Source organism: Vicia villosa, linkage group LG6, assembly GCF_029867415.1.
Source record: "Vicia villosa cultivar HV-30 ecotype Madison, WI linkage group LG6, Vvil1.0, whole genome shotgun sequence".
Taxonomy (NCBI): domain Eukaryota; kingdom Viridiplantae; phylum Streptophyta; class Magnoliopsida; order Fabales; family Fabaceae; genus Vicia; species Vicia villosa.
The window spans coordinates 17,671,295-17,743,383 of record NC_081185.1 but is presented as its reverse complement, the minus strand read 5'-3'; the positions used below and the strand labels follow the sequence as shown (position 1 = coordinate 17,743,383).

Here is a 72,089-nt window from a genome sequence, read left to right as displayed (position 1 = left end):
CAAAGTAGAACCCAATTCAGAAGCTCTCTATCATTTTTTCCAGATTCATACTCCTCACTCTCTCAATCTTCACTCTCATCTCTGATCCATAACTGAATTCTCAGCCCTCTCATTCACTTCAAAAACTCACCTTCATCAACCTTCATTCCCTCGATTCAACCTCTTCATTGACCAACCTTCAATCAACAACTCATCAACTCTCTGCAACATCATCATCTAAACCACTCCCATCAAATTCCAACCTCCATTCATCAATCACCAATCTGATACATCTCATCTTCATCACAAGCTCCCTCAATTTCCATTTTCTTCAATCGACAATCATTCACCAGAAACCGGACAGAAGAATTGAGAGGAGAAAATCAAAACAAAAGATAGTAACAGAATTAGCAAGAAGGAGTGGAGAAGAAACAAAACCTGAAATAATCACCATCGCCGAGCTTCACGTATCACCTTCATCCTTCAATCGATCTCATCATCATCGTCATCAAATCTTCACGTCAATCAAACACACTTTGGGTTTGCTTCTGCAATGCAACTGAATAACAACGCTGAAAACCTTCATCAAATCAAAAGCGCCGGTATTGAATCGACGAAGACAAACTGAGAAGGATTGAAACGAGTTCTTGAGCGAGTGAAAGGGAATGAAAACCGAGCGGGAGAGACGAGAGTGTCAGGTCCGACGATGAAATGCGTTGGTTTACGACGTCGAGTGAAGCTTCACCGGAGAAGAGACGCCATGGTCGCCGTTCACGCGTCTGAGTCGAGAGAGAACTCCATCAGCCACAAAACAAGGTTACCCTAACCCCCAATTTTCATTTTTGGGTTTAATTTGATTATTTTTATTTTATTTTTATTTTCATAATAAAATCTGATAGTAACAATAATCAAATGGGGTCAAGACGTTTTGGATCAATTCAAACCTTTGGGCCTGATCGTTGCTATTCACCCCCATGTGGCCCATCATACTTTGCTGAAGATCAATAACACACAAGAACAACTTTGAGCCATTACTCTTCACACCACCATTTCAATTCACACCCCCCTGGATCCCTATTATTTTCATGCTAGACTTTAGGTTTTTAATTAGTTTTTACAATACATTTTTTAGATAATAAAAAAGACAATAAAATCAATAGAAAATTTCTTGGTTAGTTTTTAGATCATTTTTAGGAATTAATCTTGGTCCCTTTAATTGATAATTTCTCACATAAAAACTCGTAAAAATAGTAGATTTTTAGGTTAATTTTGAAATTTTAGTTCCTTTATAAAAACCCACAAAAATAGTATTTTTTTTAGTTTAATTTTGCACTAATGTTTGAATTGCTTTTGTATCATTTACATGTTGATTTCTATATAATTTTTGTGTGACTTTGTTGCTTGATTTTTGCCATATTTTTGGCCTATTTTGATACCATTCGCATGCTCCTCTTAGAGTATTTTTTTTCCTTACCATGTTAACATAAGGATTTAGACTTGTGTAGACAACTTAGATTAGAATTTAGGATTAGTTCCCTATTGCATTCTTTTTCTTTTCAACTTTCAAAACATTAATAAAAGGAAGATGCGAATCACATTAAGCAAGTGATAGAGAAATGAGTGGGATTCATTCCCTAATCTATTTCTCAATCGCTTAGTGGCATAGAAACGAGTGGGATTCATTCCCTAATCCGTTTCTCAGTCACTACTTAATGGGAGAGAAACGAGTGGGATTCATTCCCTAATCTGTTTCTCAAACATTAATTAATGGGAGAGAAATGAGTGAGATTCATTCTCTAATCTGTTTCTCAAACATTACATAATGGGATGGAAGTGAGTGGGATTCATTCCCTAATCTGCTTCTCGATCATTATACATTTTATGTGATCCAACTCGCAGATTAATTCCCCTTAAAAATACACAACCAAAAACACTTCAAAACATCTAACAATGGTTCAGACTAAAGCAAAGTAGAGAAAGTGGTGAGTGGCCCGGTATTGGGAACTGTTCATCACTCATCTATCCTAAAAGACACAAACCAATCATTTCTTTTTCTTTTGCCTCGTTGGCACCTAAGGGCAATGTCATTTCCGTTCGTACGCATCGTAGGTCTTCCCTTATGCAAGAACGTGAACGTTGACTCCGCCCAATTAAAAAAAAACACAAACAAACAGAAAATCTTTAGCCGAGCTACGGTAACTCTGATTCCTGAAAAGGATACGTAGGCAGCGGGGTAGGGCCCGTGCGAGTACAATTCTTCTTTTCCCTACATTTTGCATTCATTTCGCATTTAGACATAGACATAGTACACACCCTTTAGATAGAAACAAACATAGGTGGATACCATCGAGTACGATGGGCGCGAGGGGTGCTAATACCTTCCCCTCGCGTAACCGACTCCCGTACCTAGATTCTCTGGTCGCAAGATCCTGTTCCTTCCTTTGTTAGGTTTCCTGATATTCCTTTCCTTTATGGGATAAATATATTGGTGGCGACTCTGTTCATTTTTTCGCGAGCGTGCGACAGCTGGCGACTCTGCTGGGGATGTTGCTAGACCTGTTGCTGGTCCATCCTTAGTGAGTCGATCCTAGCCTATCCGTTTGTTTGTTTATTTACTGGGTGTGCTATGATTTGTCTATACGTGCATTTATTTATTTTATGTATTTATTTTATGTTTCGCATATCCTGTTTACTTTCCCGCTTGCATATCATGTCTATTTTCCGCATGCATCTGGACTGGATTGGGATCCCCTTCGGGACCATATATTTTCACTGTTTGCAGGTTGGGTGGGATGTTCTATGAGGTAAAAGGCCCAATACCCAGGCCAGAGTTGACACATAGGATACCTAGGATAGAGTGGATAGTCATGACGCCAACAGAATGTCAGGTTCTGTTGATTGCGATCATGAGACCCACGACCAGTCGAGGTTCAAATGAGATACCGTTGTTGGCATGTATGTGCGACAATGACGGTGTTTCAGGAGAACTGATAACGCTGGAAGCCATTGACCTACCTTGACCTAGACTACACCTGTGAGTGGGGTGGGATATACATGACAGGTACCGTTGGTGACTATTCTGTTCTGTTGATGACTATTGGTTTTCTTGGTATTCAAAAAGGTGCCGGACCTTTGATCTCATGACATTTGACCTGTATCAGTTATTCAGAGGATTGTGCAGTGGTTACTAAGATTATATGGACCGTTGATCCCATGCCTTTTGCATTGCATAACATCATTGCTTTGTCCACTCCATTTATGAAAGGTCCTAAAGCCTATTTCCAAAAAAAAAAGAGAAAAGAAAAGAAAAGAAAAGATATGTAAAAGAAAAGGAAATAGAAAAGCGAAAAAGAAAAGAAAAGACATTTTATACAAAAAAGAGATAAAAAAAAGAAAGAAAATGAAAGATTGTGAAAAGACTTTAGGATCTCTCATAAATGAAACATGCATTCATATTATCATGCATTTCATAGTTCTATCAGAAGCTTATTGGGGTCCTTTTCAATCCAGATTTCTGCTTCATCAACAAATTTGACTTCCCTACATCCGTATCATACAAGGATTAATCAGAGGATAATCATGGACCGTCTTGAACAAAATCAGGTTGAACTTCGTAAGGACATGGATACTATGGGGGAGAGGATGAACCAACTCTTGGAGACTCTCCATGTTGTTATTCAGGGGCAAGAAGAGCTAAGACAAAGTGTTGCTAAGTTGACCAATGGTACTCCGACTACTGTTGCTAATGGAGGATCAAAACCTATGCCCGTGGAAATTCCAAACAAGGAGGATTCACATCATGAGAACGATTCTGAACTCGAAGCTTTCAAGTTCCCGATTGAAGAAAATGAGAGAAAGTTCCATCTCTTGGAAGAAAGATTGAAGGCTTTAGAAGGTCGAGGCTCCTCTGGTTTAAATGCTATTGATTTGTGCTTAGTTCCTGATATCAAGATTCCTGCTAAGTTCAAAGTCCCCAGTTTTGAGAAATACAAGGGTATCACTTGTCTGATGAGTCACATCAAGGCATTCTGCAACAAGATGGCACCGTATGCAGAAAATGATAAGCTTCTAATGCACTTCTTTCAGGATAGCCTAAGTGGGGCATCCCTTGAATGGTATACCCGACTTGAACGAACCCACGTCCGCACATGGGATGAATTGGCAGAGGCTTTTCTCAAGCATTACAAGTACAACAGTGACATGGCTCCTACTAGAATACAACTCCAAAGTTTAACTCAGAAGGTTGATGAGTCTTTTAAAGAGTATGCACAAAGGTGGAGAGAATTAGCTTCCAGAGTTCAACCTCCTCTTTTGGAACGAGAGCTTGTAGACATGTTCATGAACACTTTGAAGGATCCTTATCTGAATATGATGGTTGGATGTGCTTCCTCCGAATTCTCAAGTTTGGTTGTCGTAGGGGAACGAATTGAAAACGCCTTAAAGATGGGTAAAATCCAGGATATTGTTAATGTTTCTGAATTCACAAAAGAAGAGAAAAGTGAAATAAATGCAGTTTCTGAGATCGCAGAAGAGGAAATCCCTGCTTATCCTCAGGTTCAGGTTCCTAACTATCAGATGGTACTAGTTTCTCCTGGCCAATATATTCCACAAGCCTTTGCCACCACTATCAATCAACAACCCCAGATGGTCCAACAACAACCGGTTCAGTATCTGCCACAAAAGCAATGTGCTCCACATCAACAAGTTCATCTGAATCAACGCCAACCTAGAAATAATTTGGAACGAAGAAATACTCCGTTGGACCAGATTCCTATGACATACAGTAAACTTCTGCCATATCTAGTTCAAAGCTTGTTGGTAACTCCCAAATCTCTGAAGCCTCCACCACAACCTTTTCCACCTGGGTACGACCCTAATGTGCAATGTGGATATCACGCTGGATCAATGGGGCACTCAACTGAGGACTGCAATGCTTTCAAAGCCAAAGTACAACAGTTGATTGATGGGAGGCATATAACCCTTCAAGAAGGAAACATATGGGTGAATGGAATTCCTTTGCTCGAATAAATGCCTGGATTTCAGAAAGTCTCCAGAATCAACAAATTATTTCCTCACAACATATAGCTTTTCTAAGTTTGACGGCCATGCAAGGTTCTTCCATGTTTGATGGCAAATACTTTCTCCAACATCTATGCTTAGGGCTCCCGCACGAGGGATAAGCAAGACATACTCTTATCTTGAGCAGTGCATCGCTCGCATTGCTCGAATCCCTAAAGTAACACAAAATTTACAACTCTTGGGTGACTTTGTTGGAGTTTTCTTTTGAAGTAATCTGAAGTGTTTGGAAGGAACTGCGGAAGGTATCCAAGATCAATAAGTCCAGACGGAGTCAAGCCTCCTCTATTATGGCAATCATCAATTCATTTCTGCATTTTCATTTGTAATTTTCCTTGTTTTGTTAAATGTTTCTTCCATGTAAAACCTGTTTGTTTTTAATGAAAATAAAAATACATTGCATATGCTAGTTTTGAATCAATCCATTCGTGTTCACTCACATATTTCTGTCTATCGATATCAAACTCCGGTTTAAGCAAAAAAAATCAAAAGGAGAATGATGAAGAATAAAATGCAAAAATCTTTAATCATGTGCTTTTGAATAAAACCCCGCTGAGGATGTACAGGCATTGTTTCAAATCCCCAAACACAGGAGATATAAGGGAGATAGACCCTCGTTAACCCCTTTGAGCCTTGAAGTAGGAGTTTATTTTCTATACCAAAGAAAAAACCCTCACATTTAACCCAGGGGCAGGGTAGCGTTCAATTAATCTGATCGAGCATTCAAAATTCATCAAGAGTATGCATCTAAGGATACGATAATGGTTATCCTTCAAAAGGTTGAGGAAAGTGAATACCACAATGGTAACCCCTCATCAACCAAAGAATGGGGCAGTCACAATCACCTCCCGCAAATCAAAAATTCAGGATCACACGACTTGGTCAAAAAAAAAAAGAAAGAAAGAAAGCCCGCTAAGTCAACAACTTGAAAACAAGTGACTTAGGCAAAAATTAGGGCATCCCGCTGGACTCCAAAATAAAATTCAAAAGAATTTGTCCTGGCAAAAGTTAGGGAAACAAAAAAGGAAATGCAAAGCAGAAACGAAAAACGAGGATTACAACATAAAGATCCTCATCAAAGGAACAATGTCGTGTGATCAGGCACCAAAAAGAAAGTGAGTGACTGCCATGTCCGAGAAGACTTCATTGATTCCTCAATCATCTCAAACTCCTCTTGAAGGATGGGCGCTCGTATCAGGTTAAGTTGAACTTAGGACTGGAGAACATCACGAAGAATGGGTGGGTTAGGTTAGACTTTGAGCCTTAAATCCTTTCTTTCTAAAACCGTGAACCAGGCCACGTTACAACCCTTAAAAGACCTAATTGAAGCATGGTTTATTTCAAAAGCAAGTTGTGTAAAACTGACTCCTAGATGTTGCTTACCATTCATGTTGATATCGATGTGACAAATAATTCAAACACTGAATGTCACAACTTTGTTTCGAAAACTTTGATCTCGAAGCTAGCATAAGCATTGCATTAGGATTATCATTTTCAAAACAAATATCTCTTACTTGTGAATAAACATTTGACATCAAGGGAGATCAAACAATGAACAATTGCAGAAAAAGTTAATTGATTTTCATGAGCTATTCACTTCAAAAGCTGACTACTCCAAGGGGCAAGTTGTATGAAGACTCTGTCAATTGAAGCACCCATTCAAGCTTCCATCAATCTGGGGCAATCAAGTCGAGGAATCCCTCTTGGGTTCAACCAATCTGGGGCAGTTACGTCGAGATTTGACAAATCTCTCCAAGGATCCTTTGGGGAAAATTCCCTCGTAATTCACGAAGCTTGGGGGCACAATCTTTTGAGTTTTATTGCCTTCTCCCCGATCATAGGAGTTTATTTCTCCTGGAACCCTGGTTTCTCCCCAAACACATGAGTTTATTTCTCATGGGAGTTGTCCCATTCCCCCGACCTGGTCTCCTCTTCTGAAGTTCTCATCCTCAACATGGTGAATCGAGGGAATCTCCTCAAGCTCACCATCCCCAAGCAATTCAAGATGTAGGGAAAGTCAGATGAAGTCACTTCCTCCCCAACAGAGCTACATTCCAACCCTCAAGGTAGTTGCCAATAATCTTTGGTATTGTAGGTTTTCCAACACTGATTCATATTGATAGCTCAAGACCACAAGCAACGGACCCCAATAATCATGCTAATGCCTTTATTTGGCACTTTGCATATAGAATCCATTGCATATAACATTGCATCTTCAAAAGCGTAGCATTTCCATTAAGGTGGATCATTACGCCATACAAAAATTCAAACATACATCAATGCATAAGCCAGTTTGTGTGTGCCCAAAAGGTACGAAGTAACATATATACCCTCAGAAGAAGTGTCATCTTCTCTCTCCAGTGTGGATCAGACACAATGTCTTTCTTCGTCAGAATCGTTGTTTCCAAGGTTATTTCCCGCATGCTGCGTGCAAATTAGAGTGCGAATGAGGATGGGCATTCAACCCATCTCATTTTTCAATCATTTGAATAACCATACTGGGTGTGTGGCAATTCGAACGATTGCCACTCTTAAAGAGTTACACCCCGCCTTTGGCCTGAGGGATTAATGTAATTCTTATGCTTCGCCAGCATCAACATCTTCGTGAATCTCCAATGCTTACCGATGTCTTTTGATCGAGTCTAGTCGTCACTAGTCTCCGTGGTCCCTTCCCCCGTATGGGAAAACTTTTCAGGTTCAACCCTCGTGTTGTGAATCCTTTATCTTCCAACCTTCGAACAGTTTCAAAGCCCAATTCTCGCCCTGGCAAATCAAGTCAAAGCCCCAGTTCCCGTCCTGGTAATCATTTTTCCAAATCCAGTTCCCGTCCTGGTAATCATTTTCAAAATCCAGTTCCCGTCCTGGTAATCAGTTCCCGTCCTGGTAATCATTCTTCAAAGCCCAATTCTCGCATTGGCAAACTTTCTTCAAAGCCCAATTCTCGCATTGGCAAACTCTCTTCAAAGCCCAATTCTCGCATTGGCAAATTTTCTTCAAAACCCAATTCCCGCCTTGGCAAAACTTTTTCAAAGTCCAGTTCTCGCCCTGGCAAACTTTTTCAAAGTCCAGTTCTCGCCCTGGCAAACTTTTTCAAAGTCCAGTTCTCGCCCTGGCAAACTTTTTCAAAGTCCAGTTCTCGCCCTGGCAAATCATTTCGATCACTTTTAGTCCTCCCCCGATGGTGAAGTCAGTTCCTGCCTGACAATCACCATTCATCCATAAGTCCTTACCGTAAAACCAATTCCCAATCCCCAGCAAGTCATTATTCTCGTTCCCTATTCGACCATTACCCACTGTAAATATTTCCACCAGAAAAAACAAAATTCTCTTTCCCCAGCAGATATCAAAAACAAAAACAAGGGTTACATTCATACCATCTTTTCAGGACAAATTTCTGGTCTTGGTATTTAATCTTCTTCTACCTCGAATGTTCGAAAGGCTAGCGCCAATTACACCTTCAGGTTTAAGACGATTAAATAGGGGCAGCTGTCATACCCCAAATTTGTCCTACCCTTTAATTTCTAACTGGCTTTAGCTTCGCATTTCATCTGCATACTATCCATTAGGTCATTAACATAATTCATGCATCATTAACCAATAATTTGACATGGGATCAAGGGTTTCTAGTGTTAAGGTCCCTCTATGGTTTCGAGATTCCTACTTCAGATAAGCTTGTGTCAAGCGGTTCTTATGTATGCACTATAACATGTATTAAGGTTGATTCATGGATTTATTCTTCACCAAATCACAAGGTGTGCATCATTCAAGGTTTCGACTGAATACCATTGAGATGAGGTTTGTCGTTCGTGGTGTTTGAGTTTGTTAAGATTCATTTGTGGAGGTTAATTGGATTTCGTGTCAAGATGATTATTTGTGCTTCAATTCCTATCTTCTTCAAGGATTCCCCATGCTTCAAGGCTTATCTTTTAAGGATTTCTCTAGTAAGAGCTTTAGCAAGAAAGCTAATAGGTTGATCTCATCAAGAAGTGAGGATGGATTTGGATTCAATATGGTGAAACATTCGTTCAGGTGCTATGAGTTCAATATCTTTAAATGGGCGAGAAGTGTGATTCGAGTTTGTGGGTTATGGTTCTCTTTTGATATCGAGGATCTCAAGTGCATGTTTTATTCATATCACTCAAGAGTGATTCAAAGGAATTTGCACATGAGTTATTTTAAGTTCAAGGCTGTTAATTCAAATCCATTCAAAATTTAAATTCAAGAATCTACACATTTGTTCTATCCCAATTATCATTTACCATACAGAAGTTCAAACCTTCCACACCACTTCGATTCAAACCGAATCCACCCTAACAGTTGAGTTCTAAATCAAAGTTACAAGAAAAAGGGAGCCATTACAAGGAAAAATGATTAAAACTTTTTTTGAAGTTACAAAAGCTACAAGAGAAAAAGCCTATTCCTAAAAAGCTTCAGCATATGTCTTCAAAGCTTCTTCAACATTTCTTCATGCCAACATATAATCAAACTTGCAACCCTCGCTTCGACAAAGCCGAACCGCAGCTGAACCGTAAACTCTGCAGCAACAAAAACCAGTTTCAAATCAATCCTGCACATAAAACCAGTATCAACCTCAAGTTACCTACAGTTGCAAACCTAACAGACCAAAAACCAATTCTAACTATAAACAAATTCATCATTATCCTAGCTACATAACCCATTAATATTAACAGTTTCATACACTCAAATTCATTCAAGTTTAAGCCATGCCATTCAATCTCAACCTAACATTCAATTAACCAAGCTGTACATATATCATACCTCCACATAACAGCCACACGGTTAACCGACTTGCCGCGACTTTGCCGCATTCAAACTCTATACAGAATACCTGCATTTGAAAAACAAAATTAACCATCATACATTCAAACCACCCCTACAATCATTCAAATGACCACAACAACACATCACCCTGCATGATACCCAGAAAATCAGCCAAAGACAGTTCAGAATAACACAAAATATCATGCATCTTGACCCAGTATAAAAGAGATAAACTAGTTTCAAACAGTCCCTGCCTTATCTTATACAAAAATCCCTAACAGTCCACAAATACTCAGCAGCCCTGCCATCCTACTGATTCCCATTGCTAACAATCAGTTTTAACCATCCCCTAACAGATTCATAACTAACCATCCTCTAACCTATAACAGAAACAACAAGTAACAAACCTTTTGTAACTAACTAACCTCCACCTAACTAACATATAACAAAATCTTAAACTAACTTAACCATCTACTAACTTCTTCTAACCACTAGTAACCAATTTCATAACAGCCTAACAGATTCAGTTACAAAAACCTAGCATCATCTAACAGAATCAGTTACTCATACATAGCAGAAGCATTAGAAACAGAAAAAATCAGAATGGAGAACTAACCTCGACTCTCTTCTAATTCACCTCTATAAATCCAAAGTAGAACCCAATTCAGAAGCTCTCTATCATTTTTTCCAGATTCATACTCCTCACTCTCTCAATCTTCACTCTCATCTCTGATCCATAACAGAATTCTCAGCCCTCTCATTCACTTCAAAAACTCACCTTCATCAACCTTCATTCCCTCGATTCAACCTCTTCATTGACCAACCTTCAATCAACAACTCACCAACTCTCTGCAACATCATCATCTAAACCACTCCCATCAAATTCCAACCTCCATTCATCAATCACCAATCTGATACATCTCATCTTCATCACAAGCTCCCTCAATTTCCATTTTCTTCAATCGACAATCATTCACCAGAAACCGGACAGAAGAATTGAGAGGAGAAAATCAAAACAAAAGATAGTAACAGAATTAGCAAGAAGGAGTGGAGAAGAAACAAAACCTGAAATAATCACCATCGCCGAGCTTCACGTATCACCTTCATCCTTCAATCGATCTCATCATCATCGTCATCAAATCTTCACGTCAATCAAACACACTTTGGGTTTGCTTCTGCAATGCAACTGAATAACAACGCTGAAAACCTTCATCAAATCAAAAGCGCCGGTATTGAATCGACGAAGACAAACTGAGAAGGATTGAAACGAGTTCTTGAGCGAGTGAAAGGGAATGAAAACCGAGCGGGAGAGACGAGAGTGTCAGGTCCGACGATGAAATGCGTTGGTTTACGACGTCGAGTGAAGCTTCACCGGAGAAGAGACGCCATGGCCGCCGTTCACGCGTCTGAGTCGAGAGAGAACTCCATCAGCCACAAAACAAGGTTACCCTAACCCCCAATTTTCAATTTTGGGTTTAATTTGATTATTTTTATTTTATTTTTATTTTCATAATAAAATCTGATAGTAACAATAATCAAATGGGGTCAAGACGTTTTAGATCAATTCAAACCTTTGGGCCTGATCGTTGCTATTCACCCCCATGTGGCCCATCATACTTTGCTGAAGATCAATAACACACAAGAACAACTTTGAGCCATTACTCTTCACACCACCATTTCAATTCACACCCCCCTGGATCCCTATTATTTTCATGCTAGACTTTAGGTTTTTAATTAGTTTTTACAATACATTTTTTAGATAATAAAAAAGACAATAAAATCAATAGAAAATTTCTTGGTTAGTTTTTAGATCATTTTTAGGAATTAATCTTGGTCCCTTTAATTGATAATTTCTCACATAAAAACTCGTAAAAATAGTAGATTTTTAGGTTAATTTTGAAATTTTAGTTCCTTTATAAAAACCCACAAAAATAGTATTTTTTTTAGTTTAATTTTGCACTAATGTTTGAATTGCTTTTGTATCATTTACATGTTGATTTCTATATAATTTTTGTGTGACTTTGTTGCTTGATTTTTGCCATATTTTTGGCCTATTTTGATACCATTCGCATGCTCCTCTTAGAGTATTTTTTTTTCCTTACCATGTTAACATAAGGATTTAGACTTGTGTAGACAACTTAGATTAGAATTTAGGATTAGTTCCCTATTGCATTCTTTTTCTTTTCAACTTTCAAAACATTAATAAAAGGAAGATGCGAATCACATTAAGCAAGTGATAGAGAAATGAGTGGGATTCATTCCCTAATCTATTTCTCAATCGCTTAGTGGCATAGAAACGAGTGGGATTCATTCCCTAATCCGTTTCTCAGTCACTACTTAATGGGAGAGAAACGAGTGGGATTCATTCCCTAATCTGTTTCTCAAACATTAATTAATGGGAGAGAAATGAGTGAGATTCATTCTCTAATCTGTTTCTCAAACATTACATAATGGGATGGAAGTGAGTGGGATTCATTCCCTAATCTGCTTCTCGATCATTATACATTTTATGTGATCCAACTCGCAGATTAATTCCCCTTAAAAAATACACAACCAAAAACACTTCAAAACATCTAACAATGGTTCAGACTAAAGCAAAGTAGAGAAAGTGGTGAGTGGCCCGGTATTGGGAACTGTTCATCACTCATCTATCCTAAAAGACACAAACCAATCATTTCTTTTTCTTTTGCCTCGTTGGCACCTAAGGGCAATGTCATTTCCGTTCGTACGCATCGTAGGTCTTCCCTTATCCAAGAACGTGAACGTTGACTCCGCCCAATTAAAAAAAAAAACACAAACAAACAGAAAATCTTTATCCGAGCTACGGTAACTCTGATTCCTGAAAAGGATACGTAGGCAGCGGGGTAGGGCCCGTGCGAGTACAATTTTTCTTTTCCCTACATTTTGCATTCATTTCACATTTAGACATAGACATAGTACACACCCTTTAGATAGAAACAAACATAGGTGGATACCATCGAGTACGATGGGCGCGAGGGGTGCTAATACCTTCCCCTCGCGTAACCGACTCCCGTACCTAGATTCTCTGGTCGCAAGACCCTGTTCCTTCCTTTGTTAGGTTTCCTGATATTCCTTTCCTTTATGGGATAAATATATTGGTGGCGACTCTGTTCATTTTTTCGCGAGCGTGCGACACAAAGTTCAATCTCTAACTGTAAATTTATTTATATTTGTATATTAATGTAAACAAGTTGTTGATATTTATTATTCAACAACTTTTTAAAAATTAAATTGTCTTAAGATGTTATATATTATTGATATACATTTCTTCAAATTATTATTAGTTTGACTCAATATTAAATATGTTTTGAATAATGGTAAAGTACATCAAAAATAGTATTTATTTTATTAAAAAATGTGTTATAAAATTTTTAGAAAGTAATATATATTAAACTTATTAATAATATAATAATTAAAAAATTTAAACATACATATAAAGCTTCTCCTTTTTCTTTATAATAAACTAATATATATCTATTTTAAAGTATTATGAATATATAAATGGTTTATAGGAATAAATGACAAAAAAAATGTATTATTATTTATTAAAACTCAATATTATTAAAAAAAAATGTCTCTTTGGTCAGAATTATAAGAGAAAATTTACTATGTTATATAGAGAAAATAAATGGATTATTCGATGAATCTAAAAGGGAGTATTTCTTAAAATATTGAAAGAATAAATATAACTCTTCTTAAAAATCTTCATCATATTATAATAAGTATTTATTAATATCTTTCTAGAAACACTTTTAATAATTAAAAATAAAACTTTCAACTAGTCTATTTTAAAATTTCTAGACGTTAAGTTTTGTTGACCAGATACATAGTGTATTTTGACACATATTCTTGACATAAGCTTCACGATCACTTTTAGTTATTGTATCTTGCATAGAGACATGACCAAAATTTTAATCTTAGTAGTAGTCTTACTTCAAGTGAGCTCTTTCACGGGCTTTGCTTAAGGGGTTTATACTCACAAAAAACACGCAAAACATCACCCATCAGCTCCAACTCGATCCCCTATTCATTCACAATCTTCTTACTCTTTTGATTCTCTTTATTTGGATCATCATCACAAGAAACATCCTAGACATCACCCATCATCCCCAACCCCTTCTCCTAGTCAATCAACCTCTACCTCCTTTATTAATTCTATAGATTTAGATCGTCATTATCCATCAACCAATCCCTTCTCCTGTTCACTCACTATCTTCCTTCCATATTCATTCCGTTGATCTACACCATCATCACAAGAAACATCATCATCATCCATCAGCCCCTATCCCTTCCTCTATTCAATCACCATCTTCTTTAATTAATGATTCCTTTTATGTGGATCATCACCACAAGAAACATCATCGCCATCACCAATCAGCCCCAACCCCTTCCCTAGTTCGATCACAATCTTCCTCCTCTATTGATTCTCTTGATTTGGATTGTAACACTCGTATAATTTTAATATTAATTTAATTGGAATATTGAATTAATAATTAGAATTATTAAGGATTTTTGTGAAAATAATGGTTTATGGCAATTGGGCCATGTGAGGAAATAGTAAAAGAAGGAGGTGTGATATAGTAATCCTTTTTACTAATTTTATTATTATTTTCATAAAACAATTGGATTTGGGAAGAAAGAAAGAACGTGAAAGAACAGAGGTTTTGGGGAACACGAAGAACTGAAGGAGAACTGTAGAGGGAGAGACCAAAAGATTAAGAATTTGGCTAAGGTAAGGGGGGACTCTCCATTTTATCTCTATTATCGTGTTATGAATAATGATGTTAATTAGGAGTATTGTTTGGATCAATGGATTCTATATTCTGAATTTTACTGTTTGTGTTCATCAATTGGATTGAAAATTGTGACTGTTAATCCCTAATAACTGAGTAGATTTAGGTTGTGATGAGTAAAATCGATTGTAGAATCATATACTATTGATGTTGGGTGAATTCTATGTTGTTTAGAATGTGAAATTTCTGGTTTTGAGTCCCAAATCGCAGGTTGTATAGATGAATTCGCGAGGAAGACAAATGGGTAAGTTGCAGATTTTGGGAAGACGCTGTTGATACGCGTATGATACGTTTATGGGGAAGTGATACGCGTATGATACGTGTATGATAAGTGTATGGGGAAGTGATACGTATATGGTACGTGTATGGGGAAGTGATATGCGTATGATACGTGTATGGGGAAGTGATACGTGTATGATACGCGTATGATGTTGTTTTATGTGGAAATTGGCCTCGGTTGATACGCGTATGATACGTGTATGGGGAAGTGATACGCGTATGATGTTGTTTTATGTTGAAATTGGCCTCGGTTGATACGCGTATGATACGTGTATGGTGTGTGTTTTGTGAAATTTTGGGCCTGTTGGTACGCGTATGGCCAGCGTAACCTGCAGATTTTGCTGTTTTGTGATTTTGAAAGTCTGATGACGTGTGACTTTAAACTGATGAATCTGTATGAAATATTGTTGTTTGATTTATTGAATGATGCAATTATATATATATATATATATATATATATATATATATATATATATATATATATATTGAACATACTTGTTAATGATGATGATGATGATGATGAATGATGATGAATGAGTATAAGATGATGCTACTCATAGTATGATGATGATGATAGTATGTTGTATATATGTTTGCATGTATTCATAATCATTTGATGAGGGTTGTATCCTAACGATGACAGGATACAGTGAAGGGCAAGATTCCCATTGTGTGGAATTTGTGCTGGCAGGGCCGTATCTGGATTATGATAGATCGGTCGGTGGGTTTTCCCACTGGTGATGTTGGTACCACATGCATAGTGTCAGTTTCATACATATGCATGATTTTTCTTATAACATGATTAATATTTGTTATGTGATGACTTGACGTCTGTGGATGTGTGATGATGATGTGTCTGAATATGAAATAACTGGGTGAATGATATAACTATGATATATTGTTATTTACGATGCAATAACATTGGTTAACTGTGATGAGACTCACCCTTACTTGTTATCATTTTCAGATTGAGGATAGCGGCGTGACTTGGTGAGGATTAGCTCATAAGTCAGTTTAGTTGTCATGTCGGTGTCATGCTCTGGTAGATGTAACACTGGGAACACGATGTTTTGAATTTTGATTATAACTCTATTTGTATATGTTGTTTGAAGTCTGATACATTAATGATGAATGTTGACTCGACGATTTTAATTCCGCTGTGTAAACATGATTTTATTTAATGAGTTATAATTTTTGCTGTTTTCAGTGGATGCATGACATGTGTCGAACGTGTGCTTCTTTATTTATGAATTGTGACACCTCTTACATGTTACTTTGATTAATATTTGTTTAATTGCCGCGGGTTATTAGAGGGGTGTTACACGGATCGTCATCACAAAAAAACAAGAAGCATCATCATCATCACCCACCAGCCCCAACCCCTTCCGCATTTTAATCTCCGTCTACTTAAATTAGTAGTGATATTGAAGAGGATAAAATAATGAAAATTTCTATTCTATGTTTGACGTGTGTGTAAGAATTGCATATCAATAAAATCATGTTTATTAATTTACTCGTCTTTTTCTCTACTGCCCTTTTTGTTTTGAATCATATAAATGATTAGTTTGTAATTTCAAATTTCTATGCTGAGTATTTGTATTTTTATAAAGAAAGTAAAAGACATCAATGTTTTTTCTTAAAGGTGGTGATCTACAATAGAAATGAAATAACTCATTCAAATTTTGAGAAGATAATTTATATTGTTACAAGCTTTTGTAATTTCTCTACGGGAGAAACAAAATTTGGCATTGATTTTCTCGGCAAGCTATAAATTTCAACTTTAATCTTATTATGCTTATAAAAATATTGTCATATCTTTTTCTATGTCGCATGAATTTGGTACATATATCTTAAAATATTAATATTTTTCATAAATTTATTTTCACTACAAATAATAATATGGATACATTTCCTATTCTGGGAGATCCAAAGTTCAATCTCTAATTGTAAATTTATTTATAGTTGTATATTAATGTAAACAAGTTGTTGATATTTATAAATCAACAACTTTTTAAAAATTAAATTGTATTAAGATGTTATATATTATTGATATACATTTCTTCAAATTATTATTACTTTGACTCATTACTAAATATGTTTTGAATTATGGTTACGTACATCAAAAATAATATTATTATATTAAAAAATATGTTATAAAAAACAAAACAAAAATTACACACATTAAACTTATTAATAATATAATAATTAAAGTTTTTAAACATTCAAATAAAGTTTCTCTTTTTTTCTTTATTATATTTATATATATATATATATATATATATATATATATATATATATATATATATATATATATATATTTGAAAGTATTATGAATATATAAATGGTTTATAGGAATAAATGACAAATAATGTATTATTATTTATGAAAATTTCTTTACCCATCTCCCTATGGGGGTCACCCCCAGCGAAAAACCAAAACTACCCCTGCTTCGGAGATGAATCTCCGAAGTTATTATTTTTTTTGATTTTTTGTTGACTTCGGAAATGCATCTCCGAAAACACCAATTTTTTGGTGTTTCCGGAGATGTATTTCCGAAGTCAAAAAAATTCAAAATCCGTGCATATTTTCGGAAGTTCATTTCCGAAACTGTTGCTGCATATACAAATTTCCCTCCTTCACTATTTCATCATTTTTCTCCAAAACTTCTCAAACCCCTCTCTAAAACCCAATCAATCTCCATCCATTTTTCACCCTAAAATCAAGTTTCAAACCGTTGATCACGTTAAAGGGAGCATAGAAAGCATCAATTTCAGGTAAACATCACTCATTTCATCCCCTATTTCACTACATTGATTGATAAATTATATGCTGAAAACTGATATGGTTCGGAAGTTCATTTCCGAAATATATGTTACCTAATATATTTCGGAAATAAACTTCCGAAATATGCCTTGGCAGTTAAAAACAAACAGTTTTGGCCAATTTTGCTAATTTAATCATTTGTTAGGTATGGTGCATCCGGACAACATTGTGCAAGACGATGGAGTATTAGTTCCGGAAATTGTCAACGTTAATAACGATCCGGTTATTGACGTTACTCCCATGATCAATGCGGTCGATGTTCGGCAACATTTTACAAATGATCGGAGTTTCGGTAGTCGCGAACAATTGATTGATTGGGTTCGGAAGGAAGCTAACAAACATGGATTTGGAATTGTTATTTTAAGGTCGGACAACGGAAATAGTAGGCGGAAAGCTTTCGTTGTTTTGAATTGCGAACGGGGTGGTAGATATGTACAATCAAACCGGGTGCTAAAACACGAGGACACGGGATCGAGAAAGTGCGGGTGTCCGTTTAAGTTGCGTGCCACTCGGAGGGTTGATGATTTGTGGCGGTTAACCGTAATTTGTGGAATGCATAATCATGCCTTGGATGTCAAGTTACACGGGCATCCAATGGCGTGTCGTTTGTCCCGCGAAGAGAGGAATGTGATATCAGACCTAACGATAGTCAAAGTGGCGCCTCGCAACATACTTGCCGATTTGAAGCGTAAGAAATCGGATAGCGTTTCAAATATCAAGCAAGTTTACAATGAACGGCACAATCTCAAGGTTTTGAATATGGGCCCTCGGTCGGAAATGCAACAACTTTTGAAACTATTAGGCGATAACAATTATGTTTCAAGCTTCCGAACCTCCGAGGACAAAGTTACGGTGCGTGATATTTTTTGGACTCATCCCGAAAGTATCAAATTATTCAACACATTTCCAACCGTTCTTGTCATGGATTCGACGTACAAGACAAACAAGTATAGGCTTCCTCTTCTAGAGATCGTCGGTGTGACCTCGACGGACAAGACTTATTCGGTGGGGTTTGCTTTTTTGGAGTGTGAAAAAGAAGACAACTTTACGTGGGCCTTGGGAATTTGCAAGTCTTTGTTAGTTGATCAAGAGGTTATGCCAAACATCATTGTCACCGATCGGGACAATGCTTTGATGAATGCGGTCGATACCGTCTTCCCGACATCTACCACTTTACTTTACCGGTATCACATAACTTGCAACGTGAGAAGCAAGTTGAAACCCGCGGATGGGACAAAAGATAGGCCGGATGAAAATGGTAAAGTTGTCAAAGCTGGTGTTGTGGTTGATAGGATAATGGCGGCATGGAGGGGAATTTTGGATGCATACTCCGAAGAGGATTATACCGAGAAATTGGTACACTTTAGGTCTTTGTGTGGTTCCATTAAGACCTTTTGTCATTACGTCGAATCCACCATTCTTGACAAAGTTAGAGAAAAAGTCGTGTGCGCTTGGACAAATCGGGTTAGACATCTTGGTTGCACCACGACTAACCGAGTTGAATCCGCACATGCGGTCTTCAAGAGGTGGTTGGGTGATAGCAAGGGAGATTTGTGTCGCGGATGGGACACCGTGAACCAAATGCTTGAAAATCAACACAATGAAATTCAAACATCGTTCGGTCGGAGCAAGACGGTTATGGAACACCGGTATAAGGGGCAAATTCTATTCTCCCAATTGATTTACAACATATCTCGAACGGGTTTGAATTTTTTGTTTCATGAAGCTAATCGGTCGGAGACCACGGGGACGGATAGTTCATTATGTGGGTGCACCATTAGAACTACATACGGCCTTCCGTGTGCTTGTATACTTGCAAAAAAGAAAAATTTGAATTCACCCATACGCATGGATGAGGTAGCCGACCATTGGAAGAAACTTCGTTTTGATGATTTTGCCCCGCCGAAGGAAAATGACTCCAAAATCACCATCTCCGACGAGTTGGAAGTGATAATGGAGAAGTTTGCTAAAGCGGACGACACAACAAAAATGCACATAAAAGAACAATTGCGAAAGATCGCATTTCCGGAGACCACCGATTTGAAACCGCCATCTCAACCGGTTAAAACGAAAGGTGAACCGAAAAAGTCCAAAATTACACAAGATGACACGTCAACAAAACGATCTCCTTCCTATTTTGAACATGTGGATGCATCGTTCCCAGAAATTCATGAGACACCGAAGTCTAAGTGTAGTGGTAACAAAGGAGCCCGTATTTCGAAGCCACCTCGCACACCGCCGATCAAAAAATCACCAATTGTCTACATTGATGAGATGCCACTTTTTATTCACAAATATATCGATAACATCGTTGATGTTGGAGGCGACGACAATTGTGGATATCGGGTCGTTGCGGGTTTGCTCGGTAAAGGGGAAAATAATCACACTTTAGTCCGACGGGAACTCATTGCGGAGTTGACTTCGTATCGGGACATCTACGGCCGACTATATGAAAATCAAGAAAAGTTTGCAAAAATTCATGATGCACTTGTTCCATCACTTACCGGTATCGCTCCGGTTTCGAAGTGGATGTCATTCCCCGAGATGGGTCATCTAATAGCAAGTGCATATGATATGGTGTGCGTCGATTTGACGAGGTTTGGACTAAGTGAGACTTTCTTTCCACTTCATAGTCGACCGCCGTTGGACGCGTCGGGCCGCATCATATGCATCGGGTACCTACGATCGTGGCACTTCGTTTAAGTGTTTTTGAAACCGGGTTGTCCTATACCGGCTACTTCTTGTCAATGGACGGCACATCGTTCAAATGAGGCGGAGACTTGGCCGGATCCGTTCGTTTCGAGGATGGCAGAGTTTGAAGAAATGATGAGCAAAGAGCGCGAGCAAAATAGAGAGCGGTCGAAGAACGTGCCTATTTTAGACTTAGGATCCACCGATTGGTTCGGTGAATTTTAGTTCGTTCCGGATCGTTTTTGTTTGTAACGATCATTTTTTGTATGTATTGTTGTTTATCATGTAAAATCGGACCGATTCAATACATATATAATATAAGTATGTTTTATGTCATCTTTGTGTAATTTATGTCTATTTTGAATTCCATTTACACAACACACTAAGCAATCAACAAAATGTAAAATTTAAGTCTGTTTCTGCATAATTCGGAAATGAACTTCCGAAATATACATGTTTGGAGCCTATTTTCAGAAGTTCATTTCCGAAATGTCCCCTGATGCAGGATAAGATTTGTTGGGCCATCAATGCTCCAATAAGTCTATAAATACCACACACTCTTCTTCATCCTCTTCACACCACAAAACACAAATGACACAAACCTACCCCCACCTAGCATTCGTCTACTTTGAAACCGGCTACCCGATGCCGTTCCAATTTCGCTTTTCGCGCGACACGCTGTTTGCGGAGTTGATACCGTCGCTCAACACGCTTTTGCGCTATCCCGAGAATCGGAAGGTTGTCAAGCTCGAGTACCGCTCGCCATCGCTTAACGACGAGGGAGGCATTAAGTTCACACCTTTTGAGATCAAGAACGACGAAGATTTAGCGGTTTTGTGGACAACGTTCGACCGATTTTCTTCGAAAGGCCCGATCGAGTTGGACGCGAAACTTCAAAGATCGGCGGACGACGTTATCAAACTGTTGACTCATCCCCACCTACCCGTGTTCAACAATATGTAACTTTAATTTTCAGTAAGATTATCGTTGTAATCTTCACCCGATTAAATAAAGCGAATCGTTGTTGTTTTTCATTTTTCTTCTGTCCAGACATAAATTCGGAGGTTCATTTCCGAATTCCATCATGGGGGGTGCGTTCGGAGATGAACTTCCGAAACACCACATTTTCTAAAAATGTAACTTTATTTCGGATATGCATCTCCGAAATCAATATTTTATATTAAAAAAAACACGTTTTCGAAGATACATTTCCGAAAACACCTTTTTTTCAAAAAGAAATACCTTTTCGGAAATGAACTTCCGAAACAAGGGGTAGTGTTGTAAATTCACCAGGGGTGAGCAAGAAGGTTAGGAGGTGGGTGAAGAAATTTTCTTATTTATTAATACTCAATATGATTAAAAAAAATTGTCTCTTTGGTCAGAATTATTAGAGAAACTTGACTATGTTATATAGAGAAAATAAATGGATTATTCAATGCTTCTAAAACAAAAATTATTTATTATTTATAGGTCAAAAGGGAGTATTTCTTAAAATATTCAAAGAATAAATATAACTTTTCTTAAAAATCGTCGTCATATTATAATGTTTTCAACTAATCTATTTTAAAATTTTTAAACGTTAAGTTTTTTTTGACAAGATACATAGTATATTTGGACACATATTCTTGACATAACCTCCTATAAAATTTAAAAATACGTCATCTCAATTTTCCTTTTATTCACTTCATGATTTGTATAAGTATTATCTTTAATTTCCTTTATTTTTTACGATTAATATACAAATTGTTTTTGTAACATTTTATCTTTAATATCAATTATTATATGTCAAGATATTAATAATTAATGATAATAATATTAAATAGAGGTTATTATTTGTCTGTCTCACACGTTTTTTATAAATAAAATAGCTATGCACACAATTTTCATTAAATAAAGTCTCAATTAGACTATCAAATTACCCTCATTTTTTATATATTTTTAAGTTAAATTTATAATTACCAAATTATAAAATTTATATCAATCAATAAATTAGAGAACATAACTCTCTCCCATAAAAGAAAAAATATAATAAAAATTGATATTTATCATTTTTTATAAAACATTAAAGACCATAATTAAATGCAAAAAATTGATAATTATTATGCATCTTAAATAGATTGATTTTTTAAAATCATGATTATTTAAAATGCGAAATATTGTATTTAAGATTCAAATATGAGATAAAGATATTTCACTTATGAATTAATAAAAAAAATATTTTTAGATGCAATATTTTCAAATAACAATAATTAATTTTTAATTATTGACATGTTATTTAAATCAAATCAATTAATAATAAATGTGCAGTTTTAAAATATTATCAACCATTTTAATAAACATTAGTGAAAAATAATACTATTGATCCAATGTTTATATTATTTTATATCGTTTGTACTATATGTTTATTATTACAATAATTATTATCTTTTTTGTGCAATTAAAAAAATTAAATAAAATATATGAGGGATGACAATTTGACTCATATCCTACTAGTATCTTCCAAAAATACCCATAACAGTTAGAGTAAATATCCACAAATGGGTACAAGTACGGGCACATATCATTATTCATTAAAAATAAACGGGTATAGGTGCGGTTGCGGGCGCGGGTACCTTACTATCCAGAATTCGTGCGAATCTACGAGTTATATTTTTTTTATTCAATTAGAGAAAATAAAAATAAAAATATTTAAAATAATGTATGAATTCAAACACGGAAAAATATGTTCTTTTTTATTTATCTTACTAATTTTTTAATTTTAAAATTATTTTTAATTTAAGATACAATTTTTTATATAATATATGAAAAAATGATTGGGAGATATTTTTTAATACAAATTTGTTTTTCTTATTAACATTTTAATTATATTTTGAAACACAAAAGTGTGCGTACCACACCACTACTCATGTGAACGCACAGGTAACACATCAGTGTTGTGTGAACGCACAGATAACCATATCAAAATCCGTGCGAACGCACAGGTTATTACATTTTGTGTACAATTAAAGAAAATAAAACTAAATATATTTAAAACAATGTTTGAATCCAAACACACACAAAAATGTATTGTTTTTAATTATTGATGTATGTAATATTTTTATTTTGAAAATATTTTTAATTTAAGATACAATGTTTTTAAATATAATACATGAAAAATTGAAATATATATTATTAATGTAAAACAATTTTTTTATTTTAAAAATGTCTTTTAAAAATAATAAATTATTTTGATTCAACTATTAAGTTTTTTATTTACATTTTAAAAATAATAGCGTGCGTACCACACTAGTACCCGTGCAGAAGCACAGGTATCCCACTAGTTTACATAAAGATTTCACGTGTAATATATGATCACACTATTAAAAGTTGTCCAGAAAGAAAATTGTATCGCGATCACAATGGCTATTACAAAGTAAAAAGTTTTGATGATACACAAAAAATAAACAACGTTTAAATTTAGATTTTCTAAAATAAATAATTCTTAATTAAAAATTATTAATAACTAGAACTCAATCAATTGATAAATACAAATATTATTTAATACAAATTAACAGGTCGAGGAATGAGGATGGTATTGATATCACAGAACATGAAGCCCTTTGTAATGTGGCAAGGCAATACTTTGAGTCTTTGTTCACGGCTACAGTAGGGAATTATGATGAAGTCTTTAGTATGCTCCACCAGGTTATTAGTGCAGGAGACAACGTGAAGCTGCTCCGCCCAATTGTGCAGGAAGAACTTTATGAGCCCTTTGCAACATGCATCCTAATAAATCACCGCGTCCTGACGGTTTTAATCCGTTGTTTTGATGATAAATGGACACGTTAGATAATGATGTGTGTTACCTCGGTACATTATACTATTCTTGTAAATTCGGATCAAGCAGGACCAATTGAACCAGGAAGAGGTCTAAGACAAGGAGACCCTCTGTCTCCTTATTTGTTTATCCTTGTTATAGAAGGACTGTCCAAGCTCATGACAGCTTCAGTGGCGCGTGGTGATGTCCATGGAATATAGATATATAGAGGGGCACCAAAAGTGTCCCATCTACTTTTTACTGATGATTGTTTTTTGTTTTGTAGGGAAAACTTAACCGAAGTGAGAAATCTTGTGAAGGTGATCAAGTTGTATGCGGAGGCTTTAGGTCAGGAGATTAACCTGACTAAATCGAAGGTGTTTTCTAGTCGCAATTTATCCAAGCCAGCCCAGGAGGATCTCGCGTGTATTATGGGAGTTCGTCATGTGTTAGGAACGGGAAAGTATCTAGGTTTACCTTCTATGATTGGTAGAAGCAAGAAGGCTACATTCTCTTACATTAAGGATCGAATCTGTAATAGGATTAACTCTTGGAAAGGAAGGTCTCTATCGAAAGCGGGTAAGGAAGTTATGATCAAATCTGTCTTGTAGGCTATCCCTTCGTACATTATGTGTATTTTTACCCTACTAGAGACAGTTATCAATGACATTGAAAGAATGTTGAATGCATTTTGGTGGGGGGGTGGGAAAGATGGTGGAGGAATACGGTGGATGGCTTGGGAAAGGTTAGCGTGCCCTAAGGAGGAGGGAGGTTTAGGTTTTTAGGACTTTAAAGCTTTTAACATGGCCATGGTTGCAAAACAAGGTTGGTCCTTACTATCGAAACCAGATGCGCTTGTCTCTAGAATTTTCAAAGCAAGGTACTTCCCTAATAATTCCTTCTTTGAATCTTCTCTTAGTTATAATCCCAGTTTTGTCTAGAGGAGTATTTGGAAATCTAGAGAGGTACTAACGTTAGGATGCAGGTGGAGTATTAGTGATGGTAGCCATATCAGAATTATGGAGGAACCTTGGCTTCGGGGGAGTAGTGAAGGTAGCTTAGGAGGTCCGCAGAAATAAGAGGTGTACCATTTTTCTGTTAAAAATCTTATGATGTCCTCAGCGAAACAATGGGATACAAGTGTCATTAGTACTCTTTTCGACGCGGCGGACACGGAAAAAATTCTACAGGTAACGTGGGTGGAAGAAGTTAAAAAAGATAGAATGATTTAGAAGGAAGAACAGGATGGTGTCTATAGTATGTGAACTAGTTACAACCTATGGTATCATGCCTTTAGACATAATAAAGAGGTGGGAGGGGTGGAGGATTCGGGTAGTCTTTGGAATATAAAGGTGCCTCCTAGAGTCAAGAACCTTCTTTGGCATATTTGCAGGGGCTATATCCCTACTCAGATGAGACTCAGACAATGTTTTGTTATGTGTCCCTTGGCCTGTCAGCTATGTGAGCACACAGCCAAGGATGAATGGCATATGTTTCTGGGTTTTAGTGTTACTAATCCGTGCTAGAGGGAAACAGGTGTGTCTAACCATATAGAATCTCGTTTGCACTCTTTTCATGACATTAAGTCCCTTATATTTGATATTTGCTCGAAGGAAGAAAAATATTAGCAGGTAAATTTGCGGTTATGATAAGGCAGCAGGTTTGTCTAACCTTATAGAATCTCGTTTGCACTCTTTTCATGACATTAAGTCCCTTATATGTGATATCTGCTCGAAGGAATAAAAAAGATTAGCAGGTAAATTTATGGTTATGATAGATATCATTTGGAAAAACAGGAATGATTTTGTTTGGCATAATGAGAAAGAAGAAGGGACTAAATTAGGCTTAAGTGCGATACATAGATGGAATGATTGGTTTCAAGCTCAGGAAGATTCAACTAGCATTGTTCGGCCCCATCATGCGTTGGAATGGAAGCCGCCTTCTATGGGCAGGCTGAAATGTAATGTGGACGCGGCCTTTAATAAAAACAACGACACTACTAACAGGGGGTGGTGTGTGCGTGACCATCTTGGTCAGTTTATTTATGCAGGTGTTGCTTGGGATCCAGGAAGTCTTCCCGTCGTTGAAGCTGAAGCCTTGGACACTTAAAGAGGCTATTATCGGAGCTATATCTTCGCTCTTAGAGTTTGTGACTTTTGAAAGTGATTCCTAAATAGTGACACAAGCTATCTAGTCTATTAGGAAGGGTGACTCCGAGTTTAATCTTATTATTGAGTCCATTGGTAGTGTATTACATTCTTTTTCAAACTTTGAGGTGAAGTTTGTTAAGCGTCAAGCGAATATGGTTGCTCACTCGCTTGCGAGAGCGGGCAATTCTTGGGCTCGACGTAGTCTTCTAGTTTCGTCTTCTCGTTGTATTGAACATCTTTTGATTAATGATTTACATTGATTTTATTGTTATAAAAAAAAACAAATTACTACATTTATTTTAACTAGCGTTCACGTGTCCGTTTGTCCGTTTTCTTTAGTGCGCAAGCGGATAAAAATATAAACGGTTATCTTATGTGTAGATCTTTTATTTTAATTTTATTTATTTTAAAAAAAAAATTAAATGAAAGAGATATGAAAACCGCCATATAATTGTTAGTAAAGTTATTAAAAGAGAAGTTGAAGTTAAAAACAAACATCGAAAAAAAGATATAATTAGAATAAAAATAGGCTACACCAAAATCATATTTTGTTTTTTATATATAGTTATAGATAAACAATAATCATTTTTTATTTTTTATTTTTCTACATCTTTATTTCTCTCTCTTTAAAATTTGTTTTGGTGAATTGTGTATATAAATTTAGTTAATACAATTCATAATTTCGTTAATATGTATTTTAATAATAAAAAATAGTCCTTAAAGGATAAAATAAATTTTTTTAATACATTTTAAATCTCAATTATCGAATACTCTGACATAAAAATAATAAAATTTTATGTAGTAAACCAACTTTTATTAATAGTGTATAAAAAGTTAGTTAATATAATTTATTATTTAGTTAATGAGTGCTTAATCATAAAAAAATAGTTTTAAGTAGTAAAATAAATTTGGTTAGTAAAATATAAAAGGATGATTAATACCTTTCATAATTTAATTTTTCAAAATAGTTAAAGCTAAAATAAAGTCTTAAGTGGTAAATCAACTTTTGTTAATAATGTGCAAAAGAGTTGGTTAATATATTTTATAATTCGATTAATGAGTGATACGATATAAAATAAATAATTTTAAATAGTAAAATAAAGTTGATTAGTATAATGTAAAAGTTGGGTTAATATGGTTCATAATCTAATGTTTGAAAATTATTAATATTATGTATTTTGTTTATTCATAAAATAATAAAAGTGATTAATAAATTATAAGTAAAATAAATGGTTAACAATAAATTTTGGTGTCGTTAATCATGTGATAAGATTAATTAACAACATAGTCTTATAATTTTGCTCCCCTATTTTACTTGATTAATGAAATTGATCTTCTACTTTAAATTTAAACAAATATCTCTCTCTCTCTCTCTCTCCTCTCTCTCTCTCTCTCTCTCTCTCTCTCTCTCTCTCTCTCTCTCTCTCTCTCTCTTAAACTCTCTCTCTCTCTCTCTCTCTCTCTCTCTCTCTCTCTCTCTCTCTCTCTCTCTCTCTCTCTCTCTCTCTCTCTCTCTCTCTCTTAAAATATGACAAATCATTGTATATAAATTTATTGTAAAATTTTATAGATAAAAATATAAGTTAAAAAACAAACATTTCTATTAGAATTAACCCCAATTTTTGAAGATAATCCGAATCAATCTTGATGAACAAGAATCAATTTTTCTGATTGATTATTCCTCTTGTTCTTGACTCTTCACTCGAGTGAGTCAACCATACCTTAGTTGCAAGATGATTCTGTTGTGCAAATAATGAGAGAAGTAAAGAAAACCAGAAAATTAAGATTTTGGAGAGAAGAAGTGGTTAAATTTGCAAAGTAACTCTCTGCTTTCTATCTCTCAATTCTCGTTATGTTTACAAATAATATGGTACCTTACTATTTATTGTTGAGTTTGCTTGCTCACCAAGCAAACTCCAACTAACTCAACAAATACACAAAATAACTGTTAAGTCTAACTTTGTCGACATACTCTCCTTCGACAATTTACAAATTTTGACAACTACTTGCTGTATTCATCTATTTGTCGAATATAGTTAATACAGACTCTATCGAATACTGCTTCGACACAAGAAATTACATACTCAATAATTTTACTAATTTTCTATGAAAAAATTTGAGAGGAAAAACAAAATTGTTTGAATTTAGAATATCATGGCTATTTTCGTGAATCACGTAAAATTGAGATTCCAAAATTGTAATTTACTTTTTAAGTTTTTTATATTTATATCATAAAAAATATTTTATTTAATTTTAAAAGTAAAAGAAATACTTTTTACTATATGAATATAATATAGATAGTAATATATTGTATAAGTATTTGGTGTAAAATATTGTGTCAACATACATAACATTATGGTATTTAACATGTCATATAGATGTGAAGGGTGGGTATTCTTGGTAGCAATGGTTAGGAAAAGCACTTTATTTGTTAGAGTATTAAGAAGCACGCGCCATTTTTAGCGTAGAAAAGAGAAGAATAGTGCAACAACAACAACTACAATGTACTTTACTAATTGGTGACACTATGATAATAATAATAATAATAAGTGATGGAAAAAAAAAGTAAGAAACATGATGTGAAGAAAGAGATGTGTGGGTCACAGAAAGAGAGAGAAGAATGGCAGTTGCAGCTTTTGCTTTTCAAAGTTTTGCTCTTTTGGAACAAATTTAGGGGAATGACTGTCTGCCGTAGGAATTGACCAAAGAGACCCAAGTGTGTGTGATTGTTTACCTCATTGTGGTTTGTGGAATCTATAAAGTAAATCTCATGCCACCATCATCATCCAACATTCATTTACACCTCAAAAGATATCAATTTTTTTATCACTAAATAATTTAGGTTAAGGAAATTAACATCATGAAAGACTAAAAGAACTCTTTAATCTTTATAATAAAAGTTATCAATGTTGTGAAGACTTGATGAAATTTCAATTTGGTTAAAAATTTCACACAAGACTTTATAAATGAGGTAATTTTCAATTTAAAAGTCATTTTGTAAATTTGAATTAAATACAATCCGAATTTTAACATAGTATTCGAGTTCAAGTTAAAACCTTTTGAGTCATCTAATATCAGGTTGTCGATTTTAGTTATTAAAACACTCACTATTTATACTAAATTCATTAGTACTGAGTGACACATCAAATAATATGTAGACTGATCATATATTTATAAGTATGAGCAATTTGTATCCTAAAAATCAAATTTTACGTGATGAAACTAGACATTATTCAAATTTTAAGAAAATTAAGGGATTTTTTTAACGACTCAATCAATTTAATCGCGATTAAATTAGACTTGAAAAAGTAAAAAAAAATTAAGCAAAACAAAATGTTAAACTACATTTAACTTTAGTTTGATCTAATATTTTAAGATTTTTAATCAGTTGTAAGATGTCAATTAATATCATTTTAATTATTAATAATTTTATGCATGTGAGATATCTCCATTGATATATATTAATTAAATTAAATTAATATTTAAAAATAAATATTAATAATTTTGCCTTTCATCAAATTTTTTTCCTTAAAAATAAAGAACTAAAATTACAGCTAGTGGCATTGCAAAAAGAAGTTCCAATCCAATCAAATATGACACTTATTTGGCATTATTTATTTATTTGTTTATAATCTACTATCTATTCATTAATAATAGATTGACCAAATTGTCTAAATTACCCTTTCACCAAAATTTATTTGCACTAATAAAAGGTCATTTTTGTAACTAACAAATTAAGTATTCACTCTTTCAACTTTATTGAATGGATGCACCAAGTGTTAGCTTTTCATTGGTCCGAATTAAATAACATTTTCCCTACAATTTTATTGCATGAATGATGACATCACATGTAAGCCATGGATGATGGAAGTCATATTTAAATTTCTTTTACATTTCATTTTCCCACACTTTCTTACTTTCATTTTAATTTTTCTTAATTTATTTATTATCACAAAAAATATTAATAATCTATTTTTAAATTTTAATCTTACTAAAAATTTCAAATTTCTTTCGCATTTCATTTTTCCATACTTTCATTTTAATTTTTCAACATTTATCTATTATCGCAAAAAATATTAATAATCGATCATTTAATTATTATTTCCAAAAATATTTAATTATTTCACGGGCCACTATCAACTCAATATTTAATTTTTTTTAATCGATCATTACACATTTTCTCTATCTTAATTAAAATTTCAAATTTCTCTCACATTTTTTCACAATTTCTTACTTTCATTTTATTTTTTTCTCTATTTATTTATTTATTTATTTATTTATTTATTATCTCACGGGTCACTATCAACATAATGTCTATTTTATTTTAATCAATCATTGTCTTTATTTGAGAGATAATATCTTTATTTTTATTTTTTTTCCATCTCAAGATTTTTTATCATTATTTAATACAATTAAATTTCCATGATTATTGTTTATTTTACATTTGTTTTTAAATATATTTTATATCGCATCAAATTATTTTTTTATTTCACGGATCATTATCAACATAGTAGCTATTTTATTTTAATCAACAATTATTATTAATTGAGAGATAATTTTTATTTTTAAATGTTAATATTTCATTTTTATTATCTCCATCTTATAGTATTTTTTATATGATTATTTAATATAATTGAATTTATATGATCATTTTTCATTTATAATTAAACCATAGTGATCTATATCATTTTCTTTTAATTGTTGTTGGACCGTCAATTATTAAATTACCTGACCCAATTTTGCTATTGTATTCCTAACCTATCTTAAACATTTTTTTGTGGATCATTGTTTTCTATATAATTATTGTTAAATTTACAATTAAGTAAATTATTTCATATTTTTCATTTATATTTAAAATTTTACATTTGCATTTGTTAAAATTTTATTTTTTCTCCAACTCACATGTCCTTTTTTATATGATTCTTTATTACACACAAAATTAGCACATGAATAAGATAATAATGTTTAATCTTAAGGGCCAATTTCAATACAATGCCTATTTTATTTTAAACAATAATGACTTTTATTTGAAAACTAAAGTATTTATTTTCAAATTTCAAAACGATTCCTATGGATATTAGGTTTTCAAAGAATTGGGAGTATAACAGAGCAATCAATAAAACTCTAACTCTATTCAAATAAAACAATTCCTTTTAATTATGCATATTGCTTATAATTTCTTTTATTTATATTATTCATATCATTACAAAAATACTACACCAGAAAAAAAATCACCCGTGCGGAAGCACGGGTCTCTGACTAGTAAAACATAACAAAGCCACTAGAGATTTTCATGGTTCATCCATGGTGGGTCACCAAATCCATCATCAATCTCCATCCTCCAGTACACTCCTCCTCCTCGAGATTCTCACATTCTCTTTTCCTTTATATATATATATATATATATATATATATATATATATATATATATATATATATATATATATATATATATATATATATATATATATATATATATATATATATATATATATATATATATATATTAATCAATGGCTAAACTTTGAGAATTTTTAGATTCTCCACATTTTCAAAAAGCAAGCAGAATTTAATCTATGTACATATAATTTGAAGATGCACATACTGTTATATGTAATAATTTATATAGAATTAGTCGTTTTCACCAAAAAAATAAAAATTATAAATCACTGGAATATTATTATTTATTTCTAGTATATTATAAGGATTTATATTCCTCACTCTATGGTGTACTTTTTTTACCCGTTATCTATTTACTACTGTGATGTGCTATTGCACAAAGATAATATTTTTGTAAATTTTTTTATGGTATGTGTATAATTAACTCACATTGGAATTTCCATTCTATTCATATCATGTACATTATTAATTAGTAGTGTTCATAAAAAAAAATGTAAAATTGACAAAGCGGATCCAATTCGCTTAATATGTCTGTTTTACTTGTATTATTTGATGAGATAAACAAAAATTTAGGTTTGTATCTTCTAATTTATCTGGCTCATCTTTTTCTTGACTCGTGCGAGTGTTGAAATTAACAAATTTTTTATAATTTTTAATCTTTAGAGATGCAAAGTCCACATGCTTGCTCCATTCTGATTTTTTTTTTAAATAAATCAAGATTTCAGATTCCGCTCCATTTTTTTCGTATAATATTTGCTGCATTTCTTTTTGCAACTAATAAGTGACAAAAACTCCATAGTAAAAGATGAAATTAAAATTATTTATATTCAAATCTAAGACCTGATTAAGTTGAAAGAGATTATTTATCATCTCATTCAAGTGTTCTCGAATATATAATGTATGTTGTTTGTATAATAAATAAATGTTTCTATTTTAACTCAATTGACAGTGTAAAAAAAAGTTTTACACTGTCAACCAATCACGACCATGAATCAGGACAAATCAGACTGTAAATTTAAAAAAATTTATATGACATGGCAAAATGATTTGCTTTTATTGGATGACAGTGTAAAACTTTTTTACACTGTCAGTGCACTACCTTTAACCTCTTTATTTAAATATGTTTAAATAAAAATTATTTTACTTTTAACTTTCACATTTCAAATTTTTAGAAAAAAACATTATATAATATAGTGACTCAATGACAAGCATGCTAGTTTCCTTTCCACTGCACAAATACACATCTTTCTCTTTTCTTTTCTTTCCCCTCTCACTCACTCTGACACAAAATTTTTGTGTGAATAAGATTCCACCATGGAAAGAACAAACTCACTTTCTTTTCTTTTTCTTTTCTTCTTTTGAACATCAAACCAAACTTAAGAAACATCTTCCATTTCAAAACAGTTAAAAAAAATTTCAACAACATCATCATCATATTATCATCAGTTTCAAACTAGTAGTACTATTTGTTTGTTTGTTTGTTTTCTTCATATTTTCAAATGAAAATGATGAAGCCAACAAGAGTTTTTGTAGATTTTATTTGTTTTGCATTTTTCTTGTTGTGGAGTTTTTCATGCTCACATGCTTTGCTTTCTTCTAAAGGTGTGAACTTTGAAGGTAAATATGAAACTTTGTAGTTACATTGAGTTTTGTATAAGTTCAATTTGTGGAGATTTGAATTGGTTTTTTTTTCTTGTTTATTTGTGTGTGAAGTTCAAGCTTTAATGGATATAAAAGAGACTCTAGTGGATCCACATGGTGTTCTTGATAATTGGGATGGTGATGCAGTTGATCCATGTAGTTGGACTATGGTTACTTGTTCTAGTGAAAATCTTGTCATTGGATTGTAAGTTCTAAACTTTTTGTTACAATCTATACAAGTTGAAGTTGAAAAAAAGTGAAAAAAAATCGAACACTCGATACTTATCGTAATCATGGTTTTAAATTGCAGTTGCAGAGTTGTCTGATTATATGTAATTGGTGTTGTTTTGTGTAGGGGCACTCCGAGTCAGAGTTTATCAGGTACTCTATCTCCAAGCATAGGGAATTTAACCAACCTTCAGATTGTGTAAGTAATCCGAATTTAGAGAAAAGAATTATGCAATTTATCGAGATTATTTGTTCTTTTCTTGAAAGAATCGAAGCGAAAACGGCTGAGTATCAGTAGAATACTGATTAAGTCATCTGCAAGGCTAGTTTGCCACTTACAATACCGGTAGTGCATTTTAGTCTTTTACAAAGGAATTGAGATTATTGCTTCTTTCCTTGAACGAATCGAAGTGATAATAGTTGAATTTCAGTGGAATACTGATTAAGTATTTTGCAAAGGAACTGAGATTAGGAACTAAGTTTTTTTTTTTTTTTAACGAATCAAAGCGTCAAAAACTGAATATCAGTGAAATTCTTATTAAACAATCTACTAGGCCACTCTGTTAGTTACAGTACTCCGTTCCGTATTGAAGTCTTTTGCAAAGGAACTAAAATTATTTGTTCTTGATTATATTTCAGGCTGTTACAGAATAACAACATAACCGGATCAATCCCTTCGGAATTAGGCAAACTTCCTAAGCTGCAGACTCTTGATCTCTCTAATAATTTCTTCCGTGGTGAAATTCCTTCTTCTCTTGGACATTTGAAAAGCCTTCAATACTTGTAAGTATACATGATTTATCGAAATTTTAAGCTTAAGCAATTTTTTTAGTATTAATCTGCGATATTCGAAGCTGAAAAGTCGGTAACTCTTTTTTCTTTCAGGAGGTTTAATAATAACAGTCTTGTTGGTGAATGTCCAGAATCTCTAGCTAACATGACACAACTTTCTTTTCTGTAATATTCAAAACCACTTTCTTTCCGTATATTTTGCGTTAATTCTGTTTATATTGTTTGTGTCACTAAAGATTTTGTTCTTGTTTTTTGATTCACAATTCAGTGATTTGTCTTACAACAATCTCAGTGGACCTGTACCGAGAATTTTGGCCAAATCATTTAGGTAATTTTTCTCTGAATAATGTGTTTGTATGTGTTTTTCTTTGAGTATTGCGTTTTCAATCGAAATTCTTTTTATTGTTTCAGCATTGTTGGTAATCCTCTTGTTTGTGCTACTGGAAATGAACCAAACTGTCACGGGATTACATTGATGCCAATATCCATGAACCTAAACAATACTAATCAAGGTAAGATCTTTGAAAACAAAATTATGCTAAGCACAAACACTTCAGATTGAAGACGTGTGCGTGTTCGACACTAGCACGACACTGACACTTGTAGTTGATTTCAGTTACTTCCATTTTCCCACAGTGTCTACGTGTCAGTGCCAGTATCAGTATCATGTCTGGTGTCCTTGTCAGTGCTTCATAGTTAATTCTGATTGCGATATCATTTTGTTTCCGTAGATGTTTTACCATCGAGCAAACCGAAAAGTCATAAAATGGCGATAGCCTTCGGCTTGAGTCTTGGATGTCTTTGCATGATAGTTATCGGTTTTGGACTTGTTCTTTGGTGGAGACACAAGCATAATCAACAACCATTCTTTGATGTCAAAGGTACTTTTCCATTACAATGTTCATCTGCAATATACTCTCTCCGTTCCAAAATAAGCGCCTTTCAATTTGTGACACATTATTACATGTTTTAGACCGACATCATGAAGAAGTTTACCTTGGAAACTTGAAGAGATTTCCATTCAGAGAACTCCAAATTGCTACTCACAACTTCAGCAACAAAAACTTAGTTGGAAAAGGCGGTTTTGGAAATGTCTACAAAGGAATTCTCTCGGACGGAACCGCTGTAGCTGTCAAGAGGCTTAAAGATGGAAATGCAATTGGAGGAGAGATTCAATTTCAGACTGAAGTTGAAATGATCAGTCTTGCAGTACATAGAAATCTGCTTCGACTTTATGGATTTTGCATGACATCGTCCGAAAGGCTTTTAGTTTATCCTTACATGTGCAATGGAAGTGTTGCGTCTCGTTTGAAGGGTAAGTTCTTTTGTATATTTTGTTAAAATATCAATTCCGGTTCTTGAGTAAGAAGATAAATAAACGCACAAGACACAATGATCGGTGATAGAGTTTGGACAACTGCGTCTATGTCTAGTCTAGTTTGTAATGAATCAGTGTTAAAGACTACAACCAGAGTCGTCTTAAGTTTCCGAAGCTCTCTGTGTAGGTTAGCCACTGTTCAACCATGACAAAATAATTAGAGGCAAAAACTAACTACTTATTTACAATGACAAAGTTTTATAAGAACCTATGTAGATAAGATTTAAGAGGGACAAATTTTAAGCTCTGTGCGGAAGTCCGCCTTGCACGTTCTCAAAGACGGCCCTATGCTCGAGTGTGTGCCACAATTAGTAGCGAATATGACTCATACTAAACAATTTCATATACATATTTAGAGTTTCTATTTGAGGCAACTGATTCTGATGCTGATTTCGTGGTTTTTTTCAGGTAAACCCGTCTTGGATTGGGGAACAAGGAAGAACATTGCTTTAGGAGCAGCAAGGGGACTACTATACCTTCATGAACAATGTGATCCAAAGATAATTCACAGGGATGTGAAAGCTGCAAACATATTACTCGATAACTATTGTGAAGCTGTAGTTGGCGATTTCGGTTTGGCAAAGCTTTTGGATCATCAAGATTCACATGTCACAACAGCAGTGAGAGGAACTGTAGGACATATTGCGCCGGAATATCTTTCGACAGGACAATCCTCTGAGAAAACTGATGTGTTTGGATTTGGCATTCTTCTCCTTGAGTTAATTACAGGTCAGAGAGCCTTAGAATTTGGAAAAGCAGCTAATCAAAAAGGAGCCATGCTTGATTGGGTAATTAATGCTTCTTTGTTTGCCTTTATCATTCATTAACTAAAATTATTTCCCCTTAATCTTAATGCATTAAGCAACAATAAGGTTTTTTCGAATTCGTAGGTTCAATTCTTAGATTATTACGTAGTACATACAATTCTGATTGAAGTCATGTCTAGTGTCCAACATGTGTTAACATTCAATACCGACATCACACCGACGCCAAGGTTGTCAAAATCATGATCTAGATCTTAAAATCTTACGATTTTGCATCTCACACTCCTCCAATGATTTTGATCTTAAGTAGAATCGTTTGTTGTACCCAAATTGTGAAAAAAAATCGTAAAACCATTGATTATCTCTGATCTTGGACATTTCCGACCATGATCGGCCGTTTTTTGGGCACCACCATCACAGGCTGAGAAAGATGACCACATACCGAGGCGCAACAATTACGGTTCGGAGGAAGCCATTTTTTACACGAATACACTTACCTACCAAAACATCATCTAAAAAACTTCAAATATATAGTATTATTTTTTCGTTTACTAATATCTTACGATTTTTATTACGATCTTATATTTTACGATTTTGCTAACCCCCTCCCATTGTAACAAAAATAATTGGGTAGGATCTTCAAATTTTAGTTACGACTTTATGTTTTAGGATCTTACTATCCCTTCCCGATCTTAACAACCTTGACCGACGTGTCAATGTCGTGTTTGGTATCTGGTGGTTGAACTCGTCAGTTTGGTTGAACTGATCATACATCAACCATCCCGATTAAATGCACTTGCTTTCCCTTTAATCTAAAATCAAATAACAAGTCCTTATATTGTTTACATTCAGGTGAAGAAAATCCACCAAGAGAAGAAACTCGAACTCCTCGTAGACAAAGATCTAAAAACCAACTACGACAAAATCGAGCTCGAAGAAACGGTTCAAGTAGCACTCTTATGCACTCAATATCTCCCAAGCCATAGACCCAAAATGTCAGAAGTTGTAAGAATGCTTGAAGGTGATGGACTAGCTGAGAGATGGGAAGCATCACAAAGAACAGACACTTCCAAATGGAAACATCATGAATCATCTTTGTCAGATAGATATTCTGATCTCACTGATGATTCTGTGTTATTAGTCCAAGCTATGGAGCTTTCAGGACCAAGGTGAATTGTTTAGGAAAATATTAAATGTTATCTTAAAGTTTTCTAAAGAATGAAAATGAAATTAAGAGTAGCTTTCAATTTTTTTTTTTGTAAGTATGATATTGTTTTGGTTTAATCTATGTTGTTTTGAGGAAAGATTATATGTTGTATGATAGGAGGTTTTGTTTAGTTTCAAATGTACATATGATTCGTTGAATATTAATTTTGTAATGTTATTATTAATCAACAACAAAAAATGGTAGAAATAGAATTGTCTTTTTTAGTTTAGTAGTTTAATGTCAAAATTTTACCACTGAAAGGTGAATATGTAAAATGTCGTGAATTCGAACTAGCGTCTCTGTAATCAAATGTAAAATGTCGTAAATTCAAACTAGCGTCTATGATTTCAAATTGCATGTCTAGTTGAAAAATACAACAGACGGAACATGTTGAACTTTGTGGTAATCGTCTCCCGCAACTCCAAGCCTATTCTTGAATGGTTTCGGCATCCATCTGATCTCTAACTCCCTCAAACCAGCAACAAATTTTAGTCCATCAGGAACACTCTTCAACTTGTTGCAATCAGATATACTCAATCTATAGAGACAAGCCATGGCTTGATCCTCTACCACCCATTCCTCTAAACTAGAAAACCCGCGTATCGCTAGAATTTTCAGTTTCGGAAAACCGTTTCTTGAACATACCATTTTCTTTCCAACAAACATTTCCCAACCACTTAGGTACTTCAAATTAGGAAGCTTCTCTAATGTCACCATTGGATCTTGAACAAGCTTACAACCCGACAAAGTTAGCTTCGAAAGTTGTGGAGGAAATAATCGAGCTTCTGGTAGTTTTTCGATTCTCCCTTCAACATGAAGTTTGCGCAGTGAAGGACAACCTAGTACTATCTTTTCGACATCTACTATTTGATTAGGGAACGAAAGCAAATCGGTTTTTAAGGACAGTGATTCCAGGCATTCCAACTTTTTATTACATAAACCGAAACTTTCAGCGAACTTCTGAAAATATCTCGGATCATTCAGTACTAGTTTCTTGAGGTTTTTCAGTTTTAGCAAATCTTTTACGTCACATTTACTAGCCGGAAAGTTTACCAGTGTCTGTAAGTTGATCAGATTTTCAAGCTGCATGATGCCGGAAACATTTTCACACCAATTCGGAAGATATAAATGTCTCAACCGTTTCAACTTCCATAGAACATTCGGAACTTCCACGGTTGAATCCCAACTTACTTTACCGATAGTTTGCAAATTTAGGCTCTGCAGATTTTCCAATTTGCCTACTGAAGATGGAAGAATTTGTATACAAGTTCTTTTCAGACTCAAAAACTTCAACCAGAACAGATTTCCCACTTCTTTCGGCAATATTTGTCCCTTCGGTCCCTTAACTCCTTCGAGATCAAGAACTCGAAGTAGTTTGAAGTTCTCGAATACAGCTTTAACTCGATTCCAGCTTTCGACTTTGCATTTCTTATCATGGAAATATACAAGTGATCTGAGGTGTTGATTCACTTGCTCATTCGGTGGAATCAGTTTATCCACATGTTGATCCAAGAAAACAGCAAGCCGACGTACTCCACCTCCACCGCTTTTTCTTGCATCGAATAATATATCAGATGACGATGATGATGATACATTACTAATGCCGTTACTATTTTGTTGCGGTCTACCGATAACCCAGAGGAAATGTTCCGTTCTAGCCTTTGACAGACACATATCACGCATTAAATCATGGAGTCGGAAAGTTTTAATCTTTCCAGTAGACCCGATCTGAGCAACTTGTACCATGCAACGGCTAACTAAGCTACCTAGGTAACGCTCGGCGATATCTTCCATTGTTTCATCCCTTTCAATCTCGTAATGAGACGAAACAAAACCATCTGCCATCCACAACTGCATTAACTTATTTTTTGGTATCTCAAAATCTTCTGGAAATTGACTTAAATAGAGAAAACACGGTTTGAGTTGATAAGGCAAGTCGTGGTAACTCATGTCCAAAACCTCGGTTATTCTTGATTGCCTTTCGAGTACCTCTCCTCGAATTAGGTATGAGGTTATATGTTTATGTATCATCTCCCATTCATTGACTGTTTCCTTTGTAGCCAAAAGACCGCCAAGTACAATGATCGCCAAAGGCAGGCCAGAACATTTTGCAACCATTTCTCTGCCTAATCTTTCAAACTCATCGCAGATTGTGAATTCTGCAAAAGGTATATGATAATATTCAAGTTAAATGAAAAAAAACTCTAAAAATAAGTATGCATGAACTACTCCTAGAACTGCATGCAAAGTTGCAAACGATAAACCTATGAAGCACATACACCCCAAATACAACACAAACATTGACACGGCGACACCAATAATAATTTGAAAATATGAATAAATTATACGTAATCACAAGTGTCAGTGCAGGTGTCTGATACGGACACAGACACAAACACAACTTTTTTCAGAAGTGTCGGTGCTACATAGGCCTTGAAGCAAGTTTATCAAACACGGACACAAACACAACTTTTTCTATCGTGTTGCAAAAACATAAACTTACACAATTCTTGTTCATAAATGAAAAGTATATTAAGATACAAGTGAATCACCTGGATCATCTTTTGATGGAAAACTTTTCTTCAGAAACAGTGCCCAACTATCTTCTGCATTTAAGAACCCAGGTTCATGAAGCAGGCCTTTGGGATCTACATGCGACGAGATTGATTTATTGCGTGACGTAAAAACTATCTTACTCTTTGTACTATTCGACGGTAAGGCTGGACTTAAAATATCCCAAGTCTCATTGCTCCATACGTCATCCAAGACGATCAAACACTTTTTCTCTTGCTGAACTTTGTACAACTTTTTCGCCAGTTCTTCGTCTCTCATGTTCCGAATCTCATCCCTCTCTTCTTTGGAAGGAGAAGTAGTAAGCTGAAGTAAAATTCCCTCCCAAACCTCTCTTCTATTGCATTTCTGAGATATGTACGCCCAAGCAAAACCCTCAAAATGTCGCCTAATGGAACTATAGTGATAAACATTTTTAGCAAGTGTTGTTTTACCGAGACCGCCCATTCCGCAAATATAAACCATTTGACAATGTTGATCTTGATTTAACAGCCATTGCACTACTTGCTTTATGTCCCCGTCCAACCCTACGATGAACTCCTCAACCACATGAGAATAAGACCATCTCAACTGCTTCTGTGTCTCGAACGCAAAGTGTGATTCTTCATTATCTCTTGTTGTTGCGGTCAAGCCATATGTTTGTAAACTTCTTGTAAGGTCAGCCACTTGAGAATTAATAGATATGATCCTTTTCCCGACTTTGTGAGCGTGTTTTATTTTATAGAAAGAAATCATTAAACTTGAAACGGAAACGTTGATGGCATAAGTTTCAATCACATCCTCGGCATCGTAAGCTAGTTTTCTGATCTCTGATATCCAATTCTTTATAGTCTCACCACCTTCATTCTGCTTTCTCTCGGCGTCTCTTAAGAAGCATTGCATCCTCTTTAGTTCAGTTTGTAGCTTTTTGATTTGGCCGCTTACGCCGTGTAACAAACTGGCCTCTTCGATTAGGAGGTCAGCAAGCCTTTCAATTGTAAAGGACACAACTGACTCAACCATTATCATTATTCTGTCTCCTGCAGATAAGCTAGAGACATTTAAAACAAGTAATTAATTACCCAGAAAAATCTAGAGATCATACTGCTGAGAACTTGTTCCGTTAAGTCACTTTAGTTGGTAGATATGGAGAGACATCATATATAGGGGGTACGAGTTCGAACTTATGGCATCCCACTTATTCATGATCTATGAAGCAGTGACACTTTAAAAAATACCCTACACTGACACAACAAAACCGGTAATTTTGAAAAAAAAGAATATATAAAACCTAATTACAAGTGTCGGGCAGGTGTTCGACATCGACACGCACACAGAGACGTCGGTGTTATATAGTTCATGATGCAAACAAATCTAATGGATATTATGATTGGTGTTGCTTAAATTGGGAAATAAATAAATAAATAAATCCATGAATTGATTCATCATAAGAAGCATAGCAGTGTTAACATGAAGGGAAAGAGAAAGAGATAAAAGAATAAAACCACCTTTAGTTTGTCTTATTCGTGCTTCTGGTAAAGATGGTCATCGATAGCTGTATGTTCTACAGTGTAGAGCAGCGATGTGAGAGGAAAGAGTGAGAGAGTAAGTAAAGAGAGAAAGAAAAGTCATACTTCTTCTCCTACTTCTTCTTCTGATTGGTACAACTTCTTCTTCTGATTGGTACAGCAATGAGGAGAGACTTCAAATGAAGTCAACGTTATTGAAAATAATACATGGTAAGAAAATGGTGTAAGAGATGTAATAGAATACAAATGTTTGGGTAAGTCAATTTAGTTGATAGCTATAAAGTGAGATTGGAGATAGAGACGTCAAAATTAAGGCTATGTTTAGATATCACAACATAAATGGAGTGCAACATAAATGGAGTGCAGTGAAGCAGAACGAAGATATTATTATATTGTTTGGAAAATTTAGAACGGAATAAAGCAAATTATTTATTCCACACAAATTAGAGGAAAATGAATATGATGGTAAGTGATGAGATGAAATAGAATATATGTTACTTCATTCTGCTTCGTTCCATTTGTTTTTAAATTATTCAAACAATGTAATATCATTTTATTCCATTTTATTCTGCTCCGCTCCATTTGATTCAATCAATTCAAACATAACCTAAGAGTGTGAGTTTGAATCGGCGACATTACATTTATTTGTTTCTAGGAACTGAAATTTTAGACTAATAGAGAGAAAATAGAATAGAAACAATTTTATTAAACTCTACTCTATTCAATTTTAAATAATTTTACTAATGTAATTGAAATATATTGTTAAGAATAATAATAACAAATGTGAGCTAGAGTCCCGCATTGATTATAAATGTGGATACTTGACCATTTATAAGTGGGAGAACCCATTCACCTATCACCTTAAGGTTTTAGGTGGATAAGTGGTGTATCTCTCACAAAGGTGCATAATAGTATTAGTTTGAAGCCTAAGTAAACAACCCCTGGTTACAAATTACAACTCTAATCTCAGAAAATCTCTTCTCAAACTCAGTCCAACTCTAATCTCAGAAAATCTCTTCAATGCGCATGCTTAAAATCTTGTTATGGTACATGTTTTAACAAAAAGCTAACAATTTACCCTTTTGACAAATCTTGACTAAAACAGCCTTTGCATAATGAAGTTGGAAATAAATAAAAATAGCAGCAAACAACCACAAAAGACATGATACATAAATCAGAGCCTGCTTGGTATATCATTAAAAATATATCAGAGGTACACACAACAAAACTAAAGAGAGACCCAGCCTCACACACATACAAACACACAAAGAGAAATAAACTCTCACTGTAACAGCCCGGGTCCCTCGCAAGGTTCTTGACTAAGTATTGTTTATTTGAAAGTTGTTGGATGGAGTTTTCGACCATTATTATTAATGAAGGAAAGAAAATATCTTTTAAAGATATTATGAGTTTTCGTGAAAACAACATGTTTGTTGAAGTCCTGTCGAAGTCACTCCTTATAGAGGAAAGTGTTGGACATGGACTTAGAAATATTTTCTAAGTTTTGTAGTTGGTTCGACGAAAATGAGTGTTCGATAAGGCAATTGAGTTTGAACTAACACGTAACTACATTGTGTCCTTATCCGTTTTACTAAGGGACGCGTGGAGCTTCAGGACGAAAGAAAAGCATACCGAGTGAAACGTGGCATGCTCTGATTGAAAGGCCGTTGAAAACGGTTACTTCGAATTAGTATATATAGGAGTCTTAGCGTTAGGATTCAAGGTGTTCATTTGTGTACAAAATCTCACTAAAAGCTCAAAATATCTACGTGTTAAGAAAAGAGTCTTGTGAGAATGTACGTGTAAACACTATTTTATCTTTTTTACAGTTTTATATAACTTATCATTTTCAGAATTTACGTTCTTGCAATTTACTTTCAATTGTCTTTACTTTACTTTCTTTATAAGTTCCAGCACTACTTTAAAGAGTTAAGTAGATCGAAACAAACATTTTAATAAGAACATGAACGTAGCCAAAGTGTTCATTCTCAAGAACAAAGTCTAAATTTGAAAGCACATGTCCTAGGATCAATATAGTTGATCTTGTGAGTAACCAAAGATTAATGTTTTTGGAAGACTAGCACTTGTTTACTAGTTTTCACGGTAAACCAATTGGCACGCCCAGTGGGACTAGTGCTTGAAAATATTTGTTCTAATAAAAACAAAATTCTCCATTACTTTCTTGAATTTTTCTTTGTTGTATGAGACTTAGAAGTGGTAAATTAGCCACAAATAATGGAGAAATACCTAAAATAAAATACGTTAGGAAAATGGAAAATCAAAATCAGCCAACTAGTCAGAAAGTGTTCATGTTCATAAGTTTAATTCCCGTATTTACCGTTTTAACCCATTTTAATTCGAACTCATTAACGCGAGAAATTGTTGAAAGAAAATTCAATAGCACTAATCCTTGTGAAGACGATAAAACCTAGAATACTTCCAATCTTTTGCTTGCCGCTTTACTGTATCAATAAAATAACAACATTGTCGGGGATTGGTGTTTTTATTGTTTTACATCACAATAGTTTCTTTGTTTTTGAGTTTTGCACATAATGTCTATATTGCCTATAATGTGTAAATAGAAACTTGTTTATATTGATACTTGTATATGATCACCATATTTGTGAATTTTTACATGTTTTCGATACTTGTGAATATTGTGTATATGTTTGTTTCTCCTCACGTTTGCTAACGTGTTTAGTTAGGTTTCGCCGTCAGTGAGCACTAATTGTGTAAATAGGCAACTTGAAGGATGTGTATAAATAACAGACGTCGAGCTAACGACTTATATGATAAGTGCCAAAATGTCATTTTTTTGAGTATATAATTGTGGCACTTATCGATTCTATTCTTTTGGTTTTTATAATAAAATCCCAACTTTTGTATAAATATTCACATAATTGAGTTTTGATTCGTTTTATGTACCGTTTAATAGTTTTTTCCTTTGTTTTATAGGTATTTATGCATATCGGAGCCTCGAGGAATAAAGTGTCGAAGGCACGGCTTTGATTTTGCAATTTTATAGCAATAAAATGGAAATTCTGCAGAAGCTCGCTAAGCAGACTCCAAGCGCGCTTCCGTGAACTAAAAACAGAAGTTGCAGATTTTATGAGCCCGCTGAGCGAGGCTAGCTCTCTAAGCGAGATTTTATTTACTATACTAGATATTTTGTAATAAGTGCAGCTCGCTGAGCGAGCCTGCGTAGAATTTTGTTTATATTCTCTTCATTTGAGACATTTTAGGTTATGTTTTTGGGGAGTTTTTGTTCCCAAATTCATAACCTTCATTCTTAGAGTAGGATTAGCTTAGAAAACAACACTAGGTCATGCACTTGGATGATCGAAGGTGGATTTCTCATCAATCAGAGCTGACAACCCGCAAGATGTTTGGTTTATCTCTTCTCTTCTCTGTGTATGTCTTTTGTGTTGGGTTTTGTTTGTATATTTACTCGAATCTTATGTATATTAATCGTCATGGAGTTGTATAAAACTTGCTTTATGAATCGTTATGGTTATCTTCCTTAATCTTTTTGCATTTATGTTTAGGATTTGTGTTGCTTTAAAGATAAACTTCACAGATTCTGATTAGGGATAGATTTCTGTTAGTTTCTAAACTCTATAGATAGATTTAGAGCTGACAATCACTTGTGTGTTGAAGCTTAATGCTTTCATGTTTGAGCGGCGCGTGAGAGATCGCCGACGCGAGAATACGAATGTTCTCGCAGCTTTGCGTTAGAGATAACCTTAGTTGTGAGTTGTCTCGTAGGTTCTCCAGAGATGGACGCTGATGTGAAAGACACGTGATGGTATTGACGAGTATCGTAGGTTGAGTGCAACTGGTCGATAAGTTTAAGTTTGAGACGGGTGAGTATATTTGCATGCCTGATAAGTTATTTCTCTTCTAAGAATGTGTTTATTTCTTCATGTCTATATCTTTTTACACTTTTGTTCATTCAAACTCGAGTTCGAAACCATATAAACTATTGAATGGCATTCTCACCATCTCTGTGGACACTATAATTCCCAGATAAATATTTTCAAATCTTTTGTTGCTTGCCGCTATGCCTGCTTCAACGGTATATCAAGCGCTTGTAGGGAGGCACCTTAGCAGTTTTGTATTATGTATATATTATGTTTGTGTAGTTGTGTTGGTGTTAGTGGTGTGTGCATGAAAAATTAGATTTGTTCTGGTTTTTCTGCAGCCGCTAAGCACGCTCTACAGATTTGTGCCTGTGCTGTTTTAGGTTCACTTAGTCTTCCTTTTTTCCACTTCCACTAATGTTTTTTAGTTGTAGTATAGGTAGTGAGGTAAAATTGACTAAACAAATTTAAATCGGACCAACTTTGAAATTCTTAATCTTCACTTTTAAATTTGTTTCTTAACTTTCACCCGATCTTTTAGTATGTTTATAATTGTTGTTTAATGTGTTTTCTATGTTGTGGTTGTCCAAAAGCTTGTTTGAGTAGCTTGAGGAAATTTGGGGTGATTTTCCAAGTTTGATTGTTTCAACTTATCGATGTATGGTAATGATATTGTTTGAAGTTGATACTCGCAAGGTACTCATTTATCGCTTTCTATGACATAGTATGTTTAGGAAACTTTTTCGTTTGTACAAAGGTTCATGTTATTTATTCTTTTGCTATACTTGTTCATTCTTGAATTACTTTAGGACAAAACCCTTTTTGTGAGGTTGCTTCCATTATTTACTATATGCAGGACACTAATTTTGTTGTTAACTCGATTTTATTATGTTTAACCATTTATTTGTATTGATGTTTATCAAAGCATGAATAGGATCGAGGCGTTCTGTTGATTTTGAGAATAACCACCTAACCAAAAATATTTGACCCTGTGAGTGTGCGAGCATTTTTTAGCCCTTTTGAGTCTTTTTGTCAATATCCATATTTTTTGTTGAACTTGATGCTTGTACATGAGTATTTAATTCATTTATTTTTGAATGGATGTTGATTATTTTTGTTTCTTGAACCTTCAACCATATAACTTGTGGTTTGATTTTATTTTCCTTGCCTTAGAAAGTTAGGGAGCATTCACACTTCATGTTTGGTTGTATTCAAGTTAATGAGAGTATTGTTTGATTGCTCATGTGTTGGTTGGAAAAAGAAAAGAAAAGAAAGAAAGATTTTTTTTTGGGAAAATAGAAAGAAAAAGAAAAGGAACGAAAAAAATGTGTATGGGAATAAAATCAAGGTTGTTACCAATCAGCAAAGTGTAGGGTGAATAAAAATAACTTTTTGATTGCTTAACTTGTGTTATTAAATGCTCCCATGGTTTAGGAAATTTAGTTTAGTTAGCCTTAGGATTAACCCTTCTTTGTTAACCATGCCCAACTATAACCCTTGAAAGTCCTTTTGATTCTTGCTTCCGTATTGTTCAATATGAGCTTTTTTTCGATGAATGCATAATTTTACTTGTCTGTAGCTTGATTGTTGGGCGAGAGTAAAAGAACCAATGTTTTTGTTATTCATCTACCGATGAATTGTGTGATAGATGTGATTCATTTTTGAACTTTGTATTGTTTTATAATCTTTGACATGTGTTTTGTATTTAGGAGATATTTTGTTTTCATCCTATCGTGTAGTTTGGTGGTAAGTATTTCCTTTGCTTGTGCGTTTTTTATTTTGATCCATACATTTTTTTTCCATTTTCAAAATCTGTTGATTCGTGATTCTTTTGACTTTGTTTGAGGATAATATTTTAAGTTGGAGAGAGTTTGATAAGTGTCAAAATGTCGTTATTTTTGCTATTGTGTTATGGCACTTATTGACTTTGTTCTTATGATTTTTATAATCGTTTAATAGTATATTTGTGTAAATAATGTACGGTTTAATTGTTTTTATGTCTTTTTGTAGGTATTCATGTATTGTTGGAGCATTAAGTAATAAAGGCCAAAAGCTAAGCTTTAAGAATGCAATTTTAAGCAATTCATCAAAGAATAAGGCTAAAAAAAGATGAGAAAAATCACCAATTTGGTTGATATTTAGGCATTGTTAGATAGATTATTGAATAAATTTTCCAACGCTTCAAACCGTGCGTAAATTGGAGTTACAGTTCAAAAGTTATGCCCGAAACAAGATCTCAAGTTGCAGTAGAGTGGACTTAACGAGCCCTATTCCGCTAAGCGGGTTATGCGGGGCAGAAACAAGTTAAAAGGGCCAAAACACATATTTTTTAGGTTATTTTTTGAGGTATTTGTTCCTAACTCATCGACATTCATTCTTGGTAGTTTAGAGCATGGAAAACAATATTTGTGGCTTGTAATTGGATGATCCAGGGTCGGGAGTTTGGTTGATCGTGATTGACACCGCGATAGATTTGGTTTCTTCTCCATTTCTTCTGTTTGTAAACTTCTATTTGTTGGGGTTTTGTAAGTATACTTGTTTTGTATGTATATTTTTTTGCTCATGGTGTTGTATAAAATCTCTTTTACAAATCAATATTGATATCATCCTTAATCTTTTTGCTTTATGTTTGGATTTGTGATGTTATAGACATATATCTCACAAATATTGATTGAGGATGAATATCTATTAGTTTCTAGATTCTAGAAATAGATTTAGAGCTACTATTCATTGTGGGTATAAAAGCATAATGCTTTCGTGTTATTTGAATTCCGCGAGACATTATCGACAAGAGTAGAACGATTGATTTCTCACTTTGCGTTAGACATAACTTCTGTGTGAGTGGTACGTGACGATATTGACGAGTGATTTAGGTTGAGTACAACCGAGTGACGAGTTCAAGTATTTAACGGGTATGTGAAATTTAATTTTGAGAGTTCTATCCTTTCTGACGAATGAAATTCTTTTTATGTTCATATGTTTAATTCCCGCATTTACTGTTTTAACCCATTTTAACCCAAACTCATTAACGTGAGAAATTGTCGAACGACAATTCAATAGCACTAATCCTTGTGGAGACGATAAAACTTGAAATACTTCCAATCTTTTGCTTGCCGCTTTACTGCGTCAACATAGGGATAAACGTATAAAAATCTAAAGATCATTTTATATTAAGGTTCATGGGTATAACCTGTTAAAAGCTCAAAAATTTGTAGTCAAAAACTCAAGAAGATCTCTCAGGGACAGGACTAGGCCAACGTTAGGGCAAACTTGAATAACTCTCTGGTGCAATCTCTCTAACCCTTACTCTCTTTATTTTCAGTTATTTACTACCTTTATTTCTTCTTCTTTTACTCTTAAGAATCTACTAACACCATTTCAATTTTAATTGAGGAATATACAAAAATAATCTTGAATTCTAAATACCACAATTCACCCCCCCTCTCTTGTGCTTGAAGTCACTTGTCCAACAGAAAGGGGTCTCTTTCTTAGTTTCTAAAGAATCAGATGTTTCTGACTAGTTTCTGATGGTATTAGTAGCATAATATGGGATAAAATGAACACTTCCTTTTGGGATGATCCTTGGGTCGGATTTATCCCTCTAAAAGAGAGGTTTCATGACTAGTATTTGAATGACTATAATACTGGTAGACTAGTGGGAGAGGTGGTGGTGCTTGAGAGGGATCAATTGAGTAGGATTTTTTTTAATGGAGGAGACAATTCTTAATCCATGATCAGATAGATTTTTCAACTTTTTGCAAGGGGTTTCTCTCTCACCAAGTAGTGATTGTTGATGGTGGAAGGTGAGGAAATAGTGAAGGATAGAAAAACACTTAGAAAGGGGGGGGGAGGGTTTGAATAAGTGTAGCTTTAAAACTTGTAAGATAAAAACAATTTGCACAATGATTTTTATCCTGGTTCGTTGTTAACTAAACTACTCCAGTCCACCCCCCCTTGGAGTGTGTTGAAAGTATTTGTGGGTAAATATTTTCGGTATATATCGTATCCACAGAGATTGGTTTAATATTACTGTCGTTCTATAGTTGTTTATTTTGAGTGAGAAAACTAGTTGAGTTTGTTTGTTTATTCTCAAATTGCATATAACAGAATAATAATTGAGTGATAAAAAGCTTAAAGATGATTAACAATGGTAAACGAATATGTTGAGTTCTAGGGTTCATCAACCTATTCCTATACAATTTATTAATTAAACCTTATTCGAATAATCATTTGAATTATTATCTTCACTTATCCTCAAATACAATTCCATGTCTGCAAATCAAATTAGATAAACTTTTACCGGTATGAAATTCAATCTCTCCAAATATCAATATCGATAACAGTAATAAAGAACGATAATTAGGAAAACCCAATCACAATTCCATCTCTGCAAATTGAGATTGAATCAATATAGTAACCTAGGGCAAAAGTTAGAATCCTTTCTTTCGATCAAAGACTCCACAATGATTTAAGATAAAAACAAGGTTTCTTATTGATAATAAATTCAAACAATTGTTCATAAGAATTAATCAACGGTATTGTACATTCATAAGTTAACTACTACCTTAAACTCAACAAGAAGAATTTAGCTCTCCATAGACATGAAGAACAAACAAGGTTTCATGGATGGATTCATCTTCATCAAGGGAATGTCTTCAATTGATGTTGAATTCTCCGTCGGATGTTGTTTGCTGTTCTGGATTAGGATTGCTCTCTAAATTTCGCTCACAAAAAGTCTCTCTTCCAAAGTTATGGTTTATGAGGATTAGGGCTTGTATTTATAGCTTTTTTCTTTATAAAGCAATCACCGCGGTGCGACACGGGCTGGCGCAGCGCGAACCCAAGACAAAAGGTTTCGCGCATCTCGTCTCTGATTGGCGCGGCTCGCCACTTGCTTTAACCCAATTCTTTGTGATTCCTCTTCTTCAGAGCTTCTACACTTGCGTGTTCCTTCGTCGTTGCTTCTTAACTTCAATATCTGCACAAATAACACCCAAAGTGATGCAAGTCGTTCTACAATTAACATTGAACCTCAAAAGTTCACTTCTAACTATTAAATCCGTAAAAATCACAAGATATATTCACTTTTAGCTCAAAAGGTAGTTAATTTAACACAGGAAAATACCATTAATTCACTCCTAACAAACTCTCCCCAACTTAGAGTTTTGTTTGTCCCTAAACAAAATTACTTACCTCAACGAAACAACAAAAACATACTAACAATCATGCCACAAGTTTTTCAAAAAGGTTTTTCAAATGGCTCAATTCAGCAGTCAAATCAGATATTCCTCATCTCCCTGCAAACTCAGAACACATACATGAAACGGATTTTGAAAGAAAATTACCTCCAGAAGTTCAAAACACTATACAATTGCAATTGAATCAGCACTAATCACTCTCATAAAAAAGTATGATGAATAATAGAGGGGTTAAACACTCATCCAAACAATTAAATCAACAAAAATCCATATCATACGTTCACCATATTGTTAGCATCAAGTCCTGTGGAATCTGAGAATCAGAAGGTCTTTCCAGGGTTGTAGTGTGGTTTAAGATTCAAAGAAAAGAAGGCAAATGAGGGTTGTTCCTATTCTAGGGAAGCATCCGAATCATAACTCCTTTCCTTTTCCTTTATACCTTCAACTTTTTTCACCCCTTCTTCTTTTTCATTCGTAGCTCGCTGTTTCTTTTTTTTTTCAACAATTGTTTTCTTTCAAACATTGTTTTTCTTTTGTTTTTTTTTCAAGCTACGAATCTCTTTCGTTCTTTGCAAATCACCACCTGCAAACTTACTCTTCTTTTGATTATGACTCTCTCCAACTTGGAGATCAACCTGTATTTAGATTATATGAATGCTCCCCTACTTTCTATGAAGGTCAAAGAGAAAACACATCACCAAATTTTGTAGTTGATGGTCCACAACAAAAATTTTTATTGAGATCAAAATTCACCAGGTTTTTCCATGGTGCATATGATGAAATTTACCTTGACCTCAGGCTCAAAGAATGGTTAACAAAGGATCACACTCTCACAGAAGAAAATAAGTTTTAAGATGGAATCGGCTTAAAGAGACTCTCAGATTCAAACAAGTGCCTAAATCACTTTCAAAGATTTCCACAAACGATGCGACAAACACTTTAGCATGATACAAACAAGTCAAAACAATTGATGGTCTCCTGCATATAGTAAACGATGGAAGGCTTTCCTCACAATGGTTAAGGCTAAACCGATCCAATAAAATAGTGTACCATAAAGAACTTCTGTTAAGTATTTACTAACAACCTAAATTTCATGCACACATTAGGAGTTTGAGTTCAAAAATTCATACCTGCTTTTCACTTTATTGAAAAAGAAAGTGAACTAAAAATTTTTCAAAAAAATTACTTCACTCACTACTGCTTTCACGCATGTTGCTCCATTGTTGGTACTTTCATTATCTTACTTGAGCTTTTCATTATGCTGTGGAACTACTAATTCTAAACTAGGGGCAACTAAATCAAAATAAAATATCATCAACTAAATCAAAATAAAATATCATCATGACAGTTATCATAAACGAAACAGCTCACTATCCCCTTCTGGTTACTCCTGGAACTCATCTGGTCGAGCACCTGCATCTCCCCCCAAGAGAAGAGGGTTGGGCTCCGGCTAACCACAGTACGCAAGGCAACTGAGGGCAGGTTAGAGAAAAAAATATGCTTTCACATCACCGCGGCGCGCACAGATCTTTCGCGACGCGCGAAAGCTTTTGCCAACGTGTCGCGCCTCGGTATGAGGTCTCGCGGCGCGGTGCTGCATTTTTCTTAGGTTTCTGTTCCTACTCAATCAAACCGGTCTGATGATACATAAAACTTAAAATAAAAAACGAGAAAACAATAAAAACTTACTGTGTTGGGTTGCCTCCCAACAAGCGCTTTGTTTAACGTCGTTTGAGCTCGACGGTCAACGCTTTCAAGGAACTAAAAATGGTGCATGTTGCTCCACTCCCCCGAAGTAATCTTTCAACCGTTTTCCATTAACGGTCCAACTCTCATTTGTCTTAGGATTCTCTACCACAATGGCTCCATAATTGCATACCTCTTTTACCACAAATGGTCCCGACCATTTTGACTTCCCTTTATTCGGAAATAACTTGAGTCTTGATTTGCACAAGAGAACCATTTTTCCAACTTGAATTTCTTTGTGGCTGATGTTTCTATCATGAGATGCTTTCATTTTGTCTTTCTGAACTTGATTTTCAGCATCTTTGAGTTCTTCTTCGGTAGCATCGATTTGGAAACTATCCTTCTTGTTCTTAGGATGCTTCTTGGCTTCGAAAAGATTAAACTTTACCTCTTCATCTTGCACCCTTACTTTCATGATCCATGCATCCATATCAATCATCATTCGGGCGGTTTTCATGAATGGTCTTCCAAGAATTAAGGGTACCTCCTGATCTTCTTCCATGTCAACTACAACAAAATCCACCGGGAAAAAGAATTTGTCTACTTTTACTAGCAAATCTTGAACCACTCCATATGGTGAGGTGATAGACTTGTCGGCTAATTGCAATGTCATCCTAGTAGGCTTCGTCACAATATTCCCTAATTTCTTGACAATGGATAAAGGGATTAAGTTGATGCTAGACCCCAGATCAATCAACCCGTCACCAGTGAAGTTACCTCCAATATTTAATGGCAAAGTGACTCGTCCCAGATCGGATTCCTTTCTTGGAGTAGTTCTTTGGATTACGGCACTACACTGGGCATCAAGCAACACGGTCACCTCATTTGTGTACTTCTTTTTCTTTGTGACCATATTCTTAATGAATTTAGCATACTTGGGCATTTGCTCCAACGCTTCGGCAAATGGAATATTTATATGAAGTTGTTTAAAGATGTCCATAAACCTTGCATGTTGCCTAGCATTATCTTTCTTTGATGGTGCTTGTGGGTATGGGAGGTGTTGACTCGGTATCACCTTGTTTGCCATCTTGTCACATGCTTTCTTCCTTTTGGATTGATCTCTTTTTTTCACTTCTTTATTCACCTCAGTTACAACAATTTCATCTTCCTCATCTTCCGCTGCACGATTATCCTCTTCCTTTTCAACATCATTGTTTTCAACTTCCTCATCAAGCACTTTTGCACTCTTTATTGAAGTAGCATTGCAAGTTTCTACACAAGTCATAGGGTTTTGAAAATTTGAGACTTGCCTTATGTTTTGCTCGGTGAAGAATTTGGTAAATTGAACATCTTGCGTTTTTCGGTTTTGTTGAATGGCTAAAGAGAATTGCATGAATTGATTCATGGTTTCCTCTAACTCAAAGGGTCCTCTTTGATAACCTTGATTATAGTGTGCAAACCCTTGTTGTTGGTATTCATGGTTAGCCATATGATTCTCCATCGCATCTTCCGGTGTGCACCACCCGATATCATGAAACTCATTAACTTGAGGTGTGAACTGTGACACACTTTGAAGGAGATACTCCATTTGTTGAATTAGGATCGCGTTTTGAGCATGAATCTTAACATTTATATTTGGGTCAAACATTCCGACAAACACAAATCTACACAACTAGCAAACAAGTGAAATAACAAAAAAAATAATAATAATAAAAAATCAAAATTAAAAGACTATTGCAATAACAAAATCTAAAATAAAGTAACTAACTAAAAATATAAAATAAAGGAACTAAACTAAAAATCTAAAATTAAGTAACTAAACAAAAAATCTAAAAATAAGTAAGTAACTAAAAATAATATAACTAAAAATAAGGAAATAACTCAAAAAAAACTATTGCAATGCGTGCAATATTGACACCAATCCCCGGCAACGGCGCCAATTTGTTGAAAGTATTTGTGGGTAAATATTTTCGGTATATATCGTATCCACAGAGATTGGTTTAATATTACTTCCGTTCTATAGTTATTTATTTTGAGTGAGAAAACTAGTTGAGTTTGTTTGTTTATTCTCAAATTGCATATAACGGAATAATAATTGAGTGATAAAAAGCTTAAAGATGATTAACAATGGTAAACGAATATGTTGAGTTCTAGGGTTCATCAACCTATTCCTATACAATTTATTAATTAAACCTTATTCGAACAATCATTTGAATTATTATCTTCACTTATCCTCAAATATGATTCCATGTCTGCAAATCAAATTAGATAAACTTTTACTGGATGAGATTCAATCTCTCCAAATATCAATATCGATAACAGTAATAAAGAACGATAATTATGAAAACCCAATCACAATTCCATCTCTGCAAATTGAGATTGAATCAATATAGTAACCTATGGCAAAAGTTAGAATCCTTTCTTTCGATCAAAGACTCCACAATGATTTAAGATAAAAACAAGGTTTCTTATTGATAATAAATTCAAACAATTGTTCATAAGAATTAATCAACGGTATTGTATATTCATAAGTTAACTACTACCTTAAACTCAACAAGAAGAATTTAGCTCTCCATAGACATGAAGAACAAACAAGGTTTCATGGATGGATTCATCTTCATCAAGGGAATGTCTTCAATTGATGTTGAATTCTCCGTCGGATGTTGTTTGCTGTTCTGGATTAGGATTGCTCTCTGAATTTCGCTCACAAAAAGTCTCTCTCTTCCAAAGTTATTGTTTATGAGGATTAGGGCTTGTATTTATAGCTTTTTTCTTTATAACTCAATCACCGCGGCGCGACACGGGCTGGCGCGGCGCGAACCCAAGACAGAAGGTTTCGCGCGTCTCGTCTCTGATTGGCGCGGCTCGCCACTTGCTTTAACCCAATTCTTTGTGATTCCTCTTCTTCAGAGCTTCTACGCTTGCGTGTTCCTTCGTCTTTGCTTCTTAACTTCAATATCTGCACAAATAACACCCAAAGTGATGCAAGTCGTTCTACAATTAACATTGAACCTCGAAAGTTCACTTCTAACTATAAAATCCGTAAAAATCACAAGATACATTCACTTTTAGCTCAAAAGGTAGTTAATTTAACACAGGAAAATACCATTAATTCACTCCTAACAGAGTGATTTACCTCACCTGAGGATTTAATCCACTAATCACACAAGATTACAATGGTTTTCCACTTAGACAACTTCTAAGTCTTCTAGAGCATACTGATCACAACCTGATCACTCTAGGAACAAACTGCTTAGATACCCTCTAAGAATTTCTAGAGTATACTGATCAACAACCTGATCACTCTAGTTCTTACAACTTAATGTAAAACAAATTCCAAGAGTTACAATGCTTCTTATAAAGCTATTATCACAACTGTGATTTTCTCTTAAGTTTAAGCTTAATCTCACTAAGATATTACAACAACAATGTAGTGAGGTTGAAGATGAAGTTTGAGAGCTTTTTGAATTTGACAGCGTTTCTGTATATTACTCAGAGTTGGTTATTTTGCTTCTCATCAGAACATCATATTTATAGGCGTTTGAGAAGATGACCGTTGGGAGCATTTAATGCTTTGCGTGATCCGTACAGCATTGCATTTAATGTTTCACTCTTTTGTCAACTACCTCGAGCCTTGCTTTCGCTGTATCTACTGACGTTGCCTTTAATAGCTACTAACGTTCCTTTTGTCAGTCAGCGTAGCCTGCCATCTTGTACTTGCTTCTGATCTGATGTTTGTGTAAACAACGTTTGAATATCATCAGAGTCAAACAGCTTGGTGCAGAGCATCTTCTTGTCTTCTGACCTTGAAGTGCTTCTGAGCGTGATACCATGAGAACTTCAGTGCTTCTGCTTCTGATCTCAAGTCCTTCTGATGCTTCCATAAACCATGTTCTGATTCTGCTTGACCATCTTCTGATGTCTTGCCAGACCATGTTCTGATGTTGCATGCTGAACCTTTTGAGTCAGTGCTTCTTGCACTGATTTTGTGCATACTCTTTATATAATTCCTAAAATGGAAATTGCATAGTATTAGAGTACCACATTATCTCATACAAAATTCATATACATTGTTATCATCAAAACTAAGAATATTGATCAGAACAAATCTTGTTCTAACAATCTCCCCCTTTTTGATGATGACAAAAACATATATAAATGATATGAATTTGCAATCAGAATATCAGACGGCTAAAGACAATTACACAGTTATAGCATGAGCATATAAACATAGTGTGTGAATATGTCTCCCCCTGAGATTAACAATCTCCCCCTGAAATAAATACTGGAAGAAATTTATAAATAAAGGACTTCCCTGAGTATTTTCCATTTCAGTTGAGACGATCACATATGCTTAAATCTTCAGAACATTCATAGCTTCTGCTTCTTGCTTCCATAGGACAGCTTCAGAGCTTGAATTTCTTCTTGAATCATTGTATGCTAGATTGTATCAGAACATTGTTGAATGTACCAGAGCATCATCAGAGCATCTCTACATCCTGAAATGTTACAAAACAAACTATATGACAAAAGTCAGAGCATGAATGATTCAGAACATAAAATATGTATCAGAACATATAATATGTATCAGAGCAAAAACAATAATGTTTCAGAGCATATTTAGAACTAAAACATGCATTAGAATATATAAGGAATAAAAATGTGTTAGAGCATATTCTATCATCAGAATATCATAACATTCTTCCTTCTTGCTTCTGATCTTGAAGCTTCATAACACTCAGCTTGCTTCAATTTCCATGAGCTTGATTCCACACAGAATTGCTTTTCCCCATGTCTTTGCTTCTCATGTTGAGCTTTTAAGAAAATCTTCACTTCCTGCAAAACACTCAAAGACACAGAACTTGCAATTTCTTGTTAGAAATGTGGAGACTTTCTCCCAGCAACTGATAATATAAATCAGATCATTTATCACAATTTCTCCCCCTTTTTGTCATAACATCAAAAACACAAAAGATTCAGATGAAAAACAAAACAATTATGAGAGAAAAGAAGGATAACTTTCATTGATTGCAAAAAGAGAATTATCAGAAAGTACAAGGAAGATGCATAGAAGACAGATGCATGAAACAAAGAAAAACAACTAAGACACAAAGGACTAAGACGACCCTAGCTTAGACATTATCTTGGCCAGCATGTCATGAATCCCCGCATTGCTCTCAGTCTGCCTCTCCATGAAAGAGCGGAACTCAGCATTGGTGTCTTCTTGCTTGTCCATACGAGAAGCTAGCTCAGCTTGGTTCTTCTAAATAACCTCTAGAGTCTTCACCAGAAGAGAGGGTTCACCAGAAGAAGCTTCACAACTTCTGTTCAGAGGGACAGCAATCTCAACAGCAGCTTCCATGGTTAGATCATCACCTTGATTTTCCTCAACAGGAATAGACTTAGCAGGATGATCTTCAGCATCATCTTCTCCTATATCAGCATCTTCTTCATACTCAGGAGCAGGAAGATCAGAATCTCCATTCTCAAGAGCTTGAAGAATGGCAGCAAGATTCCTTGGAGCAGAAGGACCTTCAACTTCTGGCGGGTCAACAACTTCTGGAATGACCAAATTGGGGTCTTCCTCAGAAGGATTTTCCCTCAGAAAGTCAAACAGTGACTTGAAGTCTCCAGTCAGAACTGGATACTTAGGTCTCCAGACCACAATATCCCTGCAAAGGTTGGCTTCCATTTCCGCAGAAATCCGCGCTTCTACAAGTTCATCAATGAATTTCTTCTCTTCAAAGCAATGTCTCCCTCCAAGACGACTAAACCAGAAGTCTTCATAGTTCCTCAGAATTCCACAAGGTCGTGGAGCAAGTTCTACACAAATTTCCTGAAGTTCTTCAAAATAAGCATCTGCTTTTCTTCGGAAGATTCTCCAGAATTTTCGCATAGCAACATCATTTAATCCAGCATGATCAACTATTCTGAGAGTATCAAAGACTCTTCTGATATTCCTCTTTACCATTTCATAGATTACACCAATAGGGTATGCTCGGTGGGATTTGATTTTGGTTATGGGAGAGTCTAGTTTTGGGATAGAATAGGGTTGAAGCTCTCTATCAAGATGGAAGGATGATTCTGCTTCATTCTCAGAATCTAACACTACCAGTTCAGCTTCAGGACAAGGCTTGGGAGTGTAATTGCAGTAACGGAGCAATTGCTCATGTGATGCAGAATCTGGGAGATCTGATACAGAAGGATTATTTTGAGAGGTGGAAGGAAGGGGTTCATAGTTTGCATGAGGTGGGGGTTGAGAAGTGGATATATTTGTGTGAGGTGGAAAGAGAGTTTGAATGGGTTGAATATCAAGAACAGGGTTTTCAAGGGCCTGGTCAGAAACAATGTTGGTTGTGGATGGAGAGGGAGGAATGGGAACATTTGTGATGGGTGAATGAGAAGGGGTAAGAGTATTGGTTACAGGAGAAGAAGGAGGTGTGAGAACATGGATATTTATGGGTGATTCTGATGGGGCTTTTTCTGGTTGATTTACTGGTTCAGGGGTTTGAGCAACATTTATTGGTGCAACTTCTGAACGTAAAGCAGGAACAAAATCAGGTTCAGAGAGATGTATACCTTTGGACACCTTCTGAATAGCCTCAAACACAGCCTCCAGTTTCCTCTGCTTCTTACTCTTCTGCTCTTCCACAATCTTTGCCTTCCCAAGAGAAATTTATCTTCTTCTGGTAGATTCCAGTCTCTCCTTCTCATTATCAACAGCCTTCTGACCTTTAACTACTTGAGTTGTTGGTCCTTGAATAATTCCTTCTAGATGATTCACAGCTTCTGCTTGCTGATTCACAGCTTCTTGAGCTTCTTCTTCTTCATCCGAATCATCAATGATTAATTTTCTTTTTCTTGTCTTCTTCTTTTCAACAGCCTTTTCACTTTCCACATTCTTATTTTTCATTTTTCTCTTCTTCTTCTTCTTCTTCTTCTTCTCAGCAGTCTCTTTTTCACTATCTTTATTTTTAACTACAACTTCCTGAACTTCTTCAGCAACAACTTCTTCTTGAGCAGCTTTCTCAACAACATCAGTAGCAGCAGCTACACTTTGGACTACCTTCTCCTGGTTAACAGAAGGATGATCAAATTTTTGCTTTGTTCTTCTTTCCTTCTTGACAACAGCATCAGGTGTAGCTTCTGAAACATCTTCTGAAACAGCAGGCCTGGAAGTGGAAACTTTCTTGCGACCACCTTTAGCAGGAGCAACTTTGCCTTCTTCTTCCTTGAGTGAGTTCAGATATATAGTTCTGACTCCTGGAAGCTCACTTCTGAAGAAGGACTCAAAGTCAGCAAGAACAGGATCTCTTCTGCTTCTTGCTCCAGGAAGAGGTTGAGGGGTTTGTATGATAACATCAATAACACTCATCTTTCTCAAGGTGAGAGCATTCAAGCAACTTCCAGTATCAACAACAAGATCTTTGATGGTCCCTTGAGCTTCCAGGTCCTCAACAATCTTGGAATGAACCAGAAGATTTGTAATAATTCTTCCAAAAGGAATAATAGTACACTTCTTTTTTCTGAAAGCATTTATGGAATCCCTCACAGCATTCCACACGTGGTTGAAGATTATGTAGATAACATCAACTTTCTTCTGAGTGGCAATGCAATACAGAATGTATTTCTGCTCATTGTTGACAAAATCTGCAGAATGGGTTGCTTTCTTGTGATAGAAACATCCCAGAAGAATCTTGGTCCAGATTTTGTAGAGTTCCTTCATGCCCTTGACACGATCGGTTTTCTTCACGTCTTTATAGAGAGTAGCCAACACCTCATCCCAATCAGCCCTTAGATTAATTTCATGAGCACCTTCAGGGTTTCTTAGATCAAACATCATTCTCAGGATGTTTTCATTAACGACCATAAACTTCCCATGAACAAAAGACAGAATAGATTTAGGAGCTACAACAGCATGCACCCAAAATTCTTTTACAAGATCTGGGTAAACCGATCCACATAACTTAGCAAATAATGAAGTCCATCCTTGAAATATGATATCTTCTTTAAGATGAAACTCATGTTCTTCAAGACTATCAAAGTCTACCATAAGTTCACGGATAACTTCCAACTCCTTTTTGGGAATAGAGCAGGAGATGACCGGAACAATTTGCTGATCTTCTTCTTGAAGATGGAGAGGAGCAGATGAACCAGCGTTGAGAGATGATGAGGCAGCCATTGAAACAGTACTGAGATTGCAAGAAATATTTCTGGGTTTGCGCTTACGGTTAGAGAAAAGGGCAAAGAGGTTACAAAAGTGCATGCACAAGGAGAGAGAGAATGGGAGCGAAAAAGATACACGTTATGATTTGAAATATATTTATAGAGGTGGATTTGAAAAAGAATGCAATAACATTATGAGAATGAACAGTTACAGAATCAAATGAAATCAACTGCATTAAATGATGAGTGACGTTAGGTGAGAGAACGTGGTAATTGAAATGATTTACACAGTTACCTAGGGCGGCGTCCCATCAGATTCAGTCACGCTTTTACCATCCGTGCAAACACGTGTTCACCATCAGAAACACTTGATGATAGCTGTGTTGCATTGCATTTGCTTCTAATGATGAATAGAGCTTTTCATCTTCTGATTCTGGTCACTGATTCTGACTACCATTCTTTAGAAATGATCTAGTTCTGATAGGATCGTCTTTCTTTCCAAGAATCACATGTTCTGAGTGAGCTGAGGTGAGTCTAGAAGGTCTTCTGACGGTTGGCTCTTCAGAAATTCTGAGATTCTATAAAGATGCAGCAACTTGATCTTCTGATTCTTTGCTTCTGAGATTTTCAGCTTCTGAAACTTTGCTTCTTGGTTCTACAGCTTCTGATATATCAATATCTATATCTGCAAAATTCTCAAACTGCTTTGGCTTTTCAAGACCAAGCTTTTCATCAAATTTGATATTGATTGTTTCTTCTACAACTAATGTTTCAGTATTGTATACTCTGTAGCCTTTAGAGCGTTCAGAATATCCAAGAAGGAAACATTTTTGTGCCTTAGAATCAAACTTACCAAGATGATCTTTAGTATTCAGAATAAAACAAACACATCCAAAAGGATGAAAATATGAAATGTTGGGCTTTATGTTCTTCCACAACTCATAAGGAGTCTTATTTAGAATAGGTCTTATAGAGATTCTATTCTGAATACAACATGCGGTGTTTATTGCTTCTGCCCAGAAGTGCTTAGCCATATTGGTTTCATTTATCATGGTTCTGGCCATTTCTTGTAGAGTCCTATTCTTTCGCTCTACAACTCCATTTTGCTGTGGAGTTCTAGGGCAAGAGAAATCATGGGCAATATCATTTTCTTTGAAGAACTCCTCAAAGAATCTGTTCTCAAATTCACCACCATGATCACTTCTGACCTTTATGATTTTGCACTCCTTCTTAGATTGAATCTGAGTGCAGAATTCAAAGAACACTGAAAAAGACTCATCCTTGTGTTTTAAGAACTTTACCCATGTCCAGCGGCTATAATCATCTACGATGACTAATCCATATTTCTTCCCTCTGACAGATGCTGTTTTGACTGGTCCAAACAGATCAATGTGCAGAAGTTCTAACGGCCTTGAGGAAGAGACAACATTCTTAGATTTGAATGCAGGTTTGGAGAACTTGCCCTTCTGACATGCTTCACAAAGAGCATCTGATTTGTATTTCAGATTTGGGAGTCCTCTGACCAGATTTAGTTTGTTAATCTGAGAAATCTTTTTCAAACTAGCATGTCCTAATCTTCTGTGCCAGACCCATTGCTCTTCAGAAAAAAACATAAGGCAAGTTACCTTCTGCTTCTCAAGATCTGAAAGATCAATCTTATAAATGTTGTTCTTTCTCTTGCCTGTAAATAGGATTGAGCCATCCTTCTGACTTACAGCCTTGCAAAACTTTTGATTGAAGATTATGTCATAACCATTGTCACTTAATTGACTTATGGACAATAAGTTATATGCTAATCCTTCTACAAGAAGTACATTAGTTATGGAAGGAGAGTTACCAATACTTATGGTTCCAGAGCGAATAATCTTGCCCTTCTGATCTCCTCCAAACTTGACTTCTCCACCAGATTTAAGCACCAGGTCTTGGAACATAGACCTTCTTCCTGTCATGTGTCGCGAGCACCCAGAGTCCAGGTACAATGACATTTTGTGCTTTGTCTTCTTTGCTGCTAAGGATATCTACAACACAAATTATCTTCTCCTTAGGTACCCACAGTTTCTTGGGTCCTTTCTTGTTGGTTTTTCTCAAGTTCTTATTGAACTTGGGTTTAGCATGATAAGTAACAGGAGGAACAACATGATATTCTTTAGGTTTGGCAGCATGATATTTTTTAGGTTGTGTCACATGCTTCTTGGTGTGTGTAGTGTTAAAGCTTTTGGCATGTGAAGTGAGCCTAATATCATGTGAGTGGCCATATTTGAACTGATCATATAATGGCTTGTATGTGATTTTCAAATCATCAACAGGTTCAAATTTGTGTGGGTATCACCCTCATAGCCAACGCCAATCCTTTTGTTTCCAGAAACACCATATATCATAGAAGCAAGATGACTTCTGCCAATACTTCTAGATAGAAACTTCCTAAAGCTCGAGTCATATTCTTTCAGAATATGATTGAGACTAGGAATGGATTTTTCTGATTCAGAAGGAGATCCAATATCTTTGGATAATTTTAAAACTTTTTCCTTCAGTTCAGAATTTTCTACTTCCAGCTTCTTAGTTTCAAATTCAAATAGCTTTTTCAGCTTTTTGTATTTGATACTAAGATGAGCCTTGAGTTCCAAAAGTTCAGTTAAACTGGAAACTAACTCTTCTCTAGATAGTTCAGAAAATACCTCTTCAGAATCTGATTCTGATGTAGATTCTGATCCGTCATCCACTATGGCCATCAGTGCAAGGTTTGCCTGCTCGCCTTCAGAGTCTGATTCTGATTCTGATTCTGAATCATCCCATGTTGCCATAAGACCTTTCTTCTTATGAAACTTCTTCTTGGGATTCTCCTTCTGAAGTTTTGGACATTCATTCTTGAAGTGTCCAGGCTCATTGCATTCATAGCAGATGACCTTCTTCTTGTCAGATCTTCTGCCTCCAGAAGATTCTCCTCTTTCAGGCTACTTTGAACTTCGGAAGCTCTTGAACTTCCTTTGCTTGCTCTTCCAGAGATGGTTTACCCTTCTGGAGATCATGGACAGTTCATCTTCTTCTTTTGATTCTGATTCTTCAGAATCTACTTCTTCAGCCTGAAAAGCGTTAGTGCATTTTTTATAATTAGATTTTAACCCAATAGACTTACCTTTCTTCTGAGGTTCATTAGCATCCAGCTCAATTTCATGACTCCTCAGAGCACTGATCAATTCTTCAAGAGAGACTTCATTCAGATTCTTGGCAATTTTGAAAGCAGTCACCATAGGACCCCATCTTCTTAGCAAGCTTCTGATGATCTTCTTGACATGATCAGCCTTTGTGTATCCCTTGTCAAGAACTCTCAATCCAGCAGTTAGTGTTTGAAATCTTGAGAACATCTTCTCAATATTCTCATCATCCTCCATCTTGAAGGCTTCATATTTCTGGATCAAGGCAAGAGCTTTAGTCTCCTTGACTTGGGCATTTCCTTCATGGGTCATTTTCAATGACTCATATATGTCATAGGCAGTTTCCCTGTTAGATATCTTCTCATATTCAGCATGAGAGATAACATTCAGCAAAACAGTCCAACACTTATGATGATTTTTGAATTGCTTCTTTTGATCATCATTCATTTCTTGTCTTGTAAGCTTTACACCAGTAGCTTTCACTGGATGTTTGTAACCATCCATCAGCAGATCCCATAGGTCACCATCTAGACCAAGGAAGTAACTTTCAAGTTTATCTTTCCAGTATTCAAAGTTTTCACCATCAAATACTGGTGGTCTAGTATAACCATTATTACCATTTCCATTGTATTGCTCAGCAGAGCCAGATGTAGATGTATTTCTTGGATTTTCACCAGACATCTTGACTTAAGCGTTTTTCTCTTCCTGAATCTTTTCTAAACACGGTTAAGTGCTTGCACCTTAGAACCGGCGCTCTGATGCCAATTGAAGGATAGAAAAACACTTAGAAAGGGGGGGGGGGGGTTTGAATAAGTGTAGCTTTAAAACTTGTAAGATTAAAACAATTTGCACAATGATTTTTATCCTAGTTCGTTGTTAACTAAACTACTCCAGTGCACCCCCTTGGAGTGATTTACCTCACCTGAGGATTTAATCCACTAATCACACAAGATTACAATGGTTTTCCACTTAGACAACTTCTAAGTCTTCTAGAGTATACTGATCACAACCTGATCACTCTAGGAACAAACTACTTAGATACCCTCTAAGACTTTCTAGAGTATACTGATCAACAACCTGATCACTCTAGTTCTTACAACTTAATGTAAAACAAATTCTAAGAGTTACAATGCTTCTTATAAAGCTATTATCACAACTGTGATTTTCTCTTAAGTTTAAGCTTAATCTTACTAAGATATTACAACAGTAATGTAGTGAGGTTGAAGATGAAGTTTGAGAGCTTTTTGAATTTGACAGCGTTTCTGTATATTACTCAGAGTTGGTTATTTTGCTTCTCATCAGAACTTCATATTTATAGGCGTTTGAGAAGATGACCGTTGGGAGCATTTAATGCTTTGCGTGATCCGTACAATATTGCATTTAATGTTTCACTCTTTTGTCAACTACCTCGAGCCTTGCTTTCGCTGTGTCTACTGACGTTGCCTTTAATAGCTACTAACGTTCCTTTTGTCAGTCAGCGTAGCCTGCCATCTTGTACTTGCTTCTGATCTGATGTTTGTGTAAACAACGTTTGAATATCATCAGAGTCAAACAGCTTGGTGCAGAGCATCTTCTTGTCTTCTGACCTTGAAGTGCTTCTGAGCGTGATACCATGAGAACTTCAGAGCTTCTGCTTATGATCTCAAGTCCTTCTGATGCTTCCATATACCATGTTCTGATTTGGCTTGACCATCTTCTGATGTCTTGCCAGACCATGTTCTGATGTTGCATGCTGAACCTTCTGAGTCAGTGCTTCTTGCGCTGATTTTGTGCATACTCTTTATATAATTCCTGAAATGGAAATTGCATAGTATTAGAGTACCACATTATCTCATACAAAATTCATATACATTGTTATCATCAAAACTAAGAATATTGATCAGAACAAATTTTGTTCTAACAAATAGGGGGTCTACTCAGTTGCTTCTGCTTATAGTTCTCTCATCTAAAAGAAATGTCACCTTTATCTACCAGTGATCAGAAGGCACTATGTATTGTCCTCCATTTGGCTCAATTGGACCTCGTCTAAGGTAATTGTCTTTTCTTAGCGATTGTTTCAATGACTAGGCCTAGATTAGTAATTGTATCTATTTACATGGACGTTGCAATTGAAAACTTCTGAAAGTGTTGCAAAGAGTGGTTAAAGCCATCATGCTTGGTGGAGGTATTTTCTTCGGGGACCGTCAATGGAGAATGGCTTCTTTACCTATTAGATTTAAGAGATTATGTTTGTACTCGGTTGTAGAGCTTGCTTCATATGCTATTGTGACTTCTAGGGCCTAATCTTGGGCGTTACACAATCATATATTGAAAGATAGTGGAAAAGATAGTGGGATATATAGTATGAACTCTGATTTCGACACAGCTTTAAATAGTCTTAGTACAACGATTCTAGATTTTAACCTCAGTAGTTTTACTAAGAAGGACATCATCCATCTTAAAGCATAACATGTTTTCGGGAGTGTCATTTTTAGTAAAAATGTTCAGGGCATGGACGTAAAGTTTGATATGACCACATAACATAAAGTAATTTTTAGTTATTTGCTAGTAGCACATGCTAAAGATTTTCTCCTCGCTATCCTAATATTAATGGATCAAAGGGTCGAGTTTCCTTATTTTATCTTCCTTTCTCCTTTGTTTACTTTGTTCGACTTGGAGAAGATGAAGAATGGTGTTTAGTTCGTTCTCCAGGGCGCACAAAATTTATGAGAAATACAAAAGTAAATGAGTTAACATTCTGATGTTGGAATAAAATATTCTTTAGAGTTTATATTTCGCTTGGCAGCAAACAACGAGGTAAATGATGATTTATACTGTAATTAAAAACCTTAATAAAATAAAGGTATTATTTTTGTTCTAAATAAAACATGAAACTGGAGGAGCTGGGAATATAATCTCACACCTTGAGCTTCATTTTCTTTCGATTGAACCAAAAATTGAGAGAATAGCTGATTTATATTGTAATTAAAAAATTAAACAAAACAAGTGCATCATTTTGGTTATAAATAAAACAAGAAATTGAAGGAGCTGAGAATCGAAGCTCAAATCCTGTGCTTCATTTAATGTCGGCTTAACCAAAAAATCGAGGAATTAGAATTAATTCAAAAAAAAATAAAAGGTCGCTCTTTAGACATTTAACCTCGGTTTTTAATTGACTGGGATGAAAGTTTTGTCATAAAATATATTATTTATAGTAGTGGGTGAGTTGAAACTCTATTTCTAGGCTTATACCATTCAATTCAACATGTAACGAGGATGCACGTCTAAGTTAGGGAAAAATGTCCAAGATTGTTCCTATGTAATCTCTTGAGGCGCCATCTATTTTCCATTTAATCCAAAAGGATGGAGGACATTTCTAATTGAATTTTTTTAAGGATGGAGCTAGGGGAGGATGGAACTTGATGTAGAATTATTTAAGGATCATGAATTCGTGTACTAGTATGTAGGAGTGCATGTGGCCTTGGAGAATGTAGTAGCTACTTGATGAATCAAGTTCTTGATAGTAGTAAGGTCCCTTGCAAAGTTTGCTTTATCATTATTTAATTGTATTTGGTTCCTTGTATGCCTTATGATTCACAAAATAAATATTAGCTTAGAGGTGAGAAACTCTAGGTTTTCATTTGGAGATAAGGATTTGTAGGTAAACAAAAGGTATGTAGCCTGTAGTAAGAGCATAAACAAAAGGTATGTAGCCAGTAGTAAGAGCATGATTATCGCTGTAAAATGGGAGTTGCTACACAGTTTTCAAAGAACCTGTGTCAGACTTGTATTATTGTTCCTCAATTTGATAATGTGCTCAAACTAAAGCACGTTCCTTCTCTTTTATTTAGTGTTTTCAATATATTTTTATTTTTCAAAAATTGCCAGCTCTAAAGAGATTATAAGGTATTTTCTCTGTTCATTTTTAAGTGTCATTTTTAGAATACTTTTTTGTTCTTTTTAATTGTCATTTGTAAAATTCATGGTAACATTAATTGCACTTTTGTCAATACCCCTAGTCATTTACTATAGAGAGATAAAAAGTCAAATGCATGTGACAAATAATTGAGGGTATTATAGATAAAAAATAATTATTGTATAAAAAGTAACAATAATCATTAGTTTTTTTTTTGATATATATAAAAAGTTTAAAAATAACAATTAAAAATGAACAGAGGGAGTATAATACGGTGTATGAATATTTACAAAATGTAGAAGAGTTGTTTAAATAATTAAAAAGTGTAAAATAAAATAAAAAAATTAAATAGATTTCATTTAAAGAGTTCAAATGGATACGATGGATGTGAATGTTCTAAAAGTGGTTATAACATTGAGTCTAGAATGGTTAAGTGCGTCTACAATGACTTTTCACTTGAGATGCCTCGTGTGTTGTCCATAATTATTACTGTAAGAAGGAACGAACGCTGATTGCATTTCTCCTAGTTTACTTAAAAATAATAATTTGAATTGAGGTACTATTTGAGGATATGTAGGTTAAGATTTCTTGGGCTACAATGATAGAAATTTTCTTGCTAAGGGCTTCCTCAAATATGCATATGAGTAGAGGTGATAGAGAGTCTAGCTTCCTCACTCCTATTTAACAAGGGAAGAATCCCACATCCCTGCCATTGATGATGATAGCTAGATTCGAGCATATTCTACAATGGCATTGATCCCATTTAAAAATTTGTTGTTGAATCAAACCTTGAATGAAGATATGAGTTACAAAATTGATAAAAACTTTCTTCTAATATTTCCCAAAAGGCTTAATCATCCGGGCCTATTGATGATGAGCCATCCATGCTAAATAAAGTATCCTTAATTTCATAATGTAAGGTTCTTAATTTTGAAATATTGTATGCTTCAATGATCTGTTATGGGATTGATTTATCAACCAAGTCAATAGAGGAACTATGATTGCTAACTAGGGGTGGCAAAATGGATGGATTGGATGGATATGGATTGGATCCTTAATGGATGGATCAAACCAATCCATTAATCCATTACAATCCACTAAAATCTCTTAATAAAAATTCAATCCAATCCATCCATTAACATATTTCAAATGGATGGATATCCATCCATCCAAACAAATAATTAAAAAAATTCTTAATTATTTTTTAAATTTCATAAAAAAATTAAATTTCACAAAAAAAATATTGTTAATTATTTTTTAAATTTCATAAAAAAATTAAATTTCACAAAAAAAAAATATTTTTAATTATTTTTTAAATTTCATTAAAAAACTAAATTTCACAAAAAAAAATATTGTTAATTATTTTTTTAATTTCATAAAAAAATTAAATTTCACAAAAAAAAATATTGTTAATTATTTTTTTAATTTCATAAAAAAATTAAATTTCACAAATAGAAATTAATATACCCATTATTTTTAAATTTCTTTCAAAAATTTAAATTTCACAAAAAATAATTTAAATATTCTTAATTGTAAAAAAAACACTATATATATATATATATATATATATATATATATATATATATATATATATATATATATATATATAAACAAATCTTTTAAGTAAATGAAAAAATCCATTGTTTTAAGAAGTAAACTAGACATACACTAGTATGAAATGACATAATTAATGTTAATAAGTTTAGAAAAAGTGATACAAAATTAGTACAAACCTATCGATTTCAATTACATCAAGTTCTTGAATTACAAAAGAGAATTTCTAAGTGAAACAAGATTCAAATTCAAGATTACATACAGTACTAGACTACTAGCTACATATCCTAAGTTGAAACAAGTTGAATTCAAGTTGCATAAAATCAAAGTCCTTAAGCTACAAGAGAATTCCAACTGATTGGAGCCACTCAATTTCTTCACCTTTCCACCTCTTCTTTGCATGCCAAAACTTTTCTCATCATTGCTCATCTTCAAGTTAAAGAACCTGCCATAAAGTAAAATGATAAAAATAATCCATTAAATTGAAATGAAGAGAGTAATGATGAAATTTATGATTGGAAAAGATGGTGACTTCTAAATAAGAAATGATAGTTATAATTATGAAATCATTGGCTCACACTCACATAAATATAGTTCTCTATCTTATTCTACACTAATTATTCAATCATACATAAATCAAACATAAATTTCCAATTGTAAAACTGAAACCACTAGTACACAAACTTTGTAACAAAAATCCTTAGAAACCACTGGTACACAAACTTTGTAACAAAAATCCTTAGTTTACAATTCTTAACTATTTGAGCTTACTGCATGCAGATAAAACCAAATTGTGGATCATTAATTTCATCTCTAGATAAAGATTAATTCAACTTTTTTGCTAACACCTGTGAAGGTTCCAACTATCTACTACCACTAGTATATCTAGAATCTACCACATGACTTTACCAACAACCTAGATGCATATTTCATTCATTATAGGAACCACTCATTCACTTGTTACATAATGGCTATAACCTTGAGAAAACCATCATGATTAATGTGACATAAGAAGGTACGGTATTATTCTATTCTTGCAAAGCAAACATGGCTTACTCAGATAGTTAATAGTTAAAAGGAAGTAACAAATTGAAGGAAATATGACCCACTTGTAAGATTTGTGGTAGAAATCCCTCCAGTCAACAACACTCTTGACCTGCATGCGGTTTAATTTGGGGTAAGGTTTACATCTATATTTCAAATTAATTCAGGTAAGACTAGTTCAAAAAAAAGTAAAAGTTAAAAATTCAAAGAAAGAACATGATAACAAGAAACCGACACTTCTACACAGATACTCTAAGGTGATGAAGCCAAGAGAGCATGGTTACACATGTGAAGCACCATGTGAGTAAGTCAATGTTCGAAAAATGAGCAAACAAGAATTACAACCTCAGTGCTAGATAGATTGCGCAATGAGTCTGTGAGGCCGTCTCCTACATGATCAGTAAGAAAGTATATTAAGAATTAAAACAATACTATATTGTTCAAAGAACTAAAGGAAGATCATTGTGCAAGTTTTCCAGCGTGAAGTAGTGGCAAAAGTCTGTAACAAAATCAGAAATTGAGAATTCTGATAAGGATTCTAGAAGGAAAAAAAATAACACAGGCATGCTCTTCGGACACACTCATAGTGCTTCTATTTAGTTATATTAGTATTTCTTACTATATCATCAAACCATTGCAAGAATTACAATTCAAACATTTAGTTACTGATAGATACTCGATCAAGTAAATTGTTAGGATTAGCAATAGGCCTCCTATTGTTTGAAGAAAGCCCTTAATACTAGTAGGCGTGCGAGAGAATGTGTAATTATAACTGGCCAGAACTAACTGTTTTTTGATGGCTCTAAAAGGACTACCTACAGGGAGGGTCTGAGTAAAGCATTGTAAAGCGCAGTCGGCGAGACATCGAGACATTAGCAATCGGGAACATGGTAGGAACTTGCTTATTAAGTCTGGGATTAGATAGTATGAGATGTTTGTGGAGTATTTAATCGGGAACATGGTAGGAACTTGCTTATTATACTTAGGCTTTCGTACTACAGTTACTATTGATTTTTCACAAACCAAGTTTACAAAGTGTGAATGAGTGGTACCTAGATGTCAGACTCTCATTATGGTATTATATAAACTTCATTTTCCTTAATCCTTAATAAGACAGAACATAACAAATCACAATACAACCTTATATTTTCATAAGTGAAACACATTTGTTCAAATACAATACAACCTTAAAATCAGCAGAGATCAGAATAACCAGAAAATAAATTATTTGCACCTTTGTTTTGTAAGACTTGATGGCCGAAATCAGCAACTTGTCTCTAGCAATTTGTCTCACTTTTTGTATCAATTCATGTCTTGAAATCTTCTTTTCCTGCAAGAAACAGAGCAAGTGAATCAACAAAGTTTAAAAACAAAACAGCAATCTCAAAACTCTCAAAACAATATGAGGAAACTAAACAAACATTTACCTTTTTAGCTTTGTAGAACTTGGAAATCAAAGCAATGTCAAGCGATAGCTATAAGCATAACCAACCCTGAAAACACAGAAACACAAACCTTTGATTGAAGCAACCCTGAAACTTATAACATAAGCATAACCATAACCACAAATCCTTTAACATGAAAAATAATAATGGGTTTCAGCATATAAATTATCTTAAATACATCGTTTTTACGTTCGAAACGAAAATCAAACA

At 34.7% G+C, this 72,089-nt stretch overlaps 2 protein-coding genes and 1 long non-coding RNA gene across 5 annotated transcripts in view; 1 reads left to right on the top strand and 2 right to left on the bottom strand.

Moving 5' to 3' along the window:
• The first annotated feature begins 33,017 nt into the window (after positions 1-33,017).
• On the top strand, positions 33,018-38,029 carry LOC131608937 (protein NSP-INTERACTING KINASE 1-like). The gene is made up of 11 exons (XM_058880532.1): positions 33,018-33,407; positions 33,504-33,636; positions 33,787-33,858; positions 34,299-34,442; positions 34,545-34,616; positions 34,720-34,779; positions 34,863-34,963; positions 35,183-35,332; positions 35,425-35,766; positions 36,238-36,617; positions 37,446-38,029. Exons 1-11 carry the CDS (start codon positions 33,290-33,292, stop codon positions 37,764-37,766), a joined length of 1,893 nt encoding a protein of 630 aa, XP_058736515.1. The 5' UTR covers positions 33,018-33,289; the 3' UTR covers positions 37,767-38,029.
• A 73-nt stretch (positions 38,030-38,102) lies between these two features.
• Positions 38,103-42,045, bottom strand: LOC131608936 (putative disease resistance protein At1g50180). Of its 3 annotated transcripts, none has more exons than XM_058880531.1 (3): positions 41,859-42,045; positions 40,353-41,401; positions 38,103-39,959 (listed from the first exon to the last, which is right to left on the bottom strand). In XM_058880531.1, exons 2-3 carry the CDS (start codon positions 41,377-41,379, stop codon positions 38,161-38,163), a joined length of 2,826 nt encoding a protein of 941 aa, XP_058736514.1. In that variant the 5' UTR covers positions 41,380-41,401; positions 41,859-42,045; the 3' UTR covers positions 38,103-38,160. The 3 variants fall into 3 exon arrangements, with proteins under 3 accessions (XP_058736514.1, XP_058736513.1, XP_058736512.1); XM_058880530.1 differs by having other exon boundaries at positions 40,353-41,390; positions 41,859-42,044; XM_058880529.1 differs by having other exon boundaries at positions 40,353-42,044.
• Positions 42,046-69,499: 27,454 nt separating this feature from the next.
• LOC131611296 (uncharacterized) overlaps positions 69,500-72,089 on the bottom strand; it is a 2,861-nt gene continuing 271 nt past the window's right edge. Inside the window, exons 2-6 of the long non-coding RNA XR_009286835.1 lie at positions 71,862-71,927; positions 71,669-71,764; positions 70,780-70,823; positions 70,500-70,546; positions 69,500-69,835 (exon numbers count right to left, since the gene is read on the bottom strand). This is a non-coding gene — a long non-coding RNA (uncharacterized LOC131611296). The remainder of the gene's footprint in view (positions 69,836-70,499; positions 70,547-70,779; positions 70,824-71,668; positions 71,765-71,861; positions 71,928-72,089) is intronic.

What these genes read in the sequence shown, in the direction of transcription:
- LOC131608937 (XM_058880532.1), top strand. Translation starts at nt 33,290, where the DNA reads ATGAAAATGATGAAGCCAACAAGAGTTTTTGTAGATTTTATTTGTTTT. An exon ending in GAAAATCTTGTCATTGGATT is followed by an intron (nt 33,637 to 33,786) that starts GTAAGTTCTAAA and finishes TGTTTTGTGTAG; the next exon opens with GGGCACTCCGAGTCAGAGTT. An exon ending in ATGACACAACTTTCTTTTCT is followed by an intron (nt 34,617 to 34,719) that starts GTAATATTCAAA and finishes TTCACAATTCAG; the next exon opens with TGATTTGTCTTACAACAATC.
- LOC131608936 (XM_058880531.1), bottom strand. Translation starts at nt 41,379, where the DNA reads ATGATAATGGTTGAGTCAGTTGTGTCCTTTACAATTGAAAGGCTTGCT. An exon ending in TCCATCAAAAGATGATCCAG is followed by an intron (nt 39,960 to 40,352) that starts GTGATTCACTTG and finishes TACCTTTTGCAG; the next exon opens with AATTCACAATCTGCGATGAG.